Source organism: Cryptomeria japonica, chromosome 7 (assembly GCF_030272615.1).
Source record: "Cryptomeria japonica chromosome 7, Sugi_1.0, whole genome shotgun sequence".
Lineage (NCBI taxonomy): Eukaryota > Viridiplantae > Streptophyta > Pinopsida > Cupressales > Cupressaceae > Cryptomeria > Cryptomeria japonica.
The window spans coordinates 493,428,982-493,501,070 of record NC_081411.1 but is presented as its reverse complement, the minus strand read 5'-3'; positions in this window follow the sequence as shown (position 1 = coordinate 493,501,070).

The window sequence follows — 72,089 nt, the reverse complement described above, 5'->3', positions numbered from 1 at the left end:
CCTTTTGGGCCGACTGGATCCTTTGGATCAATATATATATTTGTAATCATGCTTTAGAATGCAATAAATTGAAGATCAATTAGAATCAATCAAAGATAGACTATGCCTAGAAGATATATCTTTAAATTCAAGGTCCCGGTGTGACCTATTCTACCAGGCTTGTGTGCCGGTATGTTGTAACCCGATTGTTACCGGTTGGATGCAATCAAATTTCATGGAATAAAACTATTTGTTCTGCATTGCCTCCATCATATCTGAATGTTTTTATTGTGTTTACTCTTTCAGATCGATTTGGACTAATCTCCTTGAGGTCCCTCCTCACCGGTGACTGCTTCAGAGAGTTTTTCTTTAATCTTTGTGGTAATGTGTAATGGTCCATCAATTACAAAAATAGTCTCACTAGGATCAAACGTGATGCATAATTTAGGTTTAGGTTTTTTAATGAGGTTCACAACATTATTATAGTCCACACCTAATTCATTAGAAAATGATGCAAGTGGCTGAGAATCAACAACATTGGTAGAGTGGGAAGGAAAAGGATTAGTGAAGATTAGGAGGTGTTACGGATTTGTTCCCTTTATCATTCACACTAGATATAGATATAACATTATATTATCATCAATTTTAGCTTGCTCAATTGTGGGATGACCCCTATAAAACTTGTCTATTTTGTAGCCCACACCCTCTAAGAATTATTTTTGAGGCAAATTTTAGTTACCCTCACGTGTGGTCTGACCCCTTGAAAATTGTTTGTCAAATGCCTTGATTTGAATTTCAAAATTTTTGAAGTTCAAATTTCTCTATTTTTTTGTCTTCATGTCATTTCAATTTTAAAACCCAAAATTTCTTGTTGTCTATTCAAGTATATGCATTTCAACTTCTAAAACAAGATGTGCACTTTCATCCTAGGTAACATGTAAATCGGGTTTTGAAACTCGAATTACATGTGCTAAACCCACACATATTTGCATTTATGACACTTTAAGTCAAGTTTTGTATTTGATTTAAACTCATTTGGGTCTTTTTGTTTTTTATTTCTCCTTGAGTTTTGGTTCTTTGAAGCTCATTCTTCTTCTTCTAGTGTGATGATTCTGGATTTCTTGACATGTTTTTGCATTTGTCACTTAAAGTTAGGTTTTTCCGTTTGATTTCAAACTTGTTTGGGTCTTTTTGTTTTTTAATTTCTCCTTGAGTTTTAGTACTTTGGAGCTCATTCTTCTTCTTTCAATATGATGATTTGGGATTTCTTGCATGCCACTTTCATTTTATTATAGGTATTTAGTGCTAATTTCTTCCTTTGTCTTTTTCTCACATTATTTGTTAAATTACTTATTTTTCTTAGCACCTAAGTTTAAGGTGTTTATTTTTCTTTTTGTTTTTTCCATTCTAAGTGGCAAGGAAAACTTTATTCCCCGACTCACTCTCTCTCCTTTTTTGTGACTTACCATAGTAGCAAGGTGTAGTTTGGACTTTGAAACCCAAACTACACCCATTTTCCTTATCATAATGTAGTTAAAGTTTTGAAGTCCAAACTACATCCATGCAATTTATAGGCTACAACACCTAAGGCATTGGTTGGGTTTTGAAACCTAACCAACATGATAGATCCTTGGTGTTGGTCAAGTTTCAAACCCCGACCAATACCCCACCTTTCCATATCACTAGAACCTAGTATGTGTAGGTTGAGTTTTGAAACCCGACCAACATAGGATTTTCCCTATATATAGGCCAGGTTTTGAAACCCACCCAACACATACCTTCCAACATCGAACCATCAAATGTGGTTTGGGGTTTAAACCCCAAACTAAATTGTCTCATAAACAATGTGGTTTGAGGTTTAAACCTTAAACCACATGATCAACTAATCACCTTCATACAGGTCAGGGATCAAATATTGACCTACAAAATGCTCTAACTTCATAAATCTAAATCAGGGTTTGGACCCTGACCTGTACTATATACACAAAGATTATGCCCATTGAGTTTTAAAACTTGATGGACATAATATTTCCCTTCACACATGTTCATTAGGTTTTAGAACATGATGGATATGAATTTCACTAAACTTCATAAAGTGTATATTGAATTTTTGTTAGGATAACCGATGGACAACTGAGAGGGGGGGTGAATCAGTTGTCAACAGATTATGCAAATTTAAGCACACAAAACCTTTTACCGAAAAGAATAAACCAAATACCAGAATAAAAAAATATATCAACTAAGCACAAACACAAATCATAGAATAATCACCATCCATCCACAACATAGAATACCAAGATTTGTACGTGGAAAACCTGGTAAAGGGAAAAACCATGGTGGGAAGCCTACCCACCGTCAGATAATACTTTTGTAGTAAGTATGTGATTACAATAAGAGGGGTCTGCACATGTAGCAAGGTCAACAACCTAGAGTGCACTGCTCATCACAAAGGAGCCTCACTAACTACAAAAGAAAACCAGACTACAATCCAGAAAGATGAATGAGCTGCAAGAACAGCATCTCCTATGCTTGAGTACAGTTCTAGTTAAGCTTAACAACAGAGGTCTTAAACCTCTTACATAAACCCAATTCGATCACCTATGATTGACCAAAACCTTTCCATATGATTACAACCTTATTTGCACACATCTATTCCCATAACCCATGATCTACAAAGAGATCTTACATCATATATATACCATCCTAGGACCTAAACAATTAGGTCAGCCACCTAAAAGATAATACAATAATTCTGTTATATAATCTTGCAAACCAATGATAAACCAAGTCGTCCTAAGACCGAAACAACATAAACCAATCAATAAATCCAATCAGTAACACATCGGGAGCATCAACCAACACGTCAAATAAACCGGTCCCTAACCTAACAGAATAGAACTAGACCTAAAATAGGTTGCCATAATCCAAATGAGACACCACCAATCAACGGTAACACGAACATGATAACCATCAACATCCTGATAACCTTCTAGAATTATAGAAGCCGCACCAACACCACTTATCAGATTCATCAAAAGATCTTCAACAAAGCTTTGTCGGTAAAACCCTTACTGGTAACCAAAAGGCTTACTAGAACAAATGATAGCTTCCAGACCATCAAATCCTAAACCAACTGAATAAGATATGCATCAAGAAAACATGAATAACCAATCCAAACCGATTCCAACAACTGAAACATATCAGAGAATATCTCTAGATCAACATTATAAACCAACCACTCTACCAGAACTTGATAGATAGCAAAACAACTAGTCTTGACATCAATGACAAACATCAATGCAACACATAATCAATTCCTCCAAATTTCCAATAGTTTTAAAACTTGATATACATAACTTTGCACTTTCACGTGCAATTTAGCTTTTAAACCCTGATTTTATTTTTTTGTCAAAGATGTATAATTTTTATCTCTACAAAAAAATTATCAAAATAACATTTTAGTTCCTTTCGAGATGTCTCATCCCTCTCCAAGAAAAAAGGCAATGAAGTACAAATATTAAAATGTGTTCTCAAAGAGCTCAATGTCATCTAACATCAATGAAATCAATGACACTAACATTTGACATGTTAGAGTGCCTAGATAGAATATATCATCAACCAGAGCCAGCCAATATACAATGCATCTTGACCAGTGGTATCTATTTGGTGTCTTCACTTCCCATATCAACACATGATCTAGAATTTGTTCTCACAGTAGCTACTCAATTTTACAAAGAGAGCAAAAGTATAAATGACATGGAAGGGAAAGTGCTAATCAAACTGGATGAATATTTCTTTTATAAAATCTTTCTATGCCCAATTATAGAAGAATATGTTAATCTCATTATGGAATCGACACAAGCCTATAATGACAAGTTCTCAAACAAATGCAAGAGGACTATCAAATTGACTCCCGACTACTAGGCAAGCAATTACTAGGTAGCCAAAAACTCTATACCAAAGTGATTTCAAGGAGTAAATTAATGATCTGATAACCCTTCTCAATAGGATTAAAGGCCTTCCCGCATCTAACATTTTTCAAGAATGGATATACCGGTATATTCATACTATTAGGAAAAATCATAACAAGATCTTTTGGGGTAAACAAATCAGTGATGCCATTAGCGATCAACTCTCAAAGGTCACAACAAACTTGAAGTTTTACATGACATCATATCTTTTTTTATGTCGTGGCATCTATGAGACACTTTCTAAGTCTGACCACCAAGGGTGATAAAAGGCAAGTTCTTGTGTTTAGGTACTATTCCTAGTTAACTCTAAGAAAAGAATCAAAGATTTTAGAAGAGTTAACGATGCCTTTTTTGGTTCCTCCATGTGTTTGTTTGACAAGAAGCTTGAGAAGAAAATGTTTTTAATGAGGCTTGGGACAATATCAATAAGTTGTATGTATCTCCACTTTTTGACCTTTACATACATCAAGATTGGGTGTTTTGAAGGCTATCCATATATGTGTTAGGATAACCGGTGAACAACTAAGGGGGGGAGTGAATCAGTTGTTAACAGATTATATTAATCAAACCACTTATAACCTTTAACCAGAGCACATAAGCATTGAATACATGAATAGCAGAAATAGATACCGGTAAACAATAAAACTTAAGAATGAAACAGATAATTAACATAATGCAACCATACCACATAACACCATGATTTGTAAGTGGAAAACCCGGTAACGGGAAAAACCATGGTGGGAAGCCTACCCACAGTCAAATGATACTTCTGCAGAAAGTATGTGATACAATAAGGGGCCCACACATGCAAGAAGGTACACTGCCTAGAGTGTACTGCTCATTACAAAAGAGTCTCACTGACTACAGAGAGGTTATAACCACCTCAAGATAATTGGAGACCAATCCAAAAGAATGAATTGCCAGAGATAGCATCTACCATGCCTAATTACAGTCTCGGTTAAGCTCAATACCAGAGTTCTTTGACCTCTTACTTAAACCCAATTCGATCACCTATGATCAACCAGATCTCCTTCGCATATGATATATCATTCCACGACCACGACACACAATCTACAATGAGATCTTACATCAATTTATACAAACCCTAAGGCCTAAACCAATTAGGGCAACCACCTAAAAGATATCATAATAAGATCATTACATACATCCATATTACAATGATATGCCATATTGGCTTTAGATCAAAAAATTATTAACCAATTCATAAAATATCCTGGTAACGTGTAGAGAACACATTAACATGATACCAGTCCATAAGCTAGATAGGTACCGGACCTAATCTGGGTCCACCACGCCAAAGAAAAAATTCCAATCAATTGAGGCACAATCAAGGATCACCTTCTGCATCCTGAATTACATATAGAAGCCGCACTAACACCACTTAACAATTTGTCAAGGTTTCTCAGTGAAAGCTCTGCCAGTTAAACCTTAAACCCTTATCGATAATACAAGATCTTCTACCAGTAACCAAAACCTGTTTGCAGGTAACCAACCAAAATAGATAGTGTTGACATCAATGACAAAACATCAATGCAACACATAATCAATTCATCCATATTGCCAACAATCTCCCCCTTTGGCATCGATGGCAACACTAGATGTGAAAATGAACACTTGAAGAAAAAAGTTAGGGTTAGCAAGGATGATAATCTGGTGACAAATGATCATATTTCAGAGAGTCGTAATGACTCTGAGTCTAAAGATGATTTATCTAATGTTCCTATCCATAAAAAAGGAAGGGCTAACATTGAAAAAGTGGACACAGATGTGGTTGATGGTATGGAGGAGGAACAGGGGAAGGAAGTAGATATTGATCTAAAAAGTGAGAAGAAAGAGGATGCTGGAGAAGAGGAGGAAGGGAAAAGAGATGCTTATACTGAAAACCCTGATTCTAACCCTATGGTTTTGAATAGCAAGAATGTTGCCCAGAATTCCATGGAGGAATCTAACCCTAATTTTGTGAGCTCTGAGTAGGGAAGGGACACGACAAACACCATTTTGAATACCGCTTGAAATTGCACGCTGGAGTCTTTCAATTTTTCAGAAGTGGGTTATTGAAAATATTACCAACATTCAAAGTAAACAAAGAGACCTAGAATATAAGATTCACAATCTGATCAAGGATACTAATTCGGGGAAAAAGAGTCCTGAGGTGGAAACCAGCGAAGCAGAGGATGAAATTGAAATGTAGGGTAGTCAGAGAAAGATCTTATAAAAGGTGACTTGAAACATCTGGAAGATAAGATTATAATTGTCAAAGATAAGACCGAGGCTAATAACAAAATTATCATCGATTGGGTTGCTAAAACTGAGAAGGCGTTGAAGAATTTTATGAATCATAGTCTTGAGGTCTTGAATGATCTCGTCTCAAAATATGAATGCCTTGGTGGATCACTTGGAGAGGAAAAATCAAAATAAGGATATGGTAATCATTGATGATTTTTCGACCTCCAGCTCTACTCCACAAATCTCTGGGTGAAGGACCAGGCAGACAACCAGTGATTTGGAGACAAAGAAAAAAGACATTCAACTGAAGCAGGAGAACAAAGATCTGAGAGAAGCCGCTAAGGCCATGATGTTGTTGGTTAAGAATGTAGAGGAGTTCATTAAAGTTTTTATTTGATATGTAATGCTGGTTTTTGGCTACCAGTTTCTTGCTGGCTCTGTGTTGTCCTTTTTTCCTAGCTGCTGGTTTTTTTGTAGCTTTTCTGTCTAGGTCTTGTCTTCTCTAGTTTCTTTCATGCTTATCCTTCATTTTGTATGTGGGTTTCGGGTCCCTAAAACCTAGTTTTTCTTAATCAAAAACACTAGATGTGAAAACATCTAAGTACCAAGAGATGCCAAACAAGTCTCCCCCTGTGGAAGAAAACCAACAATCTCTTGAATATCAATAATTGTCCCCCTGTGAATAATATATCTGTAAAGTTCTGAATTTATTTTTCACATCACTATCTCTCCCCCTTTGACATCAATTCCAAAAATCTGACAAAAATATCAAAGCAAGAATATAAGCCTCTAAATCTCAAAGCTGACTACTCCCCCTAAGCAGTAGCACCACTACATCAACCCAAAGAAAAGGATAAGCTTGATGATGCATACCAGACTGATGGTCTACTCCATCAATTAAGTTTCTACCAGAGGGGTAGATACCCCTAATGTGTCTCTCAAAAACTCAAATGATTCCTTAGACAATGGTTTAGTGAATATATCTGCAATCTGCTCTTTAGTGTTCACATAAACCAATTTGACTTTCTTTTCTTCCACCTAGTCCTTCAGAAAGTTATATTTTATTGACATGTGTTTAGTCTTAGAGTGAAATACTGGATTCTTAGACATGTCAATAGCTACAGAGTTATCACAATAGATAACTACCAGTTCATTATAATTTACCTTGATATCCTTTAACATTTACTTCATCCATAAGACTTGAGTGCAATTATTTGCTGCTGCAACATATTCAGCTTTTGCAGTAGATAAAGAAATGCATGACTATTTTTTTCTGATCCATGAAACCAATTTCTTTCCAAGAAATAAAGCTCCACCAAAAGTGCTCTTTCTATCGTCAATATCTCCTGCCCAATCTGAATCTATATATGCACATAAAGTGAAGTTCTCATCTCTAGAATACCACAAGCCATATTCTGTTGTTCCTTGCAAATACCAAAATATCCTCTTTACATCACATTCATGATTTTATTTAGGATTACTTTGATATCTTGAAACAATACTTACTGTATTCATAATATCTGAACTTGTCTGAGTTAGATATAACAAACCACCAATCATAGACTTATACCCCGTTTAATTTACCGATGTAGATGTGTCTTTGATAGATAATTTCTCACTTGTCATTGTAGGAGTACTTACCAGTTTGGAATTATCTATACCAAACTTCTTCAACAATTCCCTTAGATACTTAGTTTGATAGATAAAAATGCATTTGTCAGTTTGAGTAATTTTCAAACCTAAGAAAAATCTCATCTCACCAAGCATGGACATTTCAAATCCATTCTTCATATTATTAGAGAACTACATGCACGGTTTATCTTCACCTCCAAAAATGATATCATCAACAAATACTTCAATAATCAGAATATCATCATCAGTGATCTTATAATATAAATTATGATTAGCACTTCCCTTAGTAAAACCAAGCTTAAAAAGATATTTATCCAACCTTGCATACCAAGTTCTAGGAGCTTGTTTCAATCCATATAAAGCTTTCCTTAAACTGCAAACCATATCTTTATCATCTGTCAATGAAAATCCATCAAGCTTCTCAATGTATACCTCTTCCTCAAGTTGACCATTCAAAAATGCACATTTAACATCCATTTGATAGACTTTATAGTTCTTACATGCTGCATAAGCAAGAAATAGTCTAACAGCTTCAATTCTAGCTATAGGTGCAAATGTCTCGCCATAATCAATTCCTTCCATTTGAGAATATCCTTTACAAACTAATCTAGCCTTGTTTCTTACAAATTGACCATCCTCATTTAGTTTATTCCTAAAACCCCATTTGGTTCCAATAACATTCTTATTTTTAGGTCGAGGAACTAAAGTCCAAGTCTCATTCTTCTCTATCTGATCTAATTCATCTTCCATATCCTTTAACCAATGTTTATCTTTACAAGCTTTAATAACAGGTGCCAGTTCAATTTGAAAAATAAGACATACCTCTTCATTTTCCAATCTTCTTCTTGTCATAACTCCCTTGTTATTATCTCCAATGATTTGTTCTTCTGAATGATTTGACCTTACATACCTTGGTGTCTTCTGAGCTTAAGGTTCACTGTTATGATCATCAATCAGTTGAATTTTCTGATTGTATTGGTATAACTGTCTCAGTGTCTTGTACCAGTTGAGGCATTATTGGTTCAGTTATGATCATTTCCACTGCTAGCTCCTTGTCATATGATATAGATTGATTTTTGTATTGTTCATCCACTTTCACATTTGTGCTCTCGACAATTTTTTGTAATCTTTTGTTATAACATCTATATGCTTTGCTTTGAATTGAATATCCAAGAAATATCCCTTCATCACATCTAGGATCAAACTTCCCAATCGAGTCATCCCTTTTGATATAACATTTACTTCCAAAATTCTGAAATATTTAATAATAGGTGTATGTCCAAACCATAATTCATAAGGAGTCTTACCAGTTTCACCTTTGATGTGAACTCTATTGAATGTGTAGACTGTTGTACTCATTGCTTCTCTCCAGTAGATGTGAGGCAATTTGGCTTCCATCATCATAGTTCTTGTTGCATCCAAAATGGTTCTATTCTTTCTTTCCACTACTCTATTGTGTTGAGGATTCTGAGGTGCAGAATACTGTCTCCTAATTCCATTTGTCTTGCAATAACTGTTAAATTCATGAGAAGTGAACTCACCACCTTGATCTGATCTCAGACATTTGATTTTCAATCGAGTTTATGTTTCCACCTTTGCTTTAAAGATCTTGAATTTCTCAAAGGCTTCAGACTTCTCCCTAAGAAAAGTCACCCACATCATTCTAGAATAGTCATCAATTATCAGCATGAAATACCTATCACCTTGAAAGCTTCTAGTCCTTGTTGGACCACATAAGTTAGTGTGAATCAAATTAAGTATATCATTAGATTTATCATGTATGCTCTTAAAATAAGTTCTAACTTGCTTACCCAATTGACATTCCTTACTGGATTATGAGGCTCCATAATCTTAGGTATATCTCTAACTACCTTTGTTGAACAAATCTTAACAATACAATCAAAATTAATATGACACAACCTCTTATGCCATAACCAACTCTCATAAATATGAGCAATCAAATATGTCTTATTACCAGTGTTCAAGTGAAAGATATTACCTCCAGTCTGAGTACCGGTTGCAATCTTGAAACCAATTTTGTTAATGAATTTGCATTTTCTATCTTTAAATTAAAGTTGGAAACACTTATCCACCAATTGAACAAAACTTAAAAGATTATGCTTTAAAGCTTCTACTTAATAGACATTATCAGTATTATGCTTGTCATCCAGAGAAATAATACCTCTACCTTTGATCATATATGATTTTTCATCTCCAAATCTGACTTGACCACCATTGTATTCTTGTAGGGACAATTTTTTTATTTTATCTCTAGTCATTTGATGTTAGCATCCACTATCAATTACCCATTCATCCTTGTCTTCAACTTTTGTTGCTAGGGCCTTTTCATCATTCATGATAGCCAGTTCTAGTTCATCTTCCTTTAAATCATAGAACGCCCATTCCTTTCCATTTCTGGATCCACTAGAAGATTCTGCTATCGGTTCATCCTCAGGGTCATTATTTACTCCTTCCTCATCCGCTATGTAGCATTGTTTACTTTTCTTGAATCTATATCTATTTTGATTAGGCTTAAATGATTTCTTAACTCTTTCTTCAAATTTTGCATTCCTTTCAGGACATCTAGATGCAAAATGATCAATCTTATTACATGCAAAACATTTAAAAGGTGCTTTTCCTTCATACTTACTTCATGTCGGTCCTTTAGGTACTCTTCTAGCAAATAATGCTTCAAGCTTCTCAAATTATTCATCCTCTTTCCTCATATCTTCCAATTCCTTTGAATATAAGGCTTTCCAATCACTTTTGATGGTAGATAATGATGCATGAAAAGAAGGTTCAGACTTTGCAGCTCCAAAAGGTCCAAATTCTTCAAGCTCAAAAGCAGATAATTTCCCAATCAGAATGTCTCTATTAACTAAAGTGTTTACCATTGTTCTCAATTCATTAATTGTAGTTGCCTTCATCTTGTAAGCCGGTGGAAGGTCTCTCAAGACTTTGGAAACTATTTCATCTCCACTCATAGATCCTCCACAACACTAAATTCTCATGACAATCTCATTTAATCTTTCTGTAAATGTAGCAATTCTTTCATTATCTTCCATCTTCAAGTTCTCATATCTTACCTGGTAACCATCAAGTTTAGCAATTTTGAAAGTAGGATCACCTTCATTGAGAGTTTTCAATTTATCCCACATAACCTTTGTAGATGATTTATGATTCAATCCCATGATTTTTTATTCAGTAAGTGCACACAAGAGGGCTTCTCTGCTCTACAATCATTTTCAATATTCTTGTCCAAGTCTATAGGAGGAGGATTGCCAGATACTGGATCATAAGGTGTATATCCTATCTTAGTGATCTCCCAAATATCCTTGCCAAGATATCTAAGATGAGTCTCCATTCAAATTTTCCATATCCCATAATTTTTTCCATCAAGCTTAGGGATTTCTCTTCTGAAAATAGTTGTTGATGGATTTGAAGTATTAGCTGCCATAGGATCTACCTCAAGTGGTTAAGATTCTACAAAAGAGGACCAAATTTGTGATACCTATTGTTAGGATAACCGATGAACAACTGAGAGGGGGGGTGAATCGATTATTAACAGATTATATTAATCAAACCACTCATAACCTTTAACTGGAGCACATAAGCATTGAATACCAGAATAGTAGAAATAGATACCGGTAAGCAATAAAACTTAATAATGAAACAGAGAATTAACACAATGCAACCATACCACATAACACCATGATTTGTACATGGAAAACCTGGTAAAGGGAAAAACCACGGTGGGAAGCCTACCCACAATCAGATGATACTTCTGTAGACAGTATGCGATACAATAAGGGGCCCACACATGCAGGAAGGCACACTGCCTAGAGCATACTACTCATTGAAAAATATTTTCATTGATTACAAAGAGGTTATAACCACCTCAAGATAATTGGACACCAATCCAGAAGAATGAACTGCTAGAGATAGCATCTACCATGCCTGATTACAGTCAGAAAGAGTTACAAGAGGAGTATCTACCTGAACCTCTAGCCACATCAAAACAAGGACCTACACTAAAGGTGGCTCCAAGTGTTTCTACTCTTATTTTTGTCACAGAAGCTCCTTGGGTACTAATGTGTAATCTCTTCCTTATGTTTCTATTGTTTCTATAGAATAATCTTTGCCTTCCATTTTTGTTGTTTCTTGTGTGCCAATTTCCTCTACTATTTCTATTGTTGCACCCACAATCTTAATTCAATATATCTATTCTTCTACCACTAGCGAGTCCATTTTCAACACACCTCATGATAATATTGAAACTATTTTGGGCTCACTTTCTTTATTTCCTAGCCTATCTAAAGTATCTAAAACTATTCTTGATGGTACAATTATTGAGTTCAATAAATTCATGTCTAAATCCTTGTCTAATGTATTAACTATAGAAACTCCATTTGTGGTGATGACTCATACCACACCCATTGTAACCACTACTTCTCAACAAAAAACTACATCTGTACAAGCAATGGTTACAAGTATCAAAATAGATCCTACTCTTCCTCCCTAGTTGTAGTCTGTAAAACCTAAAAGGAAGAAGCAAGCCATCTCCCCAGATGACTTTGATTTTGGCCAATTCATTTTTATAAATAAAAAAGCTACAAAGAGGGCCAATACACTTTCAAGGGTTAAGGTAGATAAAGCAAGTAACAAATATGCAGAATTGGTTGTGCCTCCACCAAAGAAAATAATTGAAGAAGTTCAGCCTTTTGACTATGTATGTAGTAACAAGGATTGAACTTGATAAGTAGATGCATGAAAGTGTCATGGGTGACTTACATGTAGCTACAAATGCACTTATTTATAGATATGATATAGATAAGGCAATAAAAGAAAATATCAAGCTTCAAGTAGAACAAATTACTATCATTATAATAAAGACAACTTAGTCTTTAGAGGTGAATGAGTCACTAGGTTCATCAGTTGATGAAGAAGCTATCAAGAAGGTTGAGCACATTGGTGCACAAGGGAGAGTAGTAAGTGTGTAGATTGACAAGATGCTTTCACAAGGCACACATATTTTAAGTTATTTCATTAAGTTGTTGGATAATTTTAATAATATTGTCTGAATTGGACTAAACACTTGACCTTCTCTCCTAGGAATTGTAGGTGCATTAAAAGGACCTTGATTCTTGGTCAAAGCTAAAGGATTTCAAATTGGAAGTGTTGGTAGACAATAAAATAATTCTCACCAAGAAAATATACATTAAACAATGGGAAGTGATGAAGCATTGCAAGTATACTCTCGAGCAATTAATAAAGGATTTGGAAGAAAAGAAAGAAGAGAGTGTAAATAAAATGCTTGACATCATTTCCAAAGCCTCTAAGATCCCTTACAAGTTACTTGATGAGAATCAAAAGATGCTACCAGTAGATGTGATCATCCAAGAATTCAGTTTACTAATTCAAACTAAGATTCAAGTAGAATATTTCACAATTTCTTCTATTGACAAATTAGTGGATTTTTAGGTGATTCTAGGTAACATAAATTCCATTCTAAAGAAGCACAAGAAAGGATATATCAACGTAAAAGATTTCATCATAAAGGTTCAATCCATTTCAAGTCACACCCTAGAACCTGATAAATCAAACATGCAAACTAATCTTTAGAAGTTTGAGGAGTTCTTGAAAAAGAAGATGATGAAGATGTGTCTCCAAACACAACCATTTTTCATGTTTTCAAGTTATGTAGTTTGTAGTTTTGTCATTGATATTTTACGTCTTTATATATATATGAATTTACATGTAGACATAGCACAAGTCCTGAGTCAAATAAAATTGTAATATCATCTTTTAGCCTATGCATTGAAACTCTACCGATTTGAGAAGCATTTTAAGACTTTGTGTTTAAAATGAAAATATAGATTCAATCGATAAAGAAGCAAATTAGCATCCAATATTTGTCTTGGGATCAGTGTGCTATGTGGTGAGATTGTTCTTATGTCATTCTTATCACATTATCTTGAAGTAGTTGAATTATGTAGTGGGAAGAAATCATTTGTTTAAGAGGTGATCAAATCTAATTTTGTAGACTTTGTGCTACATTATTATATTTGGAGTTCTTGTTATGTGTAATTTGTTAATAGTTTGGAGACTTCGTGTTGTATTTTATTATCTATATAGAGTAGTTAAATTGTGGTGTATGTGAGAGACTTTGAGCTACTCATATATCATAATCTTGTTCCTTTGATCAATTTAGAGAAGAAACAAAAGACTTTGGGCTTATGTGTGCTTGTTTGTTATTAAGAATTTGCTAGTACATCTTTAGTTATTCTTTCATGTAACTTGATTATATATCTGCTATTATTGCTCCATTTAGTATCTTTTGGTAATGTACATGTTGTAACTATGATGGGTTTTTGATTTAAGAATTATTATAAAATAAAAAATGTTTATTATGAAGAAAGAGAATATCATGAATGTAAACTTTCAATGAGTAAATTAGTGTATATAGTTATAGTTTAGATACTAGTTTTTTAAGTTAGTAATAAGAAGACAACCTCCCCTTAGTGAGGATAGATACAATATCAGTATAACTATGGTTGAATTAGCCATTTTATAATCAACCAATTGATTACAAAATATTCACCAACAATTTTCTGGCGTCTACTAGAGACACGAATACATAACCAAACACCTCATATTTTTGGTTGAAGCATACTAGTCCCTTGTTGTTTGTAATTACTTTTTTTGTTAACTTATATCTTTTGTCAAGATTATACTCTAGCAAAAAGAAGTTATACATGTAGACAAAGGGGTCAAGGGGTTATAGTTCCTGCATTCAAATTGTTGCAGAAATATAATTTTGATCTACTTCCTGCAAGAGCAAGATCTCCACTTCAGTGTACAAGAAGTTTTCCTCCTACTAATGCAAGGTCTCTTGTGCCAAGAGAAGCTTCCAATTATATTAGGCCTTTTATTATACCACAAGTGCAAAGGTTTTTTATTGGTCAGCCAAGGCTCTTGGGGAAAAAATTTTGGTATTTTGAATCTAACACCACCTCTTCATCCACTTCCACAAGGCTCATGAAAGAATATTCCCAAGTTTTATGGAGATGGTAAACAACATATTGATGCTCATATAGTTACATTTTATATCACATGTGTTTTTCTTGGGATAGAGCATGAATATGTTTCGATGAGACTACTTATTGAAATACTACAAGGTGTTGTTGTTGATTTGTTTTATCATCTTGCACCTCAAAATACTACTAATTGGCAGACACTTAGAACAAAGTTTGAATAGAGGTTTAACCCTATTGAAGATTCTAATGCATTGTTAGTGCAACTTACTCAAATGAAAAAAAGAGCAACAAGAACCCATGCAAGAGTTTGTGGCTAAATTCAATAAGCTAGCTAACTTTTTTTTTGCAATGATGGCTCAACCCATGGCTCAAAATCAAAAGTTGTTCTTCATCAATGCTTAGTTTCTTGAGGTGAGATTCTTGTTGAGAAGAGAAATTATAGCTGAACTTGTAGTTGCACAAACTTTAGAAACTAATATTGAAGATGATTTGATCCTCGCTAGGAAGATAAGGAAAGATCCCAATAAGTCCAAAGTAAATCCTTTCTTGGAATCATCTGCTACAAATACTACTGCTCCTATGGTGTAGAGGTTGGAATAAAGTGCTAGCTCTAAGGAAGAATATATCACAAGGTTCTTCTTTTACCCCTTACAAGTATATTCCAATAAGTACATACCCAAATAATGATTCTAATTATGCTACAAGGAATCAAAATAAGTTTCCTCCCCACCATAGAGGCTTACAATTGAAGAAACCCCAACAAATGTAGTGGTGGGATATTATGAGACAATGAAGAATGATCTTCAGTATTCAAAATATTAATCAAAAGATAGTGCTAATATCTTCGAAGAGGAAGAAGTTGTATTAGCTGGAAAATATAATATTTTGTTCATGAAATATGAAAAAGAGGCTCAAGGTGAAGCTTATGTCATGTTTACCTGCTCACACACACAAAATCAGCTGGATCAACAAACTAGAGATGAAGATAGGTAAAAGATAACTCTCAATTTCCAATCACAATCACCAAACAAGGAACTCCTTTACCTACTCTACCAAAGGATTTGATAGGAAATAAACAGTAAGTACACTAGATCCTCGTGTTTCTTTAGTTGCACCTAGACCTAGTGTCCCTAATTCTAAGACTCAAAAGAACCTCTTATCTCCTTTGACAACCCCCTATCAACATTTTGATATAATTGACCATACCAAGAAGACAAAAATCCAAATGTTAGAGTTCTAATACCTCTGAGCCGACCCTAATTAGTTTGATGTATTTCTCAAGTTTGTCAAAGAAAAATAAGTTCACCTTGTTAAAAAATCTTCCTAGAATAACCTTGTTTTTGTTTTATCATCTATTCCTTTGAGAATTGAGCGTTTCTATATTTCCTTATTAATTAATGGGACAAACTCAATAGTTGTGTCATTGACTTGAGTGCTTTAGACAATGTGATGCTAGCCAAGGTGGCAAATTTATTAGGTTTAACCCTAACTAAAACCTTTGGTAAATGTTTCTCTATAGAGAACAAGAAAGTACCCTTGATAGGGAAAATTAAAGATGTATAATTTTCTTTTTGTTGCCTTTACTAATAAGAGAATGAAGATGATAGTTTTCGTAGTTGATGCCCTAGTTTTCTATGGAATGTTGTTGGGATGAAACTTCTGCAAAGATGTTGGTGGTGGAATCAACATGGATTGGTCAAAGGCCAAAATATCCATCAAGGGTGTTATGTAGAAACTAATTCCTAAAAGGAAAGCCATGATTTTAGTCACTAAATCTTATGATCAAAAAGAATAAATTATTTTTAATCTTTTTGAATGAGTACATATTTCCTACATACTAATGAAGCATTTAGTTCTTCAAGCAATGATGCAAGTAAAGAATAGGTGACTGATACTATTGAATCTATTTCTTCAAATGAAGAAGTTTCAAGTTTTGAAAATGTCAATACAGGGGACTCCAATAATGTTTGGACTCTAGAGTTTGATGGTGATTGTTCTACAATTGGTTTAGGGGCAAGAATGTTACACATGCATGTTACACATGCATCTTTATTGTCATTGATGTCAAACCTATCAGTATGATCTAGATGTTGGTACTATTTTCCTGGATGTATTGTGATGATAGTATGGATGTTATATGGTTCAATTGTATTGTGATGTTGGTGCTAATCTTTCATTTGTATGGAAGTGGTGTATAGAAAATATGTATGGTGCAGTATTTTGCCTGGTAGTTTTTATGTTCCTGATGTTTGATTGTATCTGATTTTTAGTCTAGATGGCTATCTAATTGGCTATATGCTATAAAGATATTTGCACATTGATAATGTGCTTTCCAGATGGATTAGGTTGATTACATGAGGTATTTATAGAGGAGTAATGTTCTTTGTTTGGTCCAGAAGTGATGTTGTTATTGTTGGTGAACTGTATTATGGTTTGGAATATCTATTTGCACTAGATATGTTTTAGATGGCTATGTTTATTATTTCAAAAAAAAAATCAATAGCTTGATTTCATATTCCTAGTTGATTGGATAAGTTGTTCTTGGGTGACATTGTTGCCTATTATCAGTTCTGATATTGTTTCAGAAGTGTGCAGAGGAATGCATTGCTTTCTTTGTCTTGATATAATTTCAAGGATGTTATGGATCAGTTGTTATTATTCCTAAGTAGTTGTGTTTCTTCTGTGGTGGACCGTTTATTCTATTGTTGGGTCTAAAGTAAGATATTTTGTGTAAGACAAATTGGTTTGTACCATTTTGGGTTTGTGCGGTTGTGTATGGTGTATATAGAATTCTTTTTGGAAGGTGAGTCAACATAGTGTAGGTCCTTACACATTTTTGTGTGATCTACATTTTTTGTATCGATTATTATTGGGTCAATAGTAATATACATGTTACATCTACTTGTGTTTGACCCTATGAAAGAGCATTGATTTGGATGGTATATAATGAATAGTTATGTTGGATTATGGTAAGAAAATGGTGTGCAAATAAATATATGTGACTATGAGTTGATTTGTGGTGTGAGGTTGTGTGAAACAGAGATCCAAAAGTGTTATTATTACAAATGAGCTTTAATCTATGAACTGTTATCAACATATTGACATAAGTGAGTTTCCTATACAATTCAATCTTCCACTTTTGTTGTATTTGGGAAGTTGTTATGTATCTTGCCCTGAAGTAGTGCTCTTTAGTTGCACAAGTCCTTTGTTTGTATCATGCACCGAGGCAATGTGCCTTGGTTTGTAAGTTCAGAGTTGTGAACTCCCTAGCCCGTGGCCTAAACTTTGTAAAATAGTTAATATGCATATTGTGAGTTAGAATCTCATTGTGTTTTTTCCTAATTTGGGTTTTCCACATAAAAATATTGGTGTTCTTGTGTGGATGCATTTTTTGTTTCTATTATTTACTTTCATGCACATTGATTTGAATAGATGTCATAGTTTAAGAATTTTAATCTGATCAAGTTTTAGTGTATTTTGATTCACCCCCCTCGCAGCATCTGATAGTTTTCAACAATTGGTATCAGAACCTTGGTTTCTGAAGAGACAATTTAACCACTGAGGTAAACTAGGATTTGGAACACTATGTTTCAAGAAGAATTGAATGACATGGATGATAATAATAAGAAGTATTCCGATGATGTTGATGGTTTGGTTGGCATGGAAGGTGAATTGATATTTTCTTTGGCAGACCTGGATAACAATAGAGAAAAGCATAAGAAGGTGGTTGAAAATATTTCTTTCTTAAGAAGCCTATTTGATAAGGGAAAGAAGGTCATTGAGGAATTTGAGACAAATCTTGATGAAAAAATAAATAATGTTCAAGACATGAAGAAGAGGTAACTATACTTAAAGGGGAAAGATGCAAAGGATCATATTGATAATGGGCTAAAACTTAGAGGTGGTAGTGAAGAGCTAGATGTTGTGATAGATTCTTAGAAAAAAAGTAAAGATAAAGGAGGACTTGGCTTTGAAGAAGGTGAATGTTTTAAGAAACATAAAGGAAAAGACAAGATCAAGGATGGTTTGAAGAACTCTAATGGAAATTAGAAGAATGTCAATTCAGACTTAAACTCAAAGAGTGTTATGAGACCTCTTCCCATTTTCACTAGGTACTCATATTTTAATAGTAATTATTTTTCATGAAATGGAATTGGACATAGAGCAGGTGAATGTAGATATCAAATTAGAAATCAATCATTTAATGGAAATTTCCACTATTGCAATAATTTTGCACACAAAGTAAATGAGTACAAAAGTAGGTTGAATTAGAATATAAATGGAGATTCAGGTTTTGCTAGAAATGTTCAATACTCTAATGGATATTATTATTCTTAAGATGCATATGGACATAAATTTGTTGAGTGTAGGAAAAATGAGAATGCTGGAAGAAGTAGACATCCATAAGGTTTGGTATGCTACAAATGTAATAAGATGGGACATATTGTGAAACATTGTAGAAATAGAACTAAGAAATCTAATGGTCTAAAAAATGAGAATTGACATCAATGAAGATTCTTGGACACAATGGATCACTGAGAGGGGGTGAATCAGTGATTTAAACAATTTTTGCTTAATCAGAGCTATACCGGTTCAATATGAAATAAACAAAATGCAGACCGGTTACCAAAGAAATGCAAACAAGGTGTGTAGGAGAAATCTCTAAAAGATTAATACAATACACACATGAAGATGCAACACATAACACTAGATGTATGAGGAAAACCCAATGTGGAAAAAACCTCAGAGAGAATAGCTGTTGGAGATCTTCTGCTCCAATCTAGCCTCACAGTGAAAAGATTTGATTATAAATTTTAGGGCACCAACCCAAGGAGCACCAACTCAAAGGAGCACCAAACCCTACATAATTTATAGGCTACAACCTAAAGGAGCTACAACCCCTACACTATGAGCCTACTCAGTGAAAACAATATGAAAACACATATATATAAATGAGATTCTTGCTGCAAATGAATTTTTGCAACCCTTCAAAGCTTTGCACTATCAGTTTCTATCGTTCCAGTTTGTATCAACTCAACACACACTACAACTTATCCTTTTGGTTGGTTCTAACTCTGCTCAATCTTCTCTCCCTCTATTCTGCTGAATTCAAATCACAATTGGTCACTGTCTATCAGGTATCGCATCTTTCAGTTTGTCACCTCTGCATTCTATGCTCACTCTATCAATTTTTTCCTTACACCGGTTTACCCTATTTCTCCTTATTGGTACAATCTTCACTCACAAACAGTTCAATTTCACTCTCTCCTTCACCCTTTAGTAGCAACACTATCTGTCTTAGGTCACTATATTTAAACTGATGCTTTCCCACCAAACACCAATTCAAACTAAGGGTGGCTAGGGTTTCCTTCTACCAACCAAATATGCATCCAATCTGATCTGATCCGCCTTGCATCACACACCTGCATTGGAGGAATAAGCCATCACATGTTTTCCATCTGTCTAGAGTATGTTTGCTAAAAATAGCAAACTCGACCAAGATTTTTGACCTTGAAATCTGTTGACTCATTTATGATCTAGCAGTTTCCTTCTCAAGGTCGTCTTGGTATATGATTTCCTTGCTTCGATCTAGGGGCCAACAACTCCCTGATCTTTCTCTTTCATTCATTCTTTCTCGAGCCACATCAATCTGTCATTGACCCATGATTTGTGGTTATTTCATTTAATATCGACTAACTACTCCAACAACCATGTTGATTGAAACCTCACTGACCTCTACATGCTTGCCACCTCAGCTCCACGTGGCATCACATCGACATACACTCAGCTCACCGACATAGGGTCGGTTTAAACTTGAACATTCAACAGATCCTCATACCAGCACAAGCCCTTACCGGTAAAACCTTTTCTTGCTGCTATCCGGCAGCATACACTACACCAGTAGCTCAACTTCACCTCTGGTGGTTTGTGATCTCTTTGTCACTCTACCTCTTTATCACAAATATTATCACAAACAAACAACTAGCCTTCATACCGGTTACAACTTGTCATGCCAGCACACAACTTCATATCACTTCTTATTGGTGATGTCACTAATAGTCTCAATACCTTCTTGTCTTCCATGCCTTCATACTGGTTTTGTCTTCCACCATACCGGTTGAGAAGCCTTCATGTTAATCTTCCTTATGCCCATTCAATCTTCTTCATACCGGGTTGACATACCCTACTAGTAACTTGCAATACCGGTTGACATAAATGAAAACTCAATGCCAACAATCTCCCCCTTTGGAATTGATGTCAATATTATCTATTTCAGTTACTCTCCCCCTTTCACAACAATGGTGATGCAAAGAGTCTTGGAGCTAATCCTATTCACCTTCTTGATTCACTGATCTTACTCAACCCTCTAACTCCTCAAGCCCATCCAATGGCACTTGGTAGGGGTTTTCCTAGTTAGACCTCCAAGGTCTAATCCACTTTGGCTTGCCTCCAAGGTATAGCCACTGAGCTTTGACAACTACTGCCTATTGAGGATTCTACCTCAATCTCCAACTGCACTCCTAAGGCTTCGATCACCTCTGCAAAGGATCACAATACATTAACTGGTTCTTTGTGTTTAAAATGCAACTAATTAATGTATTTGATGTCTTTTAGGGGTTTTATAGCCTTCAAACCCATCACCAAGGTTTCTTAACCTCTCTTGGTCTCTACCGGCTCCAAAATAGGCCTAAAACAATTAGCCCTCCTATGTCGGTTTTTAGGGCTTAGTTTGAAAACATTCCACACAAGGCCACAAAAGAATTGCAGATTAGAGTACCCTTTTCAGATTTGCATACAATATTGAATAATTACATTTGGGTTCTATGTACATATATGGGAACCAAAACTGTCCTATTTTTAAGGGTTTAGGCCTACCCGGGTGACTTACAAATTTGGTCTTAAAACCCTTCACCAGTCAAATCATCTACACAAATAAATTTAGGATTATTTAAGGAAATTCATAGGTCTTTCCAACCATGTCTCATTTTTGGCTCCACCAATCCATATGAGCTCTGAAAACGCACTTCTCTTGCTATCCTGGACTCACCAACTCCTAGTTGTGAGCCTAGGGTTTCATTGTAGCTCCTCCACCATGGCCTACAAAATCATACAACCTATTCTAAACCTATTTAAAGACCCTAACCTATCATTCCACATGATTACAACTAGTTCCATCAATGGATGCTCAGGTTAGAGCCATTTTTTCTCTTAAACCCTACTTGCAAGGGTTTTACACCTAGTCATAGAGAATGAATTAGATCTTTGCAACCAATCACACTTAGAATGGCTAATCTACCTTGCTGGAAAGATTATTTAACAAAATCTCATGCCCTGAAATGGGATTCTACTAACAATTTCGTACTGGACTATACAATGAAGCAAAAACAAGAAAAAAAACTGTCAAAATGGTGAAAAGACAAGATTTCTTTAAAACACAAAAACTTGCTTTGCCTTCCAGATCCTCCCACCGTATAGTGAAGTTTTTTTTTTAGCTTATATGCCCATGGTTTAGTTGGGTGAACCAACTTTTCAATGCCAACATCCAAAAATGCAACTTTTGCAAAATGTTGCTCAGCAACTTTAACATTTTTGTCACTTGAGATGCAACTTTGCATTCAAGTGCACTCCAAGGCTCCCAAAGGCCCTATAAGAATCCTAGAAGACCTAAAAACAATTAATAGGACCCCTAGTACATGATGCCTCTAATTTAGAGTCCTACACTTGTGATCAACATTAGCATTACAACTTCCTAGGCTAATAGCATCCTAAACACAACAAAGTTTGGACAACTCAACCATGGCTCCATGGAGTCCCACATGGCTGGTCCATTATTAAAACATAAATGACAACACAAAAAAATTAGAACAAAACCAAAATTTATTGCCTGGAGTGATGTGTACCCTCCACCATACTCCCCTGGGACAAAGAACTCAAGTCCCTTGAGTTAAAAGGTCTGCAATTTCCACACCATGCTGAAGTATATCTGATTCTGACATCCACATAGCATCTGATTTAGGTAGCCCTACCCACTTTACAAGATAATTCTTGTAGACTCCTTTCCTTTTCTTCTTTATCACCTTGGTGTCCAAGATACTTTCCAACTTAACTGGTTGACATGGTGGCAAATCTCTCACCTAATCTTCATTAACCTGTGATGAAATGTCCAACTGGTTTGTTTGTGATTCTCCCTTGTATGGATAGAGATCACATACATTAAATATAGGATGAATACCCAAGGTGGGAGGGAGTTCAACTTCATACACATTCTACCCATATTTATGCACCACCTTGAGAGGTCCAATATTCTTCATCAATAGCTTGGTAGGCTGCCCTTTTGGGAGTCTCTCCTTCCTTAGGTATGCTAGGACCAAATCTCCAACCTTAAATTGCACATTCCTTCTTGCTTTATCAACATGTACCTTATATTGCTCGGACTTTTATTGTAAGGTCTACCTTACCTTATCATGCACTTCTTTGATACCTTCAGCAAAATTCTCACCTTGTGCACTCTTATGTGCCATAGAACTAAGATCTCTGAGCTCTAATATGCCCCTAGGATGAAATCCATACACTATCTCAAAGGGACTTTTACCTGTGATTTGGTTAACTGAGTCATTGTATGCATATTCTTCCTGACCAAGTACCAAATCCCAAGTCTGCCCATGTTGTTTGGTGAGGCATCTTAGTAGATTACCCAATGATCTATTGGCTACCTCTATTTGACCATCTGATTGAGGATGATAGGTAGATGAAAAGGATAATTTAATGCCCAACTTTCTCCAAAGTGTCCTCCAAAAGTGGCTTATGAACTTCACATCTCTATCACTAACTATGTTTATTGGAAGACCATGAATTCTAACTATCTCTTTGAAGAAGAGGCCTGCAATGTAGGTGGCATCATTGGTGCTCTTGAAAGTTATAAAATGTACCATTTTGCTGAACCTATCAACCACTACATACACACTATCAAATCCCCTTGGAGTTCTTGGTAATCCTAATACAAATTCCATGCTCAAACATTTTCAAGGCCTCTAAGGTATGACCAAAGGTTGGTATAGAACTACATTACCTGATGAACCCTTTTCTCTTTGATAGATTGCACATTGTTCTACAAACCTTATCACTTTGGATTGCAACTTGGGCAAATGGTAAAACCTACTAACCCGCTCCAAAGTTTTATCTATACCAAAATGACCTCCTAGACCTCCTTGATGCTTTTATTAGATAATATTTTGTCTCATAGAACATTGGGGAATGCAAATAAGATTTCCTTTGAACAAAAAACCCTCTTGTATCATATATTCTGAATAGGAGACATGAGAGGTGTTATAAAAATTAGAACAAACAGTATATATCTCTACAAAATCTTTATCATCCTTGTAGAGGTCTTTTAACTCATTCAATCCCACACTCTACAATTGTATCTCCTGCATAGTCATGACTCTCCTACTTAGTGCATCAACTACCTTGTTTGCAGTGCCCTTCTTGTGCTTGATAGTGAAGGTGTAAGATTGTAGGTATTCAACCCACTTTAGGTGTCTTTGATTCAACTTCTCTTGCCCATTAAGGAAACTAAGGGCATGGTTGTCAGTGAAAACTACAAACTCTTTGGGTAGCAAGTAATGATGCCATTTCTTCAATGCTTGCACCATGGCATACAACTCCAAGTGATATGTGGAGTACCTTTGCTTAGCTTCATTCAATTTCTCTAAGAAGAATGCTATAGGATTACCTTCTTCGCTTAAAACTGCCCCTATAGCCCTTTGGCTAGCATCACATTCTACTGTAAACAACTGACTAAAATCAAACAATCTAAGGGTTGGCAGCTCTGCTATCTTAGCTTTCAACAATTCAAAACCCTTATTGGCTTCCTCTGTCCACTTAAAGTGACATTTAATCCCTCCTTTAATGCTGTTGAGTATAGGAGCACAAACATGGATAAATTTTCTTACAAAATTCCTATAAAAAGATGTCATTCCATGAAAACTCCTAACATCACTTATTCCCCTAGGTATAGGCCAATTAAGTATTGCTTCTACTTTACTTGGATCCATCTTTAAAAAACCTTGTGAAATAACAAAACCAAGGTAAACTAACTCTGTTTTCAAAAAATCACATTTTTCAAGGTTGATTTTGAGTTGAGCCTCCTTTAACTTCTTCAAAAACATCTCCACATGCTTAAGGTGCTCCTCCTTGGAACTGCTGAAGACCAAAATGTCATCCAGATACACTATAACACGTTTACCAATAAACTCAACTAGATTTCACTCATGAGCCTTTGAAAGGTACTAGGTGCATTGGTGAGGCCAAATGGCATCACCAACCATTCATATAGGCCTACATTGGTTCTAAAGGTTGTCGTCCATTCATCATCAGGTTTGATTCTTATCTGATGATAACCAGACTTCAAGTCCACCTTTGTGAAGTAGCTTGCTCCACCTAGATTGTCCAATAGCTCCTCAATCCTTGGCATGGGAAACTGGTACCTTATAGTGATCTTATTGATTGCTCTTGAGTTAGTGCACATCCTCCATTTTCCTCCTTTTTTTGGCACTAATACAGTAAGAACAACACATGGACTCAAACTCTTTTTAATAAACCCCTTGTCCAAGAGTCATTGCACTTGTTTGGTGATCTCTTCATTTTGACTGGGTGTCATTTTATAAGCAGCTTTGTTAGGCATATTTGCCCCTGGTATCCAGTCTATTTGATGATTTACATCTCTCATTGGAGGCAAAGTGTCATGCCCAAACTTTTGGGCAAAAACGGAACAATGTTTTTATTTTTTTTAAACAACATAAATACATTAAATAATCTACGTTAAAAATGCAATAGTTAAGTTTTGTCTTACCTAAAGGTTAACTTAGGATTAAAGAGTGGTTTACTAAAGTTGATTTAATTAACTAAATCAATATGGTGACAATAATTAGAGAAGACTAATTATTCCCTAAAAGGGGTTGTCACAACTTAATTAATTAATTTAACTAAATTAAATAAATTTCCCCTAATTAAAATTCTCCAATAAAGAATTGAGAGATATTTAGTATCTCAATAGTATTTAAAATACTTAAGGCTAAATAAAATAATGATAATTCATATTTAAATAATTAATTGAACGTACACGATTACACTTTTAAATATAACTAATAAAGTTAACTAATTCAATTATAACATTTACCAAATAAATTCGTTTTATAATAAAGTCAAATATTATGTCCCCTTAGTCATTTAAATTTCAACTATTAAATATTCGGCCAATAACGATCTCATAGGCTAAAATTTTACATTATACATTTAATAAATTTCATTTATAAAACCCCCCAAAAGATTTTTAACCCAAACATCCATATTTATTTAAATATGAAAACTAACTATATAAAATTCTCATTAATAACCCTTGTTAATAAAATTTAATCAATTATGCGAATAATATAGCTATATAAAAATTAATCCCCAATTTTAATTAAACCTTGATAATAAAGACTATATTAAAAATCAATTTCACCCTAGTCAATATTAGGAGTTAAATAATCCCACATATTGACTATAGTTAAATGGGGGGAAAATTCATTTTCAAATTTTAAAATGAATTCCCCCTCATTTCATTTTAATATTATTTAATTACAAACCCTAACTAGGGTTGATCTATTCTTATAACTTAACCTATTCTTTTTATTCTTTCCAAATGCTAACCCTAACCTGAAAATGGGTTACAGTTGCTTATCTTAACACATCTTTCTTCTTCTTTTTAAATGGTAACCCTAACCCGAAAATGGGTTAGGGTTGCTTATTTTAACATATCATATCATTATTATTATTTTTTGTTACCTTTGGTGTGTGTGTGTGTTTGTGTTGCAGGTTTCATGGCGGCGAGGATGGAGAAGGGAGGCTAAAGAGTCTTCAAAGGGGGCGGTGGGGTCAAACAGGTTCACCGCAGTGGATGGCGGTGACGGCTCTCGGGTACCACTGCGGACACCCACAGTGGCGGCCGATGCTGCTCACTGTGGATTCCCACAGTGGCGGCCGTGAGCCGTCCACTGTGGTTACCCACAGTGGTGGCCCCGTGCCATCCACTGTGGTTAACCACAGTGGCGGCAACCGCCCACTATGATTTACCACAGTGGCTCGGCTAGGCCGAAAACATGCATTGTTTTGTTTTATTATATTATATATTTTTAATTTTTTTTAATTAAAGGTTGATATATATATATATATGATTGTGCATGCATAACTTCAGTATAAATCAGAAAATTTTAAAAAGGCAGTATTTCATATTCCAGAATATATGTGACAAATAAAATCTATAAATATATATATATATATATATATATATATATATATATATATATATATATATATATATATATATATATATATATATATATATATTGTACATGAGCATTTTTTTTTTTTGCAAACTGTTATACGGATTTTAATATGGAAAACTCAGAATACTAAAATAGATTAGCATTTCCTTTAATTCCAGGTTTCTCATATTTTACTAAATTTGTAATTTTTTTTTGTCAATACCAGCAAGATGTAAAACAGATTTATACTAACTCTAAAATGTCTCTTTATTTATTTCAAAAATGTCTATTCATTTATTTCCTACTTAACAAGCATTTACAAAATAGAAAGATTTCCAGAAATTTATTTATTTACAACTGCAATAGAAATTTTTCTACTATACATGTTTTTCAAATTAGAAAGAAAATAACAGTAAAGATTTTATTTGCTGTTGCAACCATATTTTTTAAAAAATCCAATCAAACAATAACACCAAGATACAATGCATTATCAATTCTTATTCTTCAAATATCTATCTATTTTTCCTTTGTATCTAAACTATAGACATAAGCAATATTTGCTTTCTTTACCATTACATATTTGAATATATTTCATTTCTTTTTGCATTAAACAATTAAAACAGAATATAATATCATTTTCCTATCTTTTTCCAGCAACTAAATCAATACAAGAATAATCCAAAAATGCATTCATCTCATTTAAAGGATAAACACTTTAGGTTACAATACAATGCCTTTTCTTTATATTTCATGGCAAAACTTAGTCAAATAAATACATTTAATACTTCAAATTTAAAATACATCTCTTTTTGTAAATACTATTCCAATAGATACATTTTCTTTTCTGCAACTAAATACATAAAGACATAGGATCATCTCAAGCTTTTTTTCCTCCAATCTTTTCCGAAGCAAAACATGCAATAAAAATTGAAGGTTGTCACCATGGAGGCTCACCTCCCAACCTAAGCTTACTAGAAGCCACCCCCGAGCTAGGAGAATCAAGGCTAGATGGGAAACACACACTCACACACATACAAGTAGAAAACTCATAACAACAAAGGACACTCCCAACCCAAGGATTAAACAATGTCACTTACGTGACATTTCAAGTGGGGTGAAGGTGGACTAAATACCTCGAGGAGAATTATGCAAGTAGAGAACATAATGCCATAACAAGGCTGCAAATAAACACATCCACAAGTTCCAGACTTGTCCCTATAATCCCTTATGTCCGCCAAGGCATACAAGCCAACAAAACTCCCCTTATGACCCCCATTGCATAAACAAATCACTATGAAGCAAGGGTCACAAAATCCCTTGTGATTCACTCTCTTCCAAAGAGAGCCTCTCACTTATAGGCTATCAAACAACCCTTCACCCCAAGGCCACTCTACCCTCCCAAGGGTGAGTTTCGCCTTGAAAAAACTCCCAAAAACAAAACTCAAGGAAACACAATAACAAAATAAGGAAAACTCATAGGGAAGAACTTCAACAATCTTCCCACACACAAATTAACCAACATTGAAATCATCTTATAACAAAAACTTTCAACAACACAAAAACATATAAGAATTAGAAAATAGCCAACCTCAAATTTGCCAACAAAAGGGTGATGAATCCTTTGGAGAAGAGCTGCTCAAATCCCCTATCTTCCTCTTTCAAGACTTAGCCAAAATCCTCTACCAAAAACTTACCAAAAATTACTCAAAAATCCCCAAAAATGGAGAGTGGGTGATCGAACTTCTCCCTCCCAAACTATTCTCTATGAAGACACTCCTCACTCTTTCCAACCCACTTGGGAAGGGTGAAGGATGTTCAATGGTTGGTATTCCCAATACCTTATAGACTCTCTAGCCAAGACACCTCAAAAAAAGTAAAAAGAATGGGGAAGAGAAATGCCACTCATGAGGAGGGTTATCTAACCTAGGAAGGCTCTTCTAAAGATGAAATTCGGCCAACTTGGGAAACTCATTTTTGGGGAGGCTAATTAAACAGGCCCTAGGGAGTGGACGCATGGCTAAATTTGGCCTTCATCCATAGGTACATCATATGGCCCACTAAAAATGCCCCTAACTTGACCCTAGGAGTTAGTTTAACCCCCTAGAAGTCCACTCAAAGTTTACCTCCGGGTCAACCCTGAGTTGACCTTTTTAATGGCTCCCTATCCAAGGTTTTCTTAGGACCATTCTAGGATAATTGAAAAATAATAAGCATTGGTAAAACAAATTTCCTCCAAAAAGGGACATGTCATTGCCAACTCATCTTACAACACATGTGTCAAGTGACACCACAAAAAGAATTACACATCACTAGAATACACATGGCAAATGCCCCTTCTTTTTGGAATTTATAAATTAAACAATTTCCAATTTAAACATACATCCAAGCATAACATTTACAAATGAGGTGTTGTCTCTCCAAATAGACAACCCTTGGTTTCACGATCGCACATAGGCCTAGGCTTGATTCTCCGAATAGTTTCCATGGTCACATGGAATATTTTTCTTGCACATCTCACTTGCACATTAGTAATTCCAAAAATCGCATATAATATCATCATATGCAAAGAATACAAATTAGACATTGCATACAATATAAATCATCATAATCATGGAATTAAATCACCTATAGATCATACATCCATAATTTCTAGTATAAAAATGAAGTACTACAAATCAAAGTAAATGACATAATCATATCAATGTTATCCACAACACGAGATGATATACAATTCGTGTCCATGCAAAATATAGTATCCAAAATAGGTCCAACATGGAAATAACAGAAATGCTATGTCAGCTCGAGGTAGGGCCTCACACCCTTTCCCTCTAGGCATGAACTTCCTCCTGGAGTTAATCAAAAAGATGGGGGTACTGAGGTCTCATCTGTACTACGTCCTCCCATGATGTTGTAACCTTGTCATAACAATCCCACTGGACCCTAACCTAGTCCAGCTCTCTTCCTCAAAGAGACAGCATTCAATGAACCAAAATACGAATGGGCTCCAAAGCTAGCTGCCCATCTGACTCCACCTACAAGGCATCCCAATCCAGAATATGAGACTCATCATAAATGTACTTCCTCAGAACTGATACATGAAACACATTGTGGATGCATGACAAGCTAGGTGGCAAAGCTAGACATTAAGCAGCTAGTCCTATCCTCTCAAGGATCTCAAATGGTCTGACAAAGTGAGGTGCAAGCTTAGAACCCTTTCCATAATAGATTGGACTCTTATGTGGTCGCACTCTTAAGAAAATGTTGTCCCCAACCATGAAGCTACGGTCTATCCTCTTTGCATCAGCATACTTCTTTTGCCTATCATGTGCCTCTCTAAGGCACTGTCTAATCAAAATCACCTGCTGCTCCATATCATGAACCATCTCAGGACCTATAACTACTCTATCCTCAATGCGGTCCCAACTCAAATGTGTCCTGCAAGGTCTGTCGTACAAAGCCTGAAAAGGTGGCATCCTCAAAGAAGTGTGATGCCCATTATTATAGGAAAACTCTACTAAAGGAAGGTACTCTTCCCATCTGGTCTAATGATCCATGATGTACATGCGGAGCAGGTCTTCTAACACCTGGTTTACCCTCTCTATCTATCCATCCGTTTCTGGATGATAGGTTGTACTGAAGTTGAGTCTAGTACCCATTGCTTCCTGTAACGCCTTCCAAAAGGAAGAAGTGAAGAGGGAGTCTCTGTCTGAGATAATCTTGTGTGGAATGCCATGAAGTTTGACAATATCCCGCAAGAATACCTATGCCACTGCTAGTTCTATGAAGGTAGTCTGGACTGGTGAGAAGTGGGCCAACTTGGTCAGCTTGTCAATTGTCACCATGATGGCATCATGACGATGCGTTGACTTAGGAAGACCAATGACAAAGTCCATTGATATCGTATCCCACTTCCACTCTTGTATTGCATGAGACTGGAGCAACCAACCTGGATGGCGGTTCTTCGCCTTGACTCTCTGAAACTCAAGGCATCGAGCTACTAGTACAACAATGAACTGCTACATACCTGGCCAATGAAATAACTATCTCCAATCTGCATGCATCTTCTTAACTCCGGGATGCACTGCATAAGGAGCTCTATGAGCCTCTAACATAATGAAATCATGCAATCCTCTAGAAGAAGGTACATAGATGCGCCCTCTATGGCATAGTAGTCCATCGGACTCTAATGAATAGTTTGCAAATTTCCCTTCCAGGGTCTCCTGAGATCCCACTACCTGACATACCTCTAGATACCACTCATCCTCTAGCAGCTGTTGCAATATATGACCTCTCAAATCTGTGTCCATAGTCATGGAGCATATCTCATGATGTCTCCTACTCAAGGCATCTACAACTACGTTCACTTTCCCCTTGATGTAGTGAACATCAAAATCATACTCACATAAAAACTCCATCCATCTCCTCTGACGAGCATTAAGATTAGGCTGAGTGAATATGTACTGCAAGCTTTGATGATCTGAATGAAGCTCAAAATGATGACCCAAAAGGAAGTGTCTCCACCTCACAAGTGCATGCACTAATGCTGCAAACTCAAAGTCATGTGTAGGGTAGTTAAGCTCATGAGTCTTAAGTTTCCTAGACTCATATACTATAACTTGACCCTCCTGCATAAGGGTTTCTCCTAATCCATCCAAGAAAGCATCTGTGCATACCATGAAATCAGCTGAGGAGTCTGGCACAATAAGAATAGGTGCACTAGTGAGTGCCCTTTTTAGATCCTAGAAGGCCCTCTCACACCTTTCTGTCCACTTGAATTTCTTTCCCTTTCGCTGAAGGGATGTAATAGGGTGTGCAACCCTAGAGAACCCCTCAACAAAGTGTTTGTAGTACCTTGCTAGACCCATGAAACTCCTAACCTCTATCACACTAGTTGGTGTTGGCCAATCTATAATAGCTTTGATCTTTGATGGGTCAACTGAGATCCCATCACTAGATATAACATGTCCTAGATATGTGACCTCTAATCTAAAGAATGCACACTTTGACAGACTGCCAGACAACTGATTGTCTCTCAAGCACTGCAATGCCCATCTTAAGTGCTCCTTGTGCTCCTCATTTCGAGAATATATCAATATGTCATCGAGGAACACAATCACAAACCGATCAAGGAAAGTATGGAATACCCCATTCATGAGACTCATGAATACAACTGGGGTATTTGTAAGACCGAATGGGACCACAGTGAACTCATAGTGGCCATACCTGGTGCGAAAAGCGGTCTTGTGGATATCACTCTCTACAATCCTCAACTGATGGTACCCTAACTTCATATCTATCTTGGAAAACACTTTGGCACCTTGAAGCTGATCAAATAAGTCATTGATCTTGGGCAAGGGATATCGGTTCTTGATGGTCACTTTGTTCAACTACTTGTAATCCATACATAACTGAAGGGATCCATCCTTCTTCTTCATGAAGATGATTGGTGCACCCCAAGGGGAGATGCTAGGATGAATGTGACCCTTCTCTAAGAGTTCCTCAAGCTACATCTTGAGCTCACTAAACTCATTTATGGTCATCCTATATGGTGCTCTTGAAACTGGCTCAACTCCTGGTACAAGATCTATGTGGAAATCAATCTCTCTGCTAGGTGGCATACCAAGTAGCTCAGAAGGAAACACATCTGCAAATTCCTCAAGGATGTGATGATCATCTAGGGAAGGCTCCTTCTCATTCTCTTCCTCTCTATCACTGATGGTGATGGAAAACAACTAACATCCCTTTCGCATGCTCCGCTTAAGCTGGATAGCAGAAATCATACAAAGTGATACGGGCCTCTGAATCCCTGAAATAACTACAAAGGTACCCTGATCATCCACACACTCAATCTTATTCTGGAAACAATCCATCTTGGCTCTGTGGGCGTATATCCAATCCATGCTAAGAACAATGCGATAAGATCCTAGAGGTGTGACTTGAAGGTCTACTAAGGTGGTTATACTCCCAATCTGAAGCTGACAACCCCTAACCACTAACTCAATAGACACTAGCTCCTGAAGCCAACTCCACTTCCTAGCTAACACCTTGCCTAGATGCCACTAGCCTGCAACACTCCACTACCAATGGAGATATAAAAGAATCAGTAGCTCTTGAATCAAACAAGATAGAAACACTGCTACCTCTAATCATACCTACAGCCTCTATGACTGTGGCCTGATGCTCTACTTGGTGGTTGTCAACCGCTGCGAACACTCTATGGGACCTACCCATGTCCCCAACTGTAGGCTCTGAACCTACCATCCTTTGATTGCCTGCCATCTCACCCTATGGACACTCTCTCACCATGTGCCCCATGGCCCCATAAGTGAAGCAAGCACCACGTGTCTGGAACTGAGCACCCATTGGCCTAGAGTATCCCTATCCTCCTGTCCTGCTCAAACTATTGAAACCACCCGTGGAGGAATACTGAGTTTGTGTCGGAGGTGTATAAGGACCCTATGATCACTGGTCGCACCTAGGACCCTGTGAATGCCACTGCTTGGGATTAAAGCCCTACTGACCCTATGGAGGCTTTTGCCTCTAATTCTGCTATGATTGCTATGGAGGAGGGGGTTTATAGGACCCTGATGAATTCCTGTGGTTACCCTTCTAGTGGGGTTTCTGAAACCCAAAATACTGTAGTATAGGGTTTTGGTTTTGATGTCGATCCCACGTGTCCTATGATCTACCCTGAATCTCTTCTTCTATCAAGGCCTTCTCCACGGCAACCCGAAGGCTTCCTAGAGCTGCCATCCTGACTGGTCCTACAATGCCAGCATTCAACCCCTTGATAAACCAATTGAAAAGTAACTTCTCATCTTTTAGGTAGTCTACGTAGGGTAAGAGCTCGAAGAATTTTCTCTCATACTCAGACACAGAGAGACCCTTTTGCTGAAGGTCATAGAACTCGTCAATCGTGTGCTGCCTATAGTGCTATGATAGGTACCTATCTTTGAATCTCTCTATAAAGATGTCCCAAGTAAGTGTCCCTAGATAAATCATTCTTGTACTCCTCTTGCCTCCACCATGTGGAATTCATCCCTCTCAGAAGGTGTATGAAAATTCGTGCCTTCAGATTTCTCTCATAGGGATGCAATCTGAAACACCTATCTAGACTCAAAAGCCAAGCCTCAGCCTCTACCCCATCGGTAGATCCTACAAAGGATGGTGGCTGAAGACATAAAATCTCTCTTATCTGATCCCTGGGATCATGGGGTGCTCTCTAAAAAATAACTGGTGCCACTACTGGAGGTGCCTCAAGTAGATGGACTAACTCAGGCTCATGCTCAGCCTGGGCCTCTATATGGTTAGGCGGTGGACTCCTACTCTGCTCCCTAGCTGCAGATCTATGACTCCCAGAATTCTAGTGCCTTGCCTGATGATTTATTGCTGGGAGTCTATCCTGAACTATGCCTATCAGGTTCTGGAGTGCAACCAAAATGTCTCTGTTGGGGTCAATTGGTTGTTCAAGAGGAGCTTCTTGATCCCCTTCTAGATCTGGCTCATCCCACACAATGTCTTCGCATGCCATGCGAGCATGTCTAGGACCCCTACCACGCTTATGAGCTTGTCGCGTAACTGGCGACATTCTTAATGATCAATAAAATAAAATAAAGTAAAAAAATAAAATTAATAACAATTCTTAAAGAAACTAATTATTAAAAGAGAAACGTAATGGAGAAAGGTTCCTAGTGTTGGAAACCTTGCTCTGATACCAAAATGTCATGCCCAAACTTTTGCGCAAAAACAGAACAAATTTTTTTTTTTTTTTTAAAACAACATAAATACATTAAATAATCTACGTTAAGAATGCAATAGATAAGTTTTGTCTTAACTAAGGGTTAACTCAGGATTAAAGAGTGGTTTACTAAAGTTGATTTAATTAACTAAATCAATATGGCGACAATAATTACAGAAGACTAATTATTCCCTAAAAGGGGTCGTCACAACTTAATTAATTAATTTCCCCTAATTAAAATTCTCCAATAAAGAATTGAGAGATATTTAGTTTCTCAATAGTATTTAAAATACTCAAGGCTAAATAGAATAATGATAATTCATATTTAAATAATTAATTGAACGTATGCGATTACACTTTTAAATATAACTAATAAAGTTAACTAATTCAATTATAACATTTACCAAATAAATTCATTTTATAATAAAGTTGAATATTAAGTCCCCTTAGACATTTAAATTTCAACTATTAAATATTCGGCCAATAACAACCTCATAGGCTAAAATTTTACATTATACATTTAATAATAAAATCCCCCAAAGGAATTTTAACCCAAACATCCATATTTATTTAAATATGAAAACTAACTATATAAAATACTCATTAATCACCCTTGTTAATAAAATTTAATCAATTATGTGAATAATATAGCTATATAAAAATTAATCCCCAATTTTAATTAAACCTTGATAATAAAGACTATATTAAAAATCAATTTCACCCTAGTCAATATTAGGAGTTAATTAATCCCACATATTGACTATAGTTAAATGGGGGGGAAAATTCTTTTTCAAATTTTAAAACGAATTCTCCCTCATTTTATTTTAATATTATTTAATTACAAACCCTAACTAGGGTTGATCTATTCTTATAACTTAACTTATTTTTTTTATTCTTTCCAAATTCTAACTCTAACCCAAAAATGGGTTAGGGTTGCTTATCTTAACATATATTTCTTCTTTTTTTTAAATGCTAACCCTAACCTGAAATATGGGTTAGGGTTGCTTATTTTAACATATCATATTATTTTATTTTATTTTTGTTGCCTTTGGTGTGTGTGTGTGTGTGTGTGTGTGTGTGTGTGTGTGTGTGTTTGTGTTGCAGGTTTCATGGCGGCGAGGAGGGAGAAGGGAGGCCAAAGAGTCTTCAAAGGGGCCGGTGGGGTCGAACAGGTTCACAACAGTGGATGGCGGTGGCGGCTCTCAGGCACCACTGCAGACACCCATAGTGGCGGTCAATGCCGCTCACTGTGGATGCCCACAGTGGCAGCTGTGAGCTGTCCACTATGGTTAACCACAATGGCGGCAACCGCCCACTGTGATTTACCACAATGGCTCGACTAGGTTGAAAACATGCATTGTTTTGTTTTATTATATTATATTTTTATCTTTATTTCATTTAAAGGCAGAAATATATATATGACTGTGCAGACATGCATAACTTCAGTATAAATCAAATTTTTTTTAAAAGATAGTATTTCATATTCCAGAATATATGTGACAAATAAAATCTATAAATATATGACTGTGCAGACATGCATAACTTCAGTATACATTGTACATGAGCATTTTTTTTTTTGCAAACTGTTATTAGGATTTTAATATGGAAAACTCAGAATACTAAAATAAATTAGCATTTCCTCTAATTCCAGGTTTCTCATATTTTACTAAATCTGTATTTTTTTTTTCAATAGCAGCAAGATGTAAAACATATTTATACTAACTCTAAAATGTCTCTTTATTTATTTTGAAAATGTCTATTCATTTATTTCCTACTTAACAAGCATTTGCAAAGTAGAAAGATTAGTAGAAATTTGTTTATTTACAGCTGCAACAGAAATCTTTCTACTATACATGTTTTTCAGATTAAAAAGAAAATAACAATAAAGATTTTATTTACTGTTGCAACCATATTTTTTTTAAATCCAATCAAACAATAACAGCAAGATACAATGCATTATCAATACTAATTCTGAAAATATCTATCTATTTTTCCTTTGTATCTAAAATATAGACATAAGCAATATTTCCTTTCTTTACTAATAACTGCATTACATATTTGAATATATTTCATTTCTTTCTGCATTAAACAATTAAAACAGAATATAATATAATTTTCCAAACTTTTTCCAGCAACTAAATCAATATAGAAATAATCCAAAAATGCATTCATCTCATTTAAAGGATAAATACTTCAGGTTACAATACAATGCCTTTTCTTTATATTTCATAGCAAAACTTAGCCAAATAAATACATTTAATACTTCAAATTTAAAATACATCTCTTTTTGTAAATACTATTCCAATAGATATATTTTCTTTTCTGCAACTAAATAGATAAAGACATAGGATCATCTCAAGCTTTTTTCCTCCAATCTTTTCTCAAGGAAAACATGCAATAAAACTTGAAGGTTGTGACCATGGAGGCTCACCTCCCAGCCTAGGCTTACTAGAAGCCACCCCCGAGCTAGGAGAATCAAGGCTAGATGGGAAACACACATTCAAACACATACAAGCAGAAATCTCATAACAACAAAAGACAGTCCCAACCCAAGGATTAAACAATGACACTTATGTCACTTTTCAAGTGGCGTGAAGGTGAACTTAATACCTCGAGGAGAATTCTATGAGTAGAGAACATAATGCCATAACACAACTGCAAATAAACACATCCACAAGTTCCAAACTTGTCCCTATAATCCCTTATGTCCCCCAAGGCATACAAGCCAACAAAACTCCCCTTATGACCCCCATTGCATAAACAAATCTCTATGCAACAAGGGTCACAAAATCCCTTGTGATTCACTCTCTTCCGAAGAGATCCTCTCACTCGTAGGCTGTCAAACAACCCTTCACCCCAAGGCCACTCTACCCTCCCAAGGGTGAGTTTGGCTTTGAAAACTCCCAGAAACAAAACTCAGGGAAACACAATAATAAAAAGAAGAAAAAATCATAGGGAAGAACTTCAACAATCTTCCCACACACAAAGTAACCAACATTGAAATCATCTTATAACAAAAACTTTCAACAACACAAAAACATATAAGAATTAGAAAATAACCAACCTCAAATCTACCAACAAAAGGGTGATGAATCCTTTGGAGAAGAGTTTCCGAAATCCCCTATCTTCCTCCATCAAGACTTAGCCAAAATCCTCTACCAAAAACTTGCCAAAAATTACTCAAAAATCCCAAAAAATGGAGAGTGGGTGATCAACTTCTCCCTCCCAAACTATTCCCTATGAAGACACTCCTCACTCTTTCCAACCCACTTGGGAAGAGTGAAGGATGTTCATTGGTTGGTCTTCCCAATACCTTATAGACTCTCTAGCCAAGACAAAAAAAAAAAGTAAAAAGAATGGGGAAGAGCAATGCCACTCATGAGGAGGGTTATCTAACCTAGGAAGGCTCTTCAAAAGATGAAATTCGGCCAACTTGGGAAACTCATTTTTTGGGGAGGCTAACTAAACAAGCCATAGGGAGTGGACACATGGCTAAATTTGGCCTTCGTCCATAGGTACATCATATGGCCCACTGAAAATGCCCCTAACTTGACCCTAGAAGTTAGTTTAACCCCCTAAAAGTCCACCCAGAGTTTACCTATGGGTCAACCCTGAGTTGACCCTTTTAATGGCTCCCTATCCAAGGTTTTCTTGGGAGCATTCTAGGATAATTGAGAAATAATAAGCATTGGTAAAACAAATTTCCTCCAAAAAGGGACATGTCATTTCCAACTCATCTGACAACACATGTGTCAAGTGACACCACAAAAAGAATTACACATCACTAGAATACACATGGCGAATGCCCCTTCTTTTTGGAATTTATAAATTAAACAATTTCCAATTTAAACATACATCCAAGCATAACATTTACAAATTAAAACACATTTACAAATGAGGTGTTGTTTCTCCAAATAGACAACCCTTGGTTTCACGATCACACATAGGCCTAGGCTTGATTCTCCAAATAGTTTCCATGGTCACATGGAATATTTTTCCTTCACATCTCACTTGCACATTAGTAATTCCAAAAAACACATATAATATCATCATATGCAAAGAATACAAATCAGACATTGCATACAATATCAATCATCATAATCATTGAATTAAATCACCTATAGAGCTACATACAATCTCAATTATCATAATCATGGAATTAAATCACCTATAGAGCATACATCCATAATTTCTAGTATAAAAATGAAGTACTGCAAATCAAAGTAAATGACATAATCATATCAATGTTATCCACACAATGAGATCATATAAAATTCGGGTCCATAATGCATCAAAATATAGTATCCAAAATAGGTCCAACATGAAAATAATAGAAATGTTATGTTGGCTCGGGGTAGGGCCTCACACAAAGAATCAAGCATATCATCTCCTATAACTTCTTCATATTGATTTAGTAAACCTTGCACCTCTTGAGGCACTTCACTCATTGGATCTGCCTTAGCTTCATCTTTAGGCTTTATCACTGTAGCATAGCCTTGATTACCCTCTTGTTTCAATAATTTAAGGAACTCTTTACCACTCAACAACACAACACTTGACCCTACTTGTTTTTCATCCTTTGGATCAGGTAATGGATCCATTTGATACTTCTTGCCATTCTTGGTGATGAGAAAATTGTTCTTTTCTCCATCATGACAGGCTCTCACATCGTATTTCCATGGATGGCCCAAAAGAAGATGACAAGCATCCATAGAAAATATGTCACATAGTAGTTTGTCTTTATACTCACCAGTTTCAAAGTCCACCCATGCTTGTTCATCAACTAAGACATGTTGACCCTGGTTGAGCCATGACACCTTATAAGGAGTGAGATGAGGTAATCATTTCAGTTTTGGTTTATCCACCATTTCAACTGAGACAATGTTCTCTGTGGAACCTAAATCTAAAATCACCTTACAAATTTTCCCATGTGACTTAGAAGTGGTCCTAAATAAACTTTTCCTCTATGGTGGCTCTTGAGCTTGGGGTATCTTAAGCATTGTTCTTCTCATCATTAAGTTTTCTCCATCTATCACTGGCCCTGCTTTATTGATTGGACAGGTCTCACTGTGAGTATCCTCCTCCTGCACTAATTGAGTCCTTCTTTCACCCATGTATGAGATTGATGAACTTGAGGCTTTTCCCAGGCACCTACTCATGGTATGTCTAACTTGATTGCAGTGATAACACCTACTGGTGAAGACTGTATTTCCTCTTCCTGAGTTTCCAAACTTGCCCCTAAAATTGTTTCTTCCTATAAAGGATCCTCTATATGCTCCTCTTTGTGAGTCCCCACTTCCTTCTTGGTTTGGAGGTTCTTCATTTCTTGAAGCGTTCTGCCCTCTACCAAAGGTTCCTCTACCTCTGAAGTTTTTACCACCTCTATGTTTCTGATTTTGCTTACTTCTTCTTCTGATCTTTTCCTCTACCCTTAATGCCAAGTGAAAACACATGAATAGTGTCTGGTGTGAGGATGCTTATTTCATCTTGTATGTTTTTCCTAAGGCCATTCATGTACCTGGCCAATTTCTCCACTTCATTCTCTTGCTTCCTAGCCCTCAAACTGAGATTGTGGAATTCCTCGGTGTATACATTGATATCTAGTTCCCTTTGTTTCAGATTTTGCAGTCTCTTGTGGATTTGGACTTCATAATCCCTTGGTAGGAATTGAGCCTTAAGCCTTATCTTCATACGCTCCCATGAGGTTATCTTTTTTTGCCTACTTGTACCCTTTCTTCTTGCATCATGTCCCACCAAACTAATGCTGATCCTCTCAATCTGGACTTGGACACATTGACTATTTTCTCCTCTGCTACCTCCTTATAATCAAAATGATTATTCAATGCTTCTATCCAATCTAGTAACTCCTCTCCATTGAGATTTCCTACATAGGTGGGTAATCCATCAAAGTTATCTTTAGAAATGGATTTGACTGCATCCAAGAATAGTTTTTGGTCTTGGGGCATTGCTACTACTATTTGTTCCTCCTCATCTTCCACTTCTTCATCTATCTCATCTCCCTATTTTGTCTTAACCTTCCCCTTCTCCTTCTTAACATCTCTAGTTCCTTTACTTCCTTCCTAATCCTTCAATCCTTCTAACATCTTTGTCACCATCTATTAGATGGCTTATGGATTCATTGCCTTTCGAGGCATTAAACTTGCTACTAATTCCTCATAGTCTGAAATAAACCAATGTTTCAAAAGGGTGGCTCTGATACCACTCTGATGCAGAGAGTCTTGGAGCTAATCCTATTCACCTTCTTGGTTCACTGATCTTACTCAACCCTCTAACTCCTCAAGCCCATCCAATGGCACTTGGTAGGGGTTTTTCTAGTTAGACCTCCAAGGTCTAATCCACTTTAACTTGTCTCCAAGGTATAGCCACTGAGCTTTGACAACTACTGCCTATTGAGGATTCCACCTCAATCTCCAACTCCACTCCTAAGGCTTCGATCACCTCTGCAAAGGATCACAATACATTAACTAGTTCTTTGTGTTCAAAATGCAACTACATAATGTCTTTGATCTCTTTTAGGGGTTTGATAACCTTCAAACCCATCGCCAAGGTTTCTTAACCTCTCTTGGTCTCTACCGGCTCCAAAATAGGCCTAAAATAATTAGCTCTCCTATGCTAGTTTTCAGGGCTTATTTCGAAAACTGTTCACACAAGGCCAAAAACAAATTGTAGATTCGAGTACCCTTTTCAGAGTTGCATACAATATTGAAGAATTGCATCTGGGTTCTCCATACACATATGGGAACCAAAACTGTCCTATTTTTAAGGGTTTAGGCCTACCTAGGTGACTTACAAATTTGGTCTTAAACCCTTCACTAGTCAAATCACCTGCACAAATCAATTTAGGATTATTTAAGGAAATTCATAGGGCTTTCCAACCATGTCTCATTTTTGGCTCCACCAATCCATATGAGCTCTTAAAACGCACTTATTTTGTTGTCCTGGACTCACCAACTCCTAGCTGTGAGCCTAGGGTTTCATTGTAGCTCCTCCACCATGGCCTAAAAAATAACATAACCTATTCTAAAACTATTTACAAACCCTAACCTATCATTCCACATGGTTACAACTGGTGCCATCAATGGATGCTTAGGTTAGAGCCATTTTTGCTCTTAAACCCTACTTGCAAGGGTTATACACCTAGTCATAGAGAATGAATTAGATCTCTGCAACCAATCATACTTGAAATTTCAAATCTACCTTGATGGAAAGATTATTCAACAAAATCTCATTCCCTACAATGAGATTCTACTAACAAGTCCATACTGGACCATACAATGAAGCAAAAACAAGGAAAAAAACTGTCAAAACAGTGAAAAGACAAGATTTCTTTAAAACACAAAAACTTGCTTTGCCTTCCAGATCCTCCCACTGTACAATGGAGTTGTTTTTTGGCTTATATGTGCATGGTTTAGCTTTTTTAACCAACTCTTCAATTCCAACATCCAAAAATGCAACTTGTACAAAATATTGCAAAATGTTCTCAACAACTTTTACATTTTTGTCACTTGAGATGCAACTTTGCATTCAAGTGCATTCCAAGGCTCCAAAAGGCCCTCTAAGCATCCTAGAAGACCTAAAAACAATTCATAAGACCCCTAGTACATTAACATGATGACTCTGATTTAGATTCCTACACTTGTGATCAACATCAACATTACAACTTCCTAGGCTAATAGCATCCTGAACACAACAAAGTTTGGACAACTCAACCATGGCTCTATGGAGTCCCACATGGTTGGTCCATTATTACAAGATAAAAGACAACACACAAAAATTAGAACAAAACCAAAATTGCTTTCTTGGAGTGATGTGTGCCCTGCACCAAATGGCAAAGGGAACCTTATTTTGACACCAATAATCTCTTCCTTGGCTACATCCAGTTAGGACACACTCTTCGCCTGTGTCCATGCTTCATGATTCAAGAGTCATACGATAGTAACAATTGTTGACCCCCACTGAACTATACATCCTCATACACATTTAAGTATTGTTAGATGGTGGGACAACTCCCATATTGTGTCTCAAGTACTCAAATAGACCCAAAGGAAGTGGCTTGGTAAATATGTCAGCAACCTGGTCACCAGTTGGAACATATTCTACTATGACCTCCTTTTCTACTACCTTCTCCCTCAAGAAGTCATACTTGATTGCAATGTTTATTTTTCTTGAGTGCATTACTAGATTCTTGGAGATGTTGATTGCACTTGAGTTATCACACCGAATTGGAATAAGATTTGGTATCTCCACCTATATGTCCTTCAATATTTGCTTCATCCATAGCACTTGTGAACAACATGTAGCAACAACTATATATTCAGCCTCAACAGTGGATAATGACACTGAGTCTTTCTTCTTGATGTGCCATGATACTAACTGCTCTCCTTAGTAGAAAGCACCACCACTTGTGCTCTTTCAGTCATCAATTCATCCTACCCAATCTACATCAGTATAAGCCTGCAAAGAGAAATCTCCTTTCTTTGGATATCATAGGCCATAACTGATAGTTCCTTGCAGATACCTAAAGATTCTCCTAATTGCATTTAAGTGAGACTACTTAGGAGAATCTTGGAATATTGCTACCATGCAAACAACTTGTACAATATCTGATCTAGATGTTGTTAGATATAATAGACTACCAATTATAGACCTATACAATGTTTGCTCAACTTACAACCGGTAACCATGGGAGTACTTACCAGTTTGTTGTCCTCCATTTCAAATTTCTTCAGCATGTCTTTCACATACTTGGTTTGGGATATGAAAATTCCTTTCTTCTATTGTGAGATCTGCCAACCAAGAAAATAGGACAACTCACACAGCATGGACATCTCAAATTTTGTCTCCATCTGATCTGCAAATTCTTTGCACATGATGTCCTTGTCTCCACTAAACATAATATCATCCACATATACAACCAGTATAATCATGTGATCTCCATTTACCTTGACATACAAGTTACTATCTGCATTCCCTTTGTGGAATCCTTTCTCCTTCAAGTATTTATCTAACCATGAATACCATGCTCTAGGAGCCTGCCTCAAGCTACACAAGGCTTTCTTCAACCGGCATACAAAAATCTCATCATCATGTAAAAGATAACCCTCTGGTTGTTCCATATACACCTCTTCTTCAAGGTTACCATTAAAAAAGGCATATTTCACGTCCATTTGGTAGACCTTGTAACCTTTATAGGTAGAGAAAGCTAAAAACATTCTTATTGCCTCTAACCTAGTAACTGGTGCAAATATTTTTTCGAAGTCAATACCTTCCACTTGAGCATAACCTTTGCAAACTAACCTTTCTTTATGCCGGATTATCTTGCCTTCATCATTCATCTTATTTCACTAGACCCACTTGGTACCTATGACATTCTTGTCTATTGACCTAGGAACAAGTTCCCATGTTTGATTCTTCTCAATTTGTTTCAACTCTTCATCCATGGCATCTACCCATTTCTCACTTTTGCTAGCTTCCTCAAAAAATTTTGATTCAACTTCTATCATGAGGCAGAAATTTTTCTACTCATCATTCTGGGCTAGTCTTCTTTTGGTCTGCACACCTTCATTTTTATCTCCTATGATTTGTTCTTCCAGATGGTTCTTCTACACATACCAGTTGGAGTTCTTTCTTGGTGCTTCCTCTATTGGTCCACTATCATATTTATCTTCATGCTCATCATCTGAAACATCAATATAGGGTTCGGGTGCAAATTCTTTCTTATGTAGGTCTTCATCTATTCTCACATTTATACTATCAACCATTTTTCTCAAACTCTTTTTGTAGAATTTGTAGGCTTTTCTCTTGGTTGAGTAACCCAAGAAGATTCCTTCATCACTTTTGGAATCAAAACATCCTAATCCATAAGAATCTCTTTTGATGAAGCGCTTACTTTAAAACACTCTAAAATGCTTGAGTGATGGTTTTTGATTGTACAATAACTCATAGGGAGTTATTCTACTATTCACTCTTAGATGTACCTGGTTTAATGCATAGGCAATAGTATGAACTACTTCCTTCTAGTATGTTTTCAGTATGCTAGCCTCATTCAACATTGTTCTAGCCATTTCCTTTACTGTCCTATTCTTCCTTTTTGCCACACCCTTCTGTTGTGGTGTTCTTGCTATTGAATACTGGCTCTGGATTCCATGCTTCTCATAGCAATCAATAAACTCATTTGAAGAATATTCTCCACCCCAGTCTGATCTTAAACACTTTAACTAGTGTCCACTATCATTTTCAACCATTCTTCTAAAAATATTGAATCTTTCAAATGCCTGTGATTTTTCATGCAAAAAGTCACCCAAGTCATCCTTGAATAGTCATCAATGAACAACATGAAGTATCTCTCACTGGTCAGAGCCCTTGTCCTTGATGACCCACACAAATCTATATGCACTAATTCTAGAGGTCTTGAGGCATTGTACTCTTTTTTTTTTGCAACTTACTTTGATTTGCTTGCCTCTAATACATTCATCACAAAAAGTACTTGCTAGTTTTGTTATTTGTGGAATGTTTCTTACATACCGGTTCTTTCTTATCTTCACCAGATTATCAAAGTTCGCATGACCTAATCTCTGGATCCACAACTAGATTTCATCAACCTGTCCCATCATACATTGGGACTCATAGAGATCCTTCAGAATGTCGACATTTCCATTTATTCTCTTTCCTTCTTCCACAACCTGACCGGTACTCTACTTTCTTCTCTCACAACCGATATAGTCAAATGTGAACTTGTTCCCTTTATCATACATCTGACTTACACTTAGCAGATTATGCTTTAGTCCTTCCATGTAGTACACATCATGAGCCTTAAGCATGCCATCAATATTCAATGTACCATGACCTTTAATCTTGATGGAGGATTTGTCACCAAAATGGATAGAACCACCATTCCAATCATCAAGCTCGATAAACTTTTTCTTGTCTCCGGTCATGATTTGAGCAGCCACTCTCAACTACCCATAAATTCTTCCTTTTAGCATGTAGAGCATTTTGCACAATCAAGCTTGACACTATCTTATTCTTCTCCTTCTCTATCCAAATTTGTTTCTTCTTTCTTCTCCTCTTCTATCATCTTGTGTTCCGGTTTAGTCTCTATCTTCTGATCTGGTTCTATTTTCTTTTGCTCACCAGTTCTCAGCTTACAATGCCTTGCTATGTGACCAAAAAATTGACACTTGCAATATTTTACATTAGCATTGAAAGATGTATCCAAAGCATTCTTGTAGGACATCTGCACACTTCTCCTACACTCATAACTCTTATGAACAAACTCATTGCAATTATAGAAAGTGACATTTGTACCTTGTAATGCAGAAAATGAGTTTCTACTCTAAAAAATGGGGTTTAGATTCATTTTCCTATAGTCTACCATTCTATGAACGAACTTATTATACTGGTGACAATAACCATGAAAGTTTGGAACATACCGGTTAGATTGTCTTGGTCCTGCAAATGACTACCTCACCGGGGATCTTCCTTTCATGCTACTAACTCTAGTGAATCCTTCATGATCAGCTCTTGCATTTCTCCTTGGATCTGCATGTCAGTGCATTGAGTATGGTCTCCTTTCCATTGAATGTGTATATTGGTTTGGGTGATGATTCTTAATAGCATCTGCATATGTCTTCTTACTGGTATCTTTTCTTACCATGAATGTCTTCTTCTCTTCACCTTCATTTGAAGAAGTGAACACTATCTCCTTATTGGATGTGTCTTTTCTATTTGAACTTTCACCCTCTTCGAGTCCTAAGCCACCGATAGCCTTAGATTCCTTATGTTTTCTCAATATCTTGTCTAAAGCTTTGGTGTTGCCTTCATATTTTCTTCTCACTTTCATTTCTTCCTTACTTTTCTCTAATTCCTTCTAGAGCTTGAAAATTTCTTCTTCTAGGTTCTAATGCTCCTTCTCCTTTTTACTCAAGCCAGTGCTATTAACTTCACATATTCTCTTGGCTTCTTCCAATTGAAGTTTTACATCTGCAATTATTTTCTTGGACTCTTCAAAAGATTTTTCCAACATCTCTTGTTCTTCAGCTGCAACCTTTTTCACCTTCCTCAGATCTCTTCTTGTTTTCTTCAGCTCTTCCAAGGTGCTGATGAGATCTGCTTCAAGATCTACTTCTCCTTCTTTCTCTTCCTCCTCTTCTTCTTCTTCAGGTACTAGAACCTCTTGGGCCATGAAAAGGGTTGCACTGACTTCATCTTCACTACAACGATCATCTAAGACACTCTCCTCATATGTGGTATCATTTTCATGTGTGTAAAGATGGTTTTTCTTTTGGTTGCCTCTTCTACCATACCGGTAGACATTCTTCTTCCTGTCCTTACCATATGATCTACTACCACTTGATTGATCATCTTCATTCTTATCAACATAGGGACATTTGGCAGCAAAATGTCCAATCTTTCTACAGTTGAAACATTTCAGGGGCAGCTTGCCTTTGTATTTGCCTGAACCCGTCATGAGTCTTCTGACAAAGTTTGCCATGTTATCATCAAAGTCTTCACTCGTTTCATCATGAGCAGACTCTTCTTTTCCTTTTCTTGATGTTTTGTATGCAGCTTCTTTCTTCACAACCTCAGTACCGAGAGTCCTCATATCATAAGAAGTTAGGGAACCATACAACTCATCCATTGTAAAGACTTTTAGATTTTTTGCTTCTTCTATTGTAGAAACCTTTGTATCATACTTAGGTGTAAGGGATCTAGGTACCTTCTTCACTACCACATCATCTTTTATTTCTTCTCCAAGCCCTCTAATGGTGTTTGTTGTTTCATCTATCCTTTGTGATGAGTTGAGATATTAGCTCCTTTTATTCCTAAGAATCATAAGTTTTTGTCATGTTTTGATTTATATGATTGGATGGTAATGATGTATTAAAGTTTGACTATCTGTATTTCAGATGTTAACTAAGCCTATTAAATCATGTTTTGTCTTTGCCAATTATTCCTGCAACCATGTGATTCATTCCTGTTGCCATACGGATTGTCATAGGTGATATCATGTGTGAAATTATTTGATTTTATGATTAATTAAAATAGATATGTGTATGCTTGTATGTTCTCTCTTTTGAATTGCAAGAATAAATGAGATGTTGTGGAGAAGGTTCTCCTATCACACCAATTGCAGTTTGAGATATTCAAGGAGGTGAGTAAAAGTTCAAATCAGTGAAGAAGATAATGAGCGTAAGGAATGACAGAGGAGAGGTAGGTGTGCAAGACTCATTTATGTCTGACTCTAGTGGGCATCAATCTTGTAATACCGCCACGCTATGTTTTGGCTGTGGTTTGGTTTAGATCCATGTTTTTAGTGACTTAACTCCGACTGTTCTCCTTCATGAATATTATCCACCTCTTCTCATCGATGTGATCTTAATTGTAGGAAGTTATTGTTTTCCTTTAAATAAGTGTCTTTGTCTCTTTTCATAGGTTAGAAAGAAAAGAGAAGAAAAAGAGCAGAAGATTTAGAAATAAAGTTGCAGAGTATCGACTTTTGAGAAACAATGAATAAAGATATGTTATTCTGAGCACTTCGAGTTATTTTGGAAGCCTGGAATCACTCATCCAAGGGGGCCCACTTGGTGAGTGTTACTGTGCCTTTGTTAAAATTAGTTTTCTTCTTTTGCTGCAATAGATGTCCTTGCATTGACTGTTCCTGCAGCCATTGGAAATAGATCCATTGACTGTTCATGCAGCCAAAGCAAATAGACTAATTCCTATTTGACAACTTTGGAGTTAGTTAGTATTTCTTGAGTGAAATTTATGTTAATCTAGAGTTTCTCCTGTAGCCATTCAGTTGTTTTGATTCTTACTTTTCCCGCATAGATGTTAGTTGTTGCAGTAATGCAGGGTAGCTATCACACGAACTTAGTGCATATATAGTGCAGACCCATTTCAAGTATTACATCCCTAGGTTGACAATCAAATGAACACCAGCTATGGAGATATTAACCTCACAGAGTGAATGTCCAAACTTCAAGTTGAGACTTTAACTATAGTTATTATTCTTATTGTTGGACCAAACATTTTTGGCGCTATTATCGAGGATGGTGTCAAACTAAGAACTTGTTATGGTTATTATCTCTTTAGTTTTCAGTTTAGTTGTTTTTGATAGACCTGATTGTTAAGTAATTTCTATGAACCTACATGCATAGGCAAAGAAGAGATGCTCAAGGTAGATTCCTCCCCAGTTATCCTAATCATGCAGAAATTGACCCCCCAGATGTAAATCCTTTTTCTGAACTTTATCAAATTCTAGAAAATTTGAACCATCCTGAATCTGAATTTCCTGAGAACAACCTCCATTTTCTCTTTGGACCTCTAGAAGAAGAACTTCATTTAGTGAATTCTCATAAAATCCCAATGCAAGGAAATCCACCCCCACCTTTGGCACCAACATTTGAGTTTCCTATCTCAGATCAGCATGATAATGCTAATCTCAAGAACATTCCAGCTTCTTCTCTCCCTAAATTCTATGGATTAGTGACATAGGACCCAGATACATTCTTGTTTGAGTTTTATGTCCTCTGTAGGAGTTTTGATTATACTACAAATGCCCATAGACTCAAAATATTCCCTGCCACTTTGAAAGAATCATCTTTAAGATGGTTTATGAGTCTAGGGAGTAGTACAATCACTACATGGGATGAGATGAAATGATTGTTTCCCACAAAATAGAAGGATTATTGTAGAGGCATTGATCATCATGGGGATGATATTTTTAGAATGACATGGAAAGAAGATGAAAGTCTTGAAGATTGTCTGGAGAGGTTTTTATTCAGTGTCAAAAAGGCCAAGCATAGCACTCTAAATGAAGATTCTCTCAAGCTAATATTTTTTAGAGGAATTAGTGATGAATGCATTGATGCTTTGGATATTATGGGAGGAGGTGACATAACACAATCCACATGGAATGACATTGGACAGATTCATCAAAAATATTCCAAATCTGCTTCTAAGAAAAATAGGCGTTTCAAGCCAGGATTTTCTTCATCAACATCTGGTAATGGAGTTTCTAGAATGAAACTTCACCATTTGTTGAAGGAAATTTAAGGAGGATATCATAAATAATATGGCTACTCAATTGGACACACTCTTAGCTAAGAAGAAGCATGAGGAAGATGATGTAGTTCTTGTAGAATTTTGCCCTCATTGTAGACAAAGGAAAAGAGACTGCAGATGTAAAATGGTTGCAAATCTTGAAGTTCCTGACTTCAAGACAATACAAGGTGATGATGAACAAGTTTTCTATGTTTCTTAAAGAGGGCCAAATTTTCCAAGACAAGGTATGCCTCCTAATCCACTTTCTTTTTCTGGTTATAGTGGAAATTCCTATGCACCAAATAATCAATGGCAATCTCCATATGCTCAAAATTTTGGTAGTTATCCAAATTGGTATGGTCCTCAAGGCCAAGGGAAGTATTTTGCCAATCAAAATCCACAATGGAAGTAGCCACAAATAAATTGGTCTCCACCTCAGGGACAATGGTAGCAATTTCAAGGAAATTGGCAACCTACTCCTTAATGGAGTGGTAGTCAACCATGGACCAATCAGTCTTCTGGATATCAACAGCCTATTCAGCAGCCAAAACCACCTACAATAATGCCTCCCCCTATAGCCACTACTATTCCACCTAAACCCACACAGTTTCCCACTCAACCAATGTTGAATCCTAATAGCAAATCTCAGCAACAACAACAAGTTTATTCAGTTGATCCTCATCAATACCCAACCTATTCTCTATCTATAAGTGATATTCACCTCAGATATGGGACAACTTTGCCTAGTCCATCCCCTCCAGTTATAACTGAAATACCCAAAGAACAAGAAATCTCTAGTCCAACAGTCCCAATACCTCAAAATCAGCAACTACCCCCATTTCCTCAGAGGTTGCAAGAAAAAGAGATTCTTTTAGAATAGGAGCAAAGTTTTGATATTATAGATCAACTGAAGCACATATGTGTTAAAATATCATTGTTACAAGCTATTAAGGATGTCCCTATATATAGTAAGGCACTTAGAGAAGCATGTCTAAAGAAGCCTAGTAGAAAGAAGAAAGATTCGCAAACAATGCATGTAATGGGTCAATTAGTAGATGTTATGCTAGGAAAGGTTTCAATTCCTAAGTATGTTGATCCTATAGCCCTGTTGTGAATATAGTTATTAGTGGAACTCAGATAAAGAATGCTTTGATTCATTTGGGAGCAACCATTAATGTTATGACAAGGGATATTATGTAGCGACTTGAAATCACTAGTCTCAGACCTACACCTATAGTCCTACAGTTTGCAGATAATTCTATAGCTCAACCTAATGGTATGATTGAAGATATAGTTGTTGCTTTGGATTCCTGAAAATACCCTACAGACTTTATGATCCTGTCTCCTAAGGCCACATTGGGAGGATATCCAGTGATCTTGGGAAGACCTTGGCTTGCTACAGCTGATGCATATATTGGATGCCTATCAGGGGATATGACTATTTCAGATGGAAATACTACCGAAACATTAGCTTTGTATTCTCCTACTCAGCCCCAATTTGATCAACAACAAGCCATTTGACCTAACTTGGGAGAAGAATTTGAAGGAGTTGACTCTATCAATCACCTTATGATGATTAATAGAGGATCATTCATCCAACTTCATGATGATGACTCAATTCTTTATAAAATTTTAACAAATGAGTTAAGACAAGAGCAACAATCGCAGGACTTAGTATCAAATATTTCAGAATCATACTTTCCTGCAGCCACTGATATATTGCATACTCTGATGTCACATGAGGTCTGCACTTCTCATTTTTCTAATATATCTCAGATTGATCTTACTATCAAAGTGGAAGTTGATTCAAATAAATATTTGAATATCAACAGTAATCTTACAAAAACTCAAAGAGTAGCACTTGTGGACTTTCTCAAATGTCATAAACATGCTTTTGCATGGGATTACAAGGATATGCATGGATTTCATACTATAGTTTATACCCACCATATCTACATAAAAGAAGACTATAGACCACTTAGATAGCCACACAAAAGAATCAATCCTGCATTAAGAGAAATAGTCAAAGAAGAATTGAGAAATTGTTAAATGTTGGGTTTATCTATCCTATTTCAGATAGTCAATGGGTATCACCTTTAGTGATAGTTCCCAAGAAGGGAGGAAAATGAAGAGTATGTGTTGATTATAGAGCCTTGAATTTAGCAACCAAAAAGGATCATTTTCCATTACCATTTGTGGATCAGGTATTAGACTCTTTGGCAGGGAAGTGATATTTCTCATTTCTTGATGGATTCAGTGGCTACAACCAGATTCAAATTGCCCTAGAGAATCAAGAAAAGACTACATTTACTTGTCCTTAGGGAACATATGCATATTTTGTTCTTCCTTTTGGATTATTTAATGCTCTAGCTACTTTTCAAAGAGAAATGATAAGCATATTTTCAGATATTTCTCAAGACAGCATGGAAATTTATAAGGATGATTTTACAACCTATGGTTCAGAATTTGAAGAAGAATTGCAGAACCTGAAGAAAGTTTTGCAACGGTGTGAAGACCATAATTATCATTGAATAGTGAAAAGTGATTCATGATTATGTAGGAGGGTATAGTTCTTGGTCATCATATCTCTATAAATGGAATACAAGTTGACCCAACAAAAATAGAAGTTATTCAAAATATCACAGCACCAATAAAGCAAAAAGATGTCAAAACTTTTCTTGGTCATGCTGGATATTATAGAAGGTTTATAAAAGATTTTAGAAAAATTGCAAGCCCTTTATATTCTCTTGTGACCAAGGATGTGGAATTTGAATGGACTTCCTCATGCAATGAAGCTTTCTTGAAGCTCAAACAAGCTTTGACCCAAGCACCAATTCTTAAAGGTCCAAACTGGTCCTTACCATTTCAAATTCACACAGATGCATCTGATTGTGCCATAGGAGTAGTCTTAGGACATAAGAGTGATAATTTGGAGAGTGCAATTTATTATATTAGCAAGAACATTTAGGGGCATGAGCTAAATTACACAGTCACTAAAAAATAAATGTTAGCAATTATCTATGCACTCAACAAACTTAGGCATTATATAACAGGGTATCCTATATTTGTGCATACTGATCATACCGCAATCATATATCTCATGAACAAACCTTCAATTACAAGAAGATTTGCTCGCTGGTTACTTTTGATGCAATAATTTGATATCATAATTATTGATAAACTAGGAAAGTCCAATGTGGTTGCAGATTATCTTCCAAGGCTTCAATTGCAGGATGATCTTTTAGCCATAGATGATGTTTTTCCAGATGAACATTTATTCCTTATACATGCACACACTCCCTGGTATGCTGATATTGCCAATTATTTAACTGCTAATAAAATGCCAATTCATTTTTCTCCTAAAGAAAGAAGATTGTTGGTGGAGAAAAGCTTTAACTTCTCATGGATTGTTGATTGTTTATTCTATACGAGATCTGACCAAGTCATGAGAAGATGTGTTAGAGAGCATGAAACATATGATATCCTACATGCATGTCATGATGAACCATGTGGAGGACATTTTGCTTCTAAGAGAACACCACTTAAAATATTGAGCACAGGATATTATTGGCCCACATTATATAAGGATGCAACACAATATACAAGGAAATGTGATAGATGCTAGTGCATGGGTAGGCCTACTAGATCTGATGAAATGCCATTATATCCACAGATACTAGTTGCACCATTTGATAAATGGGGATTATATTTTGTTGGGCTAATTGATCCCCCTTCCAATGGAAAATCTTATATTTTGGTATGTACAGATTATGTAACCAAATGGGTGGAAGCACAAGCTATGACACATGCAAGAGATAATAAAGTGGTTGAGTTCCTCTATGAAGAAATATTTACCAAGTATGGATTTCCAAGGGAAATTGTTTTAGACCAAGGACCACGATTTACTTCCACATTGATTGCAGCCTTGGTCAATGAATACAATATAAGTCACAGAAAGTCTACCCCATACCCACAAGAAGATGGACAAGTAGAAGTCACAAATAGGGATCTAGAAGGCATTCTTACTAAAATAGTAGTTGTTCATAAAAAAGATTGGTCTCAAAGACTTCTTGAAGTCATTTGGGCATATAGAACAAGATGGAAAACACCAATTGGTTTTACACCTTTTGAAATGGTGTATGGAAAAGCAACAATGATGCGTATTGAGTTTGAACACAAAACTCTAAGAACAACTCTACACTTGAATATGACACTTTCTGAAGCACAAAAATATTGTATTCAACAATTGAATGCTTTGGACAAGTTGAGAAAAATGGTTGTACAACAAACAAAACTTATTCAAAAATAGAGAGCTAAGTGGCATGATAAGTACATCAAGGAGAAGAAATTTCAAGAAGGTGACTGGGCATTGTTAAATGATTCAAGATATAAAGATACTATGGGAAAGCTACAAACAAGATGGTTAGGCCCATATGAGATAGAAGAAGTTTTCAAAAATGCAAGCACTTTGCTTGACCACTATTGATATAGTTCAATTCAAGCTTATAGTAAATGGTCACCGACTACACCTCTATCATAGGCTTGCAACCAAAGAGTAGTTCCCTTAGCAATTCACCAGTATATATCAAATATCAGTTCCTGTAGCAACTGGGAAACTTCCTACTACCATAGAAGGGAGCATTCGGGGTACGGTTCCTATAGCTTCTGCAGGGAACATTCCTAACACTCTATAATTATTCAAGCATCATTTCATAAAGATATTTCCATGTCTCATGAAAATATTATTCTCCATAAATAAATTTTCCATCCAGGTCATCCCATCTCATTTCTTTATCTATCATTTCATTCATGTCAAATCATTTCATTTCACCATTCTTCTTGCTAACTGTTTCATGCAACATTTATTTGCACGACTGTAGGTATGTACATATCTTATTTTTAATTAATTATGCATTTATTATTTTACAGTGATCATTGCCTATTTCAAATCCGCATACACTTCCCTATATCTTTTCTGCATGTGTGGACAAGTGCCAAAATAAGTTGGGGGGTGTTTTAAGGTCCGATTTCCAAGATTAGTAATTATCCATCCTTTTCAGTAACTTGATTTGATTGCCTACAATCACTCTTTTAATGAGATATTCTTTGCCATGAGTAAGTAATGAATTCTGCCCCCAAAATTGGAAGTAAGGAAGGAATTTTCAAGCAAATATTTTCAGTCTGCAGATTACTTCAAGTCCTCATTCTCAGCTGTGGAAATTATTTTATGAGCTAAGATAGTCATGGGTGGAGATCCTATCTACCATGAACCAGTAATCCATGATGTGTTGCTACAGAATGCCCTGTGTGAGCATTATTTCTGACTGCATGGTTGAATTGACTACTTTATAAAAATAACACATTATAATGAGGAAATTGCTTCTGAGTTCATGCATTCATTCGATCAAGAGGAAACTTTTGTCAAAGGATTAAGGGTTATTGCTACAAAACAACGAATAGCTGAAGTTACTAGGTTGCTGCAGGAATGAGAGTTGTTTCTTGAATCAAAGGATGCAAGAAGCGCCAAAGCAGAATTTATGCACCCCACAGATGGACCTCTAATGGTGGACAAGAAGGGAGCCAAACGGGTATCTCTTCCAGTAGAATGGCCCTAGGTGGCATTGTATATAATGAAATACATTACTTGCAATGGAAGGTATTCAAATTTACATTCAGCCCATTTCAAATTGCTTAGTCATTTACGGCATGGCCGAAGGGTAAATGTTCCAAATTTTCTATACCACCTTCTTTCCATAAGTGCCAAAGAAACACGAAAGAATTGAAATCATTATGTCAGTTGTCATGGTTTGATAAAATTTTTGGTAGAATGTTCTCTTAGGGATGTTTATCAAATGGCATGGGGAGTATTTGAAGATATACTGCAATTTAGGGTTGAAGATGCCCTTGCTGCAGAGGAATTAGAAGCCCAAGAGGAGGATATAGGAGAGCCCTTGTCTTCTATAATTTCTATAGGAAATGAACCTCCTATTTCCAAAGAACCTTTAACTATGATAGAGGAAGTAATGGTGGAAACAAACATTATGCAGCCCTCCACTTATTTCCAAAGAGGAGCGGCATCTTCTAAAAGAAAAGGGAAAGAATTAGAAACAATTTATGCAGAAGATGAAACTATGGTTCAGCCGCAAGCAACGCAGGTTTCTCCAGCAACCAAGAGACATAAGCCGAAGGGAAATACTCCTATAGAAAAGCCTCTAGTAGAAACCATTCCTGCAGCTACTCTAAAGGTATATACAAGAAGAACCTGGAGTAGTACACAAAAAGTTCATCCAACATGTTATGCAACAGAGGTTATTTCAGTTGAAACATTAGAAGAGGAACGTGAGAGTCCAGCAGAGGGTAAAATCCAAGAAGAACATGGCATTGATAGACTTTCAAGTTTGGCATATGTGGTAAAACAATTTGAAGACCCTGTTGAAGAAATTCCATGCCCTAAGGTAACAACTATCATACCTCCATCATCTCTCACTAGTTTGTCTATTACATTAACATTTTATAGGCAGTGGGAGATAGAGAGGGATAGATTACATGAAATTATTGATAAGAAACAGAGGGAAATTAAAAAGAGGGATGATAAGATTGAGGAATTGGAAGATAAGATTGATACAATTACTAGTATGGTCCTTGAATTAATGCAATGTAGGGCTCCCCCAAGAGTTTATGTTTTGCATCTAAAAGAGCGATATTTAAGTTTTAAGCTAAACCACATTATTAGAAACCTTAACCCTTCTTTAGACACCCCAAAATAATTTTTTGATGTTTATCAGACCTCTCCTACAACTATTAAAAATTTATTGTGTGAATTTTACTTGCATAACTATGTTGTGACTTCTGACGGTGAGTGAAATCCCTTGTAATACATCAGTGATATCGACATAAAAGCATTAATGTCATGGGTGCAAAATGAAATTAGCATGGGAACTTAGGCCAAAGCATATAGGAATCTTGAATTTGATTGTCCATTGCCACTTAGGACTGAAGCCAAAGACCCAAGGGTTCTTTATTATGATTGGCAGAATCTATTAGCAAGGCCAGATGTAAGGAGTCAAGTATTACCAACGAGGGAAGAAATATTCCAAGAATATGAACACTTGATTGAGAATGAAAGTGCAATTGCAATTGACTGCCTGATTCAATGTTGGAATAATATGTCAGAGGACATGAAACAGGGTGAACCTCATTCACTACCAAATTTTCATGTAGATATACAGAGAGCCCTTAAATACATCCATTTGGGAAGGATGAAAAACAATGTCTGGCTACCTTTGATCTTTCAGCCCCTTATCATCATGTGGCCATTGTTGGGATGTAGGATTTTAGACAAAACCTATGATGTAGCTATAGAAGAAGCCATATGGGCTAGACTAGAAAAAGATGAAGGTATTTTATTGGAATTTGGCTTCAGGAGGGATAGGTCAAGGAACTATTGGTGACTTAAGAGTTACTTCCCAAATCAGAAACTTTCCTCTTGCTGAAAGATCAACAAGACACTAAGTTGGGGGGGGGGCATGATGAGCTAAGATATTAGCTCCTTTTATTCCTAGAACTCATAGGTTTTTGTCATGTTTTGATTTATATGATTGGATGGTAATGATCTATTAAAGTTTGGCTATATGTATTTCAGATGTTAACTAAGCCCATTAAATCATGTTTTGTCTTTGCCAGTTATTCCTGCAGCCATGTGATTCATTATTGTTGCCATACGGATTGTCATAGGTGATATCATGTGTGAAATTAATAGATGTTATGATTAATTAAAACAAATATGTGTATGCTTGTATGTTCTTGCTTTTAAATTGCAGGAATAAATGAGATGTTGCAGAGAAGGTTCTCCTGTCATGCCAATTGCAGTTTGAGATAATCAAGGAGGAACCTAAAAGTTCAAATCAGAGAAGAAGATAATGAGCGTAAGGAATGACAGAGGAGAAGTAGGTGTGCAAGACTCATTTATGTCTGACTCTTGTGGGCATCAATCTTGTAATACCGCCATGCTATGTTTTGGCTATGGTTTGGTTTAGATCCACATTTTTAGTGGCTTAACTATGACTGTTCTCCTTCATGAATGTTATCCACCTCTTATCATCAGTGTGATCTTAATTATAGGAAGTTATTGTTTTCCTTTAAATAAGTGTCTTTGTCTCTTTTTAGAGGGTAGAAAGAAAAGAGAAGAAAAGGAGAAGAAGATTTAGAAATAAAGTTGCAGAGTGTTTTGAGTTTCCTTTGATTCTGAATAATGTATCGACTTTTGAGAAACATGAATAAAGATATGTTATTCTGAGCACTTAGAGTTATTTTGGAATCCTGGAAGCACTCATCCAAGGGGGCCCACTTGGTGAGTGTTCCTGTGCCTTTATTACAATTATTTTTCTTCTTTCGCTATATTAGATGTCCTTTCATTGACTATTCCTATAGCCAAAGAAAATAGAGTAATTCCTATTTGATAGCTTTGGAGTTAGTTAGTATTTCTTGAGTGAAATTTATGTTAATGTAGAGTTTTTCCTGTAGCCATTCAGTTGTTTTGATTCTTACTTTTCCCGCATAGATGTTAGTTGCTACAGTAATGCAGGGTAGCTATCATAGGAACTTAGTGCATATATAGTGCATACCCGTTTCAAGTATTATGTCCCTAGGTTGACAATCAAATGAACACCATCTATGGAGATAGTAACTTCACAAAGTGAATGTCCAAAGTTCTGGTTGAGACTTTAACTATAGTTATTATTCTTATTATTGGACCGAACACTTTAGAGATAGTCAGCAATCTTCCCTTCATCTCTCATATCAAACCCTCAAGTTGTGCTCTCAATGTCTGTAACTTGGCTTCCTTGACTTTATTATCGCCTTCAAATATTTTCTACAACTTATCCTAAGTTTCTTTGGCAGATGAGTAGTGCATGACCTTAACAAATTCATTATCAAATACCCCACTAAGAATATCATTCTTTTCCTTAGCATTGTTCTCATATTCCTTCTTAGCATCTGGATCAGTAGGAGGATTATTAGGGATAGTATACCCATTCACAACCAACATCCATACATCACAACCTAGAGAGGACCAATAGGTTTCCATTCTTCTACTCCAAAAGGCATATTTGACACCATCAAACATAGGGGCTTTGGAGGAGGCTTATTCATTTCTTTCCATTATGAACACTTGACAGGATCTACCCAAGCTAGAGGACTCTTGACAAAATAGGGTACCTAGGATCTGATACCAAGTTTTTGACATAATGAATCACTAAGAGGGAGGTGAATCAATGATTTAAACAATTTTTACTAAATCAGAGCTATATCGGTTCAATATGAAATAAACAAAATGCAGACCGGTTACCAAAGCAATGCAAACAAGGTGTGTAGGAGAAATATCTAAAAGATTAATACAATACACACATGAAGAAGCAACACACAACACCAGATGTATGAGGAAAGCCTAATGTGGGAAAAACCTCAGTGAGAATAGTTGCTAGAGATCTTTTGCTCCAATCCAGCCTCACAATGAAAAGATCTGACTATAAATTTTAGGGCACCAACCCCTACATAATTTATAGGCTACAACCTAAAGGAGCTAAAAACCCTGCACTAAGCACCTACTCAGTGAAAACAATATGAAAATAGATATACAAATGAGATCCTTGTTGCAAATGAAGTTTAGCAACCCTTCAAAGCTTTGCACTACCGGTTTCTATCTTACTAGTTTTTATCAACTCAACACACACTGCAACTTACCCTTTCTGTTGGTTCTAACTCTGCTTAATCTTCTCTCCCTTTGTTCTATTGAATCTAAATCACACTTGGTCACTCTCTATTAGGTACTACTTATTTCAGTTTGTCACCTTTTCATTCTATGCTCACTTTTTTGGTTTGTTCCATACACTGGTTTACCCTTCTTCTCCTTACCGATACAATATTCACTCAAAAACACTTCAAGTGTTTCTCTTCAGCTCTCAGACAAAAATTTCACTCTCTCCTTCACCCTTCAACAAAAATACTATCCGTCTTGAGTTGCCATATTTAAACTGAAGCTTTCTCACCAAAAACCAATTCAAACTGAGGGTGGCTAGGGTTTCCTTCTATCGACCAAATCTGCATCCAATCTAATCTGATCCACCTTGGATTGCACACCTACATTGGAGGAATAAGCCATCATGCATTTTCCATCTGTCCGAAGTATGTTTGCCAAAAGTAGCAAACCTGAACAAGATTTCCAGCCTTGAAATTTGTTGACTCATTTATGATCTAGCGGTTTCCTTCTCGAGGTCCTCTTGCAATCTAATTTCCTTGCTTCAATCCAGGCGCCAACAACTCCTTGATATTTCTCTATTGTTCATTCTTTCTCGAGCCGCATCAATCTATCATCGACCCATGATTTGTGGTTGTTTCATTTAATATTGACTAACTATGCCAACAACCACGTCAATGGAAACTTCACCGACCTCTGCATGCTCGCCACCTCATCTCCACGTGGCATCACATTGGCATACACTCAGCTCACCGACATAGGGTCAGTTTAAACTTGAATATTCAACAAGTCCTCATACCGGCACAAGCCCTTACCGGTAAAACCTTCTCCTGCTGCTATCCGCAAGCATACACTACATCGGTAGCTCAACTTCACCTCTGGTGGTTTGTGATCTCTTTGTCACTCTACCTCTGTATCACAAACATTATCACAAACAAACAACCAACCTTCATACTAGTTACAGCTTGTCATCCCAACACACAACTTCATATCACCTCTTATTGGTGATGTCACTAATAGTCTCAATACCTTCTTGTCTTCCATGCCTTCATACTAGTTTTGTCTTCCACCATACCGGTTTACAAGCCTTCATGTTAATCTTCCTTATGTCGGTTCAATATTTTTCATACCGGGTTGACATACCCTACCGGTAGCCTGCAATAATGGTTGACATCAGTGACAACTCAATTTCAAGAGAAGATGGAATGGGTGAAGAAATTAGATGATAAGGTTAATGAAAATATTGAAGATGGATCCGCACCTATTGTAGGTGTTGACCCCTCTTCTGGTAACTAACTTGGATAGCATTTTCTAAGGGGGAGAGCTTAACACAAAAAAAAATTCCCCTCTTGGTTTGATGTTGATTTGTTCTTAGCATGGTCAATGTTTGGAATAAATTTTTGGTGGTTCTTAAGTAGTTTTGGTGATCCAGAACTTTTTTTATAGATTCGGGTGTACAATTTATCAGCTTTTTTGAAGACCTTTCAGAAACCCTAAGTGGCGATTATATACTAATTTTTGGAATTCATTTGTATAATTGCAATTGAAGAGTTGTTGAGTGCGAAGAGGTGCAAAGGTGTTCATTCAAAAAGTTATTTTTCAAATTTGTGACCTTTCAATGGTAGATTCTAAAATTGTTAGTATTCATAGTAAGGCTAGACATGTTTTTGAGAATCATTCATTTATTTTGGTAGTAGGAGACCTTGTTGTTGATTTTTGTTGTTCTTCTTGATAAATTTTTGCATAGAGAAGATTTTTGTTTTTATATTCATGTTTCCTTGGAAAAGTACAATCATAGCAAGATCAATGATTTTAAAAGAATTCATCTAGTTGATGGTGTGTAGAGGTTTAAAGTAGAATATGTCCATTTAGGGAATATGGGTTTGGATACATGGAGCAATTTCTCTTTTTTTAATGATGAAGGGATAATTAAGATTGTGTTGAGTAGAATTCATGGATATTATCTATGGTTGGACTGACCATACTTGATCTTTAAGGATGCCCTAGAGATATGACCGGCTCATGTTCTACTAGAATGGTGCCTACTCTAAAGTCATTGAAAAATAAAGAGTTAAAGAGATTAACTAGTGTTGTATCAAATAAGAGAGCTCTTAGAATTGATAGCATTGTTGATTTGGAAGTTACATATGCAATAATGGGAATTTCATATAAGGTGTATTGTAGGAATTGAGAAGGTTCGTCTTCTTCTACCATAGTGTATGTAGCTTATTAGATGGTGAAGGAGAATGTTAACTATGATTTATGTAAACTTTTGAGGCATTAGTTGTTTTATGACCTCTAGTTGACAAAGGATGAGATGTACCCCTTTTGGTATGGTTCTAATATTGTTTGCTAGGTTTTCTACTTTCTTAATGCATTACCTAGAATAAAGAATGTTGTATGCAGAAGAGATTTTACCATTGGTACTTAGATTAAGAAGTATTTGGATAATTGGAATTATACTAATTTTCTTTTTCATAAGTTCTTTGTGGATCCTTGGAAAGAGATGGTTATAAGGAATCAGATTCATTTGAAGGCTGTTTAATAGTATAAGGATAGTTATTTTATTGAAGTTATTATTTTGAGGACTTCGTGGGTGTCAAAGCTACCCTACAAAATCTTAGAAGATGAATGTTTGAGCATTATAGAGATACTTCTTAAAATGCCTAAAAACTTGAGTGAAGAAAGATTCAAGACATATGATGAGATTCAAGGGTTGTCTAGTAGATATAAAGTAAAGTTGAAAGTGTCTCAAAAGGTAAGAGATCTAGGAAATCATCTACAAAGGCTTCTTCCTTTGTATCTAAGGTGTTGAAATATAAGCATGTGAGTCTGAAAATAAAGGAATGTGCAAAAGCTATAAATGTGGAAAGTGATGATGAATAATCAGGAAAGACCAATGTGCAAAAGGATATTGTGATTGAAAAAAATATTGTTGCTTCCCCTTCTCAATCTAAGGAAAATTCTCTTGATGTTGATAAAGTGCTTGGCATGATTTGTCAACCTAATGGTCTAAAGGATGTTGGTGAGTTGTATCTTATTGTTTTTATATATGATCAAGACATTATTGAATAAGCATGTGTGACATATTTTCGCTTAAACAATTTTGTTCCTAACATTTTTTTTGATGTTCTTCTAGAAGTGTTAGAAGAATTATTGATTGAGCGTATGGCTTAGTTGGAAGTGTTAGTAGTTAATCAAGTGAACCCTGTGTGGAGAAAAATTTGGGAAAGAAAATAACCGAGAAGTACCTAAGGGCACATATTAATCTTAAAAATGACTTTCTTAAGTTCAGGACAGTGATGGATAATGCTACATGGTTGTATCAGTATTGTTTGAGGTGGCCCGCTACCATGAAAAAATTTAAGGATTTGATAGACTCTATTGAGTCTCAACTTACCGAGTTAACTCATTCATTTGATGTATACAAGGATGCAAATGGTGCTATTAGATCTAAGGTTCAAGATATTCACTCTCAATTGTAGTGAAGGTAGAGATAGAGAGATGAGTATATGAAATTATTTAGTGGTCTTAAGGATGTGATGGTCTACATTTATCAGATTATTCATAGAAGCTGAAAAGGTAGAACAAAGTGTGATTATGTAGATATTTTTGACGTTGTAGTCAGTCCGAGTCTTGAGGGTGAATGTCAGAGCAAGATTATTTCAGCCACTATTCACTCATGGAATTTTTCTCTTGTGGGTTTGAAGAATCAATTCAAAGAGAAATGGCCTGGCAATGCATGACAATTTCTATGAGTTGTTGTATGAAGGTACTCAATTTGTCTTTTTTAATTTTTTTTGAGTTATAGTTATGATCAATTTTTTTCTGGCTAGAAGAGCTACCCTTTGCCTTTAATGTCAAAGGGGGATAGATCTTATTGATAGGGGAGGAAGTTTCTCAGGAGAAATATTTTTTTTTCCATTAGTGACAAAGGGGGAGATTGTTACACACATTCATCTTTGTTGTCATTGATGTCAAACCTGTCAATAAAATCCAAATATTGGTACTATTGGTGTAGATGTACCTGTGATGATAATATGGATGTATTATGGTTCGATAGTATTGTGATGTTGGTGTTGATGGTTCATGGTATGGAAGTGATGTATAGTAGAAATGTATGGTGTATTATTTTTCCTAGAAATTTTGTGTTCCTAATGTCTGATTATATTTGGTTTCTAGTTTGGATGTCTATCTAATTGGTTATATGCTACAAAGTTATTAGCAGATTGATAATGTGCTTTCTAGATGGATTAGGTTTATGACATGAGATATTTTTGAAGGAGTAATGCTATTTCTTTAGTCTAAAAGTGATGTTGTTATTGTTGGTGAACTATATTATGGTTTGGAATATGTGTTTGCACTAGATATGTCTTAGATGCTTATGTTGGTTATTGCATAAATATCTCTAGTAGCTTGATGTTATATTCCCAATTGATTTTATAAGTTTTTCTTGGGTGACATTGTTGCCTATATTTAGTTCTAGTATTGTTTTAGAAGTGTGTGGAGGAATGTGCTCATTTCTTCATCTAGATATCATTTGAAGGATGTTATGGATCAATTGTTATTATTCCCACAGAGTTGTGTTTCTTCTATGGTGGGTCACTTATTTTGTTGTTGGTCCAGATTAAAATATTTATGTAAGATAGATTGGTTTGTACTATTTTGGGTTCGCATGATTGTGTATGGTGTGTATAGATTACTTTTCTAAGGTGAGCCAACATGGTGTAGGTCCTTACACATTTTTGTGCATTTCACATTTGTTGTATCAATTTTTTGGGGCCAATGGTAATATAAATGTTACATCTACTTGTGATTGAACCTATGAAATATTGTATTGATTAGGACTGTTTAAGTAATTTAATCTAATCAAGTTTTAGTGTAAGTTGATTCACCCCCGCTCTCTCAACATCCGGTAGTGTTCAACAAGGAATAGTTCTCATATCTCCTAAAGGAAAGGTCTTCCCTTGTTTTTTCAAGTTAAAATTCAATAATACTAACAATACAGCTAAATATGAGTCACTCTTGTTAGGGATGGATGTTGCATTTGAGAAGGGAATAAAAAATCTTCATGCTCAAGGTGATGTTGAGCTTGTTTCTTGTCAAGTAAGGAATCCATGTCAGACAAAGAATGAGAGGTTAATGCATTATCATATTTTCATCTAGGATTGTATTGAGAAATTCAATGCATTTGATATATCTGTGGTTCCAAGAGAATATGATGATGGGGTTGATTCCTTGGCAATATCAACTACACTTATAATTCCTCACAAAGACTTTCATGGAGATAAGTATACCATTGAGTTGATTTTTTGGCCTGGCGTTCCTGACAACTCTTATAATTGGCAATTTTTCAAAGACGGTCATCAAATTATCAACTTTCTAGAGACACAAGATAATTTTAGTAAATTATATTTTATAGGAAGTGATTCTCCTCCTCGAGAAATTGTCTCTGAAGTAGATCTGATCACAAGTGAGGAAATTTTGTAGCTTAATGGGAAGAAATTTTTTAAAGGATCAGTGTCTCTTGAGAAGCTTTTTGATAAGCATGACTGCCATGTCAAGAGAAAAAATAAATCTGGATCTAACTCAACTATGAAAGTTGAATATGCCAACTTGGGAATGGAGAAAGATCTAAAGATGGTGAATATTGGTAAGTGTTATTTAGTAGAAGAAAAGGAAAAGTTTTTCAAACTTTTGCAACAATAAATAGACATGCGTGCCTACTCATATGATGATTTTTTAAATATTTTTTCCCAAAGAAGGTTAAGCATGACATGCCACTCAACTCAAATCAAGTTTTATGCCTCATAAGAAGAAGAAGAGGCAATACAATCCAAAGATTTTATGAACCATTCTATCAAAAATTCAAAATATGTTGAACACAAGGATTATTTTCCCTATCCATCATTCAATGTGGATAGCTAATATTGTCCCAATTCATAAGAAGAATGGGGAAATCCAAATTTGTGTGATTTTTTTAAATCTAAACCAAGTATCACTAAAAGATAATTACCATTTGTCAGTAATGGACCAAAATTTACAAATTGTAATAGGTTCACAAATGTTGTCTATGTTAGATGGTTTCTCAAGATACAACCACGTGGAGGTGAGTGAAGAAGATCAACACAAAACTGCATTCACTACTCCATGGGGCACATTTGCATATCACATAATGACTTTTGGATTGATCATTGGTGGCGCCACCTTCCAAAGAGCGGTGGACTTAGCCTTTTGAGATTTTTTGGGTAAGTTCATTATAATGTATCCTGATGATTTGACTATATTTTCAAAAAAAAGAAGTCATTTTTATCATTTACAACAAGTTCTTGAAAAGTGTCGATGGCATGGAATTTCCCTCAATCGCAAAAATTCAAATTTTGGGATTACTAAAGGTAAACCTCTTGGACATATAGTGTCTAAGAAGGGTATCAAGATTGATCTAGAATGGGTCAAGTTTATCAAGAGTCTTACTTTTCCCTCAAGTAAGATAGTGTTTCATTCTTTCTTTGACAAGGTTAACTTTTTGAGAAGGTTTGTTCCAGAATTTGTAGAGAAGACTCATCATATTATAGATATGATGAAAGGGAAATCTACTTTTCATTGGAGTGTAGAAGGTAAAGTTGCCATCAGCGAGATAAAGGAGGCCATTTCTCATGCTCCATTTTTGGTCTATCCAAACTATACCAAGGACTTCATCATGTATAGTTATGCTTCCAGGTATACTCTATTTGCCATCTTGTTGAAGAAAAACAATGAAGGAATTGAATCCCCTACAACTTTCATGATCTATCATCTCAAAGCTCATGATCTTAAATACTCACTTATAGATAAACATGCTTATATTGTGGTCAAGGTTCTAAAGCATTTCAAGTTTTACATCCTCAACTCACAGCTCATTTCACTAGTACTATATTCAATAGTCAAGTCCATCTTGACTCGGCTAGAATTCGAGACCAAGAGAGGTAACTGGATTTCTAAAATCCAAGAATTTGATTTGGAGATTAAACCCACAAAATTGGTTTGTGGGAAAGGTTTGTGTTAGTTGATCATTGATAATAAACTTGAAGAAGCATCTAAAGGTGAGGAAGAAATTTTTGAAAGTGTTCCTATAGTCCTATTTGTAAGCACAACTAATGAGTGGTAATCCAATATAGTGTACTTCCTCACTTATGGTGAATCTCATAATCACTTGTCACTCAAGGAGAAAAGGATATTTGAGCTCAAATTTGAAAACTATGTTATATGGGATAATAGTTTGTATAAGAGGGGCTTAGATGACACATTCCTACATTGTGTGGACAAAACACAACAAGAAAGTTTGTTGGAATCCTTTCACAACTTAGCATGTGGAGGGCATTTCTGAGCTCTAGTGATTGTTCACAAGATTTTTCAAGCAAATTACTACTAGCCCACACTATCTTAAGATGTGTACAATTGGGTATTTACATGTGAGTTGTGTCAATAGTTTGTGGGAAAACCCAAGTTAGTAGTGATACTCCTTAAGCCAATCATGATTAAAGAACCCTTCCAGCAGTGGGGTATTGATATCATTGGCCCAATAAATCCACCATCTAGTGCAGGACATAGTTATGAACTCATTGCAACCAATTATTTAACCAAGTGAGAGGAAGTCATTCTAGTCAACTGTGGTACCTCTAAAGTGGTATGTAGTTTCCTCAAAGAAAACATCATCTCATGGTTCAACATTCCAAACAAAATAGCTGCATATAATGCTACCTACTTCTTGTCTTATGAAATAACTCAATTTTTTCTAGAGTATTGAGATCGCCCTTGCTCATTCTTCTAACTATTACCCCCAAGGGAATGGTCAAGCATAATCAAGAAACAAGAACTTAGTCACTATAATCATAAATTTGGTGGATGAGAATCAAAAGTCTTGGTATAAGGCATTATATGATGCGTTGTGGGCAAACCATATTACCCCCAAAAGGGAAATTGGCATGTGTCCATTTCAACTCCTATATGGCTTGAATGTAGAGATCCCTATCACATTGAAGTTTCCTACTTAAAAATTGGTTAAGGCCATAGAAGTGTGTGTGTGAAAAAGTGGTCTGTAGCTACAAGCACAACACTTCAATTAAGTCATTATATGCATGGTTAGTAATCAATAATCAATAAATAATAAACCATAACAAAGCGACTAATTGCCTTCTAAAAGATGCGAGTATAAGATTGCTCTTAGATTTTTATAAGCAATACCAGTGACTAGACTACACCAAGATGAAGGATTTAATCTATATGATATTAACTATATGGATGCAATATGGATGAATAATTCAAGAAAATAATCAATTCAAGCAAAAATGGATGCAAGCAATGATGGATGAGTAAAATGGATGCAAATAATCTAAAAAAAGCACAATAATCTTCAATGACTCGAGAGTGAAATTAGCATGATAATAATCTCCAAGCGTGTTCTCAAAAATCTCTGGGGTAAATTGAAATGAGAGCTGAAGGCTGAATTTATAGAGATTACCAAGAGAAAAGCTCAATTTAGAATTAATTGAAAATAATTGAGAAATCGGGTTCAGTTAACCTTGAGATAGATTCCAATTATAGTTTAATTGAAATGCATTCAAATTAGAGGTCCAAGTTGCATTAGAAATAATAATAAATTAATTCCATGCATTTGTGATAAAAATAGATAATTCTTTTATTTATTCAAGAAAAGAGTCTTTTCAATGCAACTGAACTTTTTTTTCTAAAAAGCTTTGAGTTCCAATTTTAGAAAATAATTCAATAATTCAATTTAATTGCTTTTCTGATTTCAAGTTCTAAATTTAGAAAAAGAAATAATATCTCAAGTTTGATTTCTCTATCAATTTAACTCTTTTTTTGTAATTAATTACTGTTTTGTAATAAATTAATTCCTTTTGCATGATTAAATGATAATTTTATTAATTAATTAAATATGCAAGGATATTTAATAAATTAAAATGGGATAATTGATCAAAATGATATTCTTGGAAATGATTCAATTAATTAAATGAATATTTAATTAATATTGCATAATTGATTTGTCATGTGATATTTGATGATTAAAGAATTAATAATGTACTCAAGATTGATTTAATTGCCTTTGGTTAGGACCTTGGTGATGCTGTTGAGATTAGGGGCCCATGGTTTAGATGACCATTTTTAGGATATTACATTTGCCCCTCTTTGAATTAATGTGCGAGCAACACGTTGGTTCAAAGAATGTGTGATGTCTAGGAGATGCCAGTTTTGAAATTGAATGATCATGAACTAGATGAAGAGCAAGGTGTTTAGCTTGATTCAAAGCGACAAAGCTGAATGAAATCTGAGTAAAGTGATACTGTTCCTGAACTTGATTGAACTGAGGAATGATAGAAACAAAAAAGATACCAAACTTGAACTTGATTGATCAAGAAGCAGATCTTATTGATCTAGAACTTGATTGAACTTAGATGCAGTGAGTGATGATAAAAATCAATCTTGAACTTGATTGATCAAGACATGATGAAGATAAACTGTCCAACTTGATCAAGAAACGAATACTGAACACCTTCTTAGATTGAGTGTGATCAAAGATACTCTTTAAACTTTTGATTGAGTTTAAACGAATAATTAGTTTGATGTGAAGTGATGAAACTGATTAACGTTAAGAGATTGATTTAGATGAAAGATAAATATCAACTTGATTTGAAGTGATGAAACTGATATGCCCCTAGCGATTGATTTGATTCAAATAATAAAGAGATCTCAACTTGATGTGAAGCGATGAAGCTGAGATGCCCCTTAGCAATGAGAATTGCTTTTCTTTAGTTAAAAAATATTTTGCTTGACTTTTGATGAAGATTTGAAAAAAAATGTTCTTAACATTGAAGATGTGAGGTCATAAGGTCATGAGTATGCCCCCTCGAGAGCGAAATCGAAAGATAGTGAGGGTACATGATAGGCAATTGTGTGGTGAAAATAAGTTATTTGAGCGCAAATTGATCATAAGGAATTTTGAAAAATTTGGCATTGATTGATGAGTTAAGTGGAGAGTTGATGTGTAGAATTGAAATGGATATTCAACATTGAAATTGAGCACAATTTGAAGAAAAAATGAGCATTTGATGAAAAGAGCACTAAGTGGTCCAAATTGTGAAATTGACTAGCAAAATGATCTCGAATTTTGATTTCAATCTCGAAAATGGAATCAGAACGGTCAAATTAGCTAAGGGTACAATTTTCATGTCCATTGGAGTAAGTTGAAAAATTAGGTTTTTGGCTATATATGGGACAAAAGTGTCATTTTCAAATCATTTTAACCCTCCAAGTTTGAAAATTCAAAAAGCCTTCTGTGAAGAAAATGGTGGTCCCTACTCATCAGCATCGATTCAAGTGCTATAGACATCATAATCGACCCCAAAACTATGAGCCATCGGTAAGTGATCGATCTTAAGCCTCTTTATGTTTTAAATTTTGAATTTTTTTCTTCATTTTTCAAGTTTTTCGCATGTGTGGGGTTGGATTTCACGTTTTATCGTGTGAGACAGGATTCTATCTCATACGAGTAACTGGTAAATTATCGTTTGTCATTTGAAGTCATTTGAATTGTTGTTCGAGATGCACCCTTGTATCATACGATATGTCTGTAAAAAGACCATTTTGTCATGCGAGAACCAATAGTTTGTCATTTGGGATTGTTTTGTCGTATGAGAGCTATTCCTGACTCGTACAAGATTCTATCCCTCTGTGTTTTGTCATTCAGTGTAGTGCCCCTACCCTAGTCAGCTTTGTAAAACCGGTTTGACCTTGGTTGACTTTTTTTTTCTATGTGGCATTCTTGGATGGTTGATTAACCATTATGTAATGTTATAGTCAGATATTGTGATTATTGTGCGTACCTGTTAATGTGCTTTCACATCGATTCTTATGTAAGTTTAATTATTCTCCTGATTCTTGTTATTAATCTTGAGCTAACACTTTCATTTGATATATATATATATATATGTATGCTAGTGTGACTCTTGGTTGCAAGAGATTCTAGGTACAGTACCACCGAGGTGCGAGGTTCATCTTCACCTGGATTCGTAGGGTTGAGTATACCTCTTTTGCCCTTAGAATTTAGGTTAGGTGGTCATAAAACCCTCATGTTACCCTAGTCATGCTCAAGTGAGCGTCACCTGTGGTCCATCAGTTTCCCTTTCATTTGGGTTTGCGGGTCGTCCATTTGGTTGGCTTTCTTGGGTTGCATGCCTTGCATGTGGTAAAAATTGAGTATTTTATCCTAAGTATTTAATTTGATTTAATGTGTTCATTTACACATTAGAAATTAAGGAAGTTAAAATAAATATGTTTCTTTTACATGATTAATCATTAATTAAAAGATTGCTCCATTTATTTTTGTAGCAAGTTTAATTTAATGGTTAATTTAAAATCGTGAATTTATTTAGTTTATGTAATTTGATTTAATGTGTTCATTTACGCATTAGAAATTAAGGAAGTTAAAATAAATAGGTTTCTTTTACATGATTAATCATTAATTAAAAGATCGCTCTATTTATGTTTATAGCATGTTTAATTTAATGGTTAATTTAAAATCGTGAATTTATTTAGTTTATGCATTTTGAAAAGGGAAGATTTAAAGTTATTCGAAATAAAAATAATTTAATCCCTTTTTGCTTTTTGAAATAGAAAGGTTAATTTTAATTATTTAAGAAAATCAATTTTTATTAGAAAATAAAGTTTAATTTATATATATATTTGATATAGTGTGAAAGATTGATTTTGGGAATTTAATTTAATTAAAATATTTTACCCTCATCAATATTGCGAAATATAAATGTTAGCTTGTTAATAGTGAGAAAATTAAAATTAAAATTAAATGAAATAGAAGCATTTAATTTTAATTAGAAAAGCAAGCTAGATTATTTGAATAGTTGAAAAGAATGATTTTTCATTCTTTTATTTAAAAAGTGTTTAAATTCGAAATTAGGAGATTAGGTCAACTATTATTACATTTAACCTAGGTTGGAAAATATTTTTAGGGTTGCTGATTTTTTTTTGGAAAAAAATTATTTTTGGATGGAGAAATTGGGGATTTTGGAGGAAATGGAGATTTTTCTTGAGTTGCAGGTTGGGCTCTCCGTCGGATCTTGCTAGGAATGCGAAGAGAGGTAGGATTCTTATTTTGTTTTCTTTTTGGAAAAGAAAAGAAAAAAGAAATGAAAATAAAAATTTTGGTTGTTTTCCTTTGAAGAAATTTCTTGATTAAAATGGGGTTTGGGTTTTAAATCTGCGCATTTTAGTTTAAAGTTGGGAATTTGGAGAAATTCATTGTTAGGGAAATAATCTCTATTATGCTCAAGATTTGCTTGT